Below are 72,089 nucleotides of genomic sequence, written 5' to 3'. Positions count from 1 at the left end.
ATATTTGTGAGAAAAAAATGATTATGGGTTTGATATGATATTTTGTCTTATTAATTATTTTAGTCTATTTTATCTTTTTATAAATTTTAGCCCCCAAAACAAAAAAAATCTTTGCCAAACAAGTCTTTTCGGTTTTTTTTATTTGTGAACTTATTCTTAAATGATCCTCTCCCGTTTCAAAATATTAGTCTCTTATTTTATTTTTTATTGTCTTAAAATATTAGTTCTTTTTCAAAAATCAAGAACTAAGTAATATGAATTTCTTATTTTGCTATTATTTTAAATTCATTAATAACACAAAAAGTATAATTATGACAATTGATATTCTCTAAAAAAATATATTATCAAATGGAAATTTTAGATTTTTTTTTTAAATGCAATAATTGTACTATCAAAAAAAATTAAATTCTCTAAAAAATACTATTATTTTGCAACGGGGGAGGGAGTACATATTTTTCTTTTAGAAAAGTAAGAGAAAATGATCCATATCACTGTAAAGAAGAAGAAGAAGAAGAAGAAGAAGAAGAAGAAGAAGTAGTAGTGAGTGAGGATTAAACTAGTGAAATAGAAATATATCTGGGGATTAATTACAACTACAGCAACTACATGCAAGAGTTTGAGTAGTGTTTTGTGTGACTCTCTCTTGGGCTCTCATTGAAGTGTCAAATACGTAAATATGTGAGAACAAGACTTTCTGTGCAAAAACAAAGGGGGAAGAGAATTTCAGCAAACCAAGACCGTACTTGTGCGGACAACAATGCAAACACAGGCCCAGACGCCTTAAGGGGTCACAAGAACCTAGTTTAGACTCACTACTACAATTGCTAAAGACAGCTAGAGAAACTCATCAGTTGCATTATTATTATGCATACAATACAAACTTACAGACACACGAGAGAGAGAGAGAGAGAGAGAGAGTTATTAACATTATTGAGAGTGAAACATATTATTTAATAAGGAAGCCGTACCCCTCTCCATCCACTCACAAGGAAAAAGGGTTTTGAGGACCCAAGAAAAAGCTGAGAGCTGCTCCATAAGGGGAGACAGAACGAGGGGTCCATCATCCATTATCCATATTATAGAGAATGTAGGATTTCAAAACCCAATTCAATTCAGTTGAATATTGATGAATATCTCAATATATAGGGGGGTGTGTGTGTGTCACTGTCATATCATCCATTTGCATGGCAGCCATGGCATAGCATGTGGCACTTTTACCTATTTAGGACACTATTTCACATCCCATTTTTATTTATATTTTTTATCCATTTTTTTATAAAAAATAAAAAATTATATTTATATTATTTCAAACACACTCTAAGTAGTCTTCTTCATTCAAAAATTGAAAAAAAAAAGAAAAAAAAAGATCATAATTCAATTTATTTTTTACATTAGATTAAAATGTAATTGATATTCACGTTTCTTAAAAAGCACAACACTACTTGAACTACATCATTTTTTTTCTCAAGTGTTTACATTCAAGTAAAAATGAGATTGGTAATAGCATTTTTTTAAATGTAAATAACAATTATGCTTTTAATTTAAGGAAAATGCCTCCGATTCTCAGTGGGGGTGCTGGGGGTCGTGCGTGTAGGGCCCTGATTGGGAGAAAAAAAAATTAATTTTTTTTTTCAGCCAATGAGGCCGCGCCACGTCACTGGGGTCGGACTCCCACTGGGGTCTGTAGCATTGTTCTTAATTTAATTTAAGAAATAATTTAATTTTAATTTAATTATTTAATTTTTGAATAAAAACACTCAAAAAGTATTTTTTTGCACTTGTGCTAAGTTTATTTATTGAGGGACAAATGAAAAATTCATGAAAAATTACAAATCCCACCATGAAATAGTGTACCTACACGCCTCCATCAACGTTGTTTTTCGACCAGATAATAGAGAGGGGGCATGTTGATACTGTCATTCGTACTACTCACATGCACAACAAAAAAACATATATTCTTATATGAAAAATGATTGAGACCTCTAAATTGTGAGCTTTAAAAGAGTTCTAACTTGTGAGCCTCACTGTGTGATTTGATATTTTAGCCTTTATTTTTTTTATTTTTTTAGGGTTGCCACGTCACTAGTGCTCTTATTAGAGCTATATTATTAGAGCTCTTAATTACTATTGTTCTTATATATGCATGCTATCCTACCATATGAGTCAATATAGAAGAAAAATGTCATTTTCCAAGAATTTTTATTTTAAATTTATCTAAAAATGAGATATATGTTAATATAATATTGTTAATTGTATAGCTTTCTTGCTAATTGTATAGCTGTCTCTTTTCCTTTCTGCTTTCGGTGGTAATGGATCATCATTTGGTATCCAATGTACATTTCTTCTCTCTATAAAGAGAGAGTTCATTTCTCTTGTAATGATATAACACACAATACAGAAACATTTTGCTCTCTAGCTTCTCTCACTCTTTGCTCTCTAGCTTCTCTCTCAAACAAATCTTTCATGGTATCAGAGCGCATCAACCTGTTCGAAATTTTCTCCTGAGTCCAACGGCACCAAGCCCGTTCTCAGAAAAGCCAACACGCGCCCACATGCGCCGCCCTTAGCCTCTGCGCGTCAACACGACCGCCACCACTCTCACACGCGCCCACACGCGCCAACTCCTGTCGCTCACTTCCGCCACGCGCCCACACGTCCGCGGCTCCCATACGCCGCGCCTGCTACCGTACGCGTACCGTGCGCCGCTTTGCTAGTGTGCACCCGCGTGCGCCAAACCAGCTACTGTGCGCCGCGCCTGCGCCTGTCTACTAACGTGCGCCGTTGCCTTCCTGCTAACGTGCTCCTCCCTACACTCTGCTAACGTGCGCCGCTAACATCATTGCTGACATCATCTCTGTCCAGCATACCTTTCCTTGCTATTTTCGACCTTCCGGACTCACTGGTACACTCTGTTTTACCTAATTTTGCTCCTACGGATCTATTTCTATTACTTTAACCCTACTCAACTAGTATTATGGATCGTCATGATGCCTCCCATCCCATTTCCGTCATTTTAAATGGTTCAAACTATGTTCTGTGGGCCCAAGCTATGTCCTCTTTCCTCAAAGGCAAGAAGCTCTGGCGAATTGTCACCGGGGATGTGGCTAAACCAGTAAAAGACAGTGCCACTACTGAAACTCCTGTTCATACTGCTACATATGAAGACCGACTTGAGGAATGGGACAGTAAGAATTACCAAATCATTACCTGGTTTCGTAATACCTCTATTACCTCTATCAGTCTTCAATTTGGCCGCTTTCAGCTTGACTCTGTAACTACTCCTGCGAAAGACATCTGGGATTTTTTGAAAGAACGATACCAGACTACTGGTCTTGCCCATCAATATCAACTTCAGAACCAACTTCACCGCATGTGCCAAGAATCCACTCAGTCCATTAATGACTTCCTTTCTCAAATGTACTCTGTTTGGGATCAGCTTGCTCTTTCCGAACTAGCATGGCATGACCCCGAAGATGCCGTTTTATTTACTATCCATCGCAACCAGCAAAGGTTGGTGCAATTTCTCATGGCTCTTACCTCATCTTTTGAGCCCGTACGTGCCTCTCTGCTTCATCGCCATCCATTGCCCACTCTTGAACAAGCAATTTCTGAGTTGCTCTCCGAGGAGACTCGTCTCGGTACTCTTCAAACTCATCATGTGGACTCTGTTCTTGCCACTCCTCCGTCCCGGCCATCATTTCCCCAGCGGACTACTGCTTGCCTCTACTGTCAGAATCGGGGCCTTCCTTCAACCCATCTCCTGGTCCATTGCCCCGTCAGATCCTGCCGCTACTGCAACAAACTTGGTCCTGGCCATCTGCAACAGGATTGTTTTCGCAATCCCTCTCGCTCATCCTCCAATAGCCACTCCTCTCGCGGTGGCTCTTCCCGGGGAAACTTTCACCGTTCCGGCAATCAGTCTCATCACACTGCTGCTGCTGCTTCCGGGAATCAGTCTCATCACACTAACACTGCCACCTCTGCCGGGTTCTCTGAGTCGCCTACTCCATCTACCCCTCGCTTTTCTCCAACAGATGTAGAGGCCATGCTCAAACAGCTTCTCTCCCCATCTGGTACACCTCCTCCTACTGCTTTGTCTGTCATTCCAAGTAACTCTTCTTGGTATTTTGACTCTGCCTGTTGTAATCATATGACCTCCAGTTCTACTATTTTTTCTTCCTTATCTTCCTCTCCTCATATTCCCTCAATACATACTGCTGATGGTTCTCTCATGTCTGTTCGTCATGTTGGTACTGTTTCCACCTCTTCTTTATCCATACCTCACGTTTATCATATCCCTGCTCTTACCTTAAACCTTATTTCCATTGGTCAATTATGTGAACTTGGTCTAACTGTCACATTTTCTGCTACTGATTGTTTGGTACAGGACCCTCAGACAGGGCAGACTATTGGGATCGGCCGTAAGCATGGACATCTCTATGAACTCATTCACCTTCATGTTCCTGCCTCTCCTCAAATTGCTGCTCCTACATCTACTTCCTCATTATCTCCCTTTCATCTTTGGCATTGTCGCTTAGGGCATATTTCTGTTAATCGCTTAAGGTCTTTGGTTTCTAGTGGACAGTTGGGTCATGTAATTCCCGATAATTTCGATTGTATACCCTGTCAACTTGCCAAACAACCTGCTTTATCATTTAATAAAAGTACTTCTGTTTCTCTTGCACCTTTTGATCTTATACATTCGGACATTTGGGGACCCTCACCTACTACTACTATGGAGGGATCCCGCTATTTTGTTGTTTTTATTGATGATTTTTCCCGGTTTACTTGGCTTTTTCTCATGAAACATAGGTCTGAATTGAAACACATTTATTATCGTTTTGCACAAATGGTCCACACCCAATTCTCCAAAACCATCAAAATTTTTCGCTCTGACAATGCTATGGAATATCGGGATTCAGATTTCCTTTCCTTTCTTTAGCATCATGGTACATTGCCTCATCGTTCCTGTGCTGGCACATCCCAGCAAAATGGCCGCGCTGAACGGAAACATAGGCATATTCTTGACACTACTCGCGCTCTCCCTCTCTCTTCTTCCTGCCCTGAAAACTTTTGGGGCGAAGCTGCCCTCACTGCTGTTTACACTATCAACTGTACTCCTACACCTGTCATCCATAATCAAACTCCCTTTGAACGTCTGCATGGCACTCCCCCTCTATACGCCAATCTCCGGGTTTTTGGCTCTGCCTGCTTTGTTCTACTTCAATCCCATGAACACACCAAGCTTGAACCTCGCTCTCGTCTTTGTTGCTTTCTTGGGTATGGCATTGAACATAAAGGCTTCCGCTGTTGGGATCCTCTCTCTAAACGTCTTCGTATCTCCCGCCATGTCGTTTTCTGGGAACACCAAATGTTTTCCTCGCTATCCTCTTTTCACTTACCCGGACTTTCCACTACTGCACTATTTACTAATCCTTCCATCGATCTTTTCTCTGCTGATTTTGATACAGGTTCCTCCTCCATCGAGACGCCCTTGCTCACCCTTGATCCTGTCCAGCCTGCTCTACCTGAAGGTCTACCTCTTGCTACCACACCTCCTTCTCCACCGGCTCTTCCTCTCACCGATCCTCCTCCGGGTCGACCACGCCGGGTAACTCAACCTCCTATCCATCTTCGTGATTATATTGTTGGATCTGCTGCCTTCTCTACTTATGAACCTACCTCCTATCGTGAGGCTTGTACTAATCCTCTTTGGCAGCAAGCTATGACTGATGAACTCCATGCCTTGGATAAAGTTCATACTTGGGATCTTGTTGATCTTCCTCCTGGCAAGACTGCAATTGGCTGCAAATGGGTTTACAAAATCAAAACACATTCTGATGGCTCTATTGAACGCTACAAAGCTCGTCTTGTTGCCAAGGGCTTCAACCAAGAATATGGCATTGATTATGAGGAGACATTCTCTCCTGTTGCTCGGCTTACATCTGTTCGCAGTTTACTTGCTGTTGCTACTGCTTGCCACTGGGGGCTCTTTCAGATGGATGTCAAAAATGCTTTCCTCAATGGTCATCTCCTTGAGGAGGTCTACATGCAACCTCCACCTGGGTCCACTTTTCAACCTCATCAGGTTTGCAAACTACAGCGTGCTCTCTATGGTCTCAAGCAAGCACCTCGTGCTTGGTTTGCTACGTTCAGTTCTACCATTCTTGACTTCGGATTCACCTCTAGTTCCTATGACTCTGCTCTCTTTATACGGACTACTTCTCATGGTACTACTCTTCTTCTTCTGTATGTGGATGATATGATTATCACTGGTAATGATACAGCTGGTATTCTCCACCTCAAACAATTTCTCCACCAACAATTTGAGATGAAGGACCTTGGTACTCTTAACTACTTCTTAGGCCTTGAAGTGTCTCATGATTCTACTGGTTCCTATTTGTCCCAGGCCAAATATGCATCCGATCTTCTGGCTTGTGCTGGTCTTACTGATTGCAAAACTGCCTCTACTCCGATTGATCCTCAGATTCGTCTCACTCCTCTCGATGGCACTCTTCTCTCTGATGCTACTCTTTATCGCCAGCTCGTCGGCAGTCTTGTCTATCTCACAGTCACTCGTCCTGACATTGCCTATGCTGTTCACATTGTCAGTCAGTACATGTCGGCTCCTCGCACTCCCCACTATACTGCTCTACTCCGCATCCTTCGCTACCTCAAAGGCACTCTGTTCCATGGTCTTCACTTCTCGGCTTCTTCCTCTCTTGACCTACGTGCCTTTTCCGATGCTGATTGGGCTGGGGATCCTACGGATCGACGCTCCACCACGGGATTCTGCTTCTTCTTAGGGGATTCTCTTCTTGCTTGGCGTAGCAAAAAACAATCTCTCACTGCCCGCTCTAGCACCGAAGCTGAATACCGAGCTCTTGCTGATACTACTCAGGAACTTCTCTGGCTTCGCTGGCTCCTTGCTGATATGAGAGTTTCTTCATCTACTCCTACCCCTCTCTACTGTGACAATCAGAGTGCTATTCAGATTGCTCACAATGATGTTTTTCATGATCGCACCAAACATATTGAGATTGATTGTCATTTCATTCGCCAGCATGTTACTTGTGGAACTGTTCATCTTCTTCCTATTGCTTCAGTCGATCAACCCGCTGATATCTTCACTAAGGCTCATCCTCCTGGCCGCTTTAATGATCTTGTTTCCAAACTCAACTTGGTAGATGCTTTCCCTCCTTGAGTTTGCGGGGGCTGTTAATATAATATTGTTAATTGTATAGCTTTCTTGCTAATTGTATAGCTGTCTCTTTTCCTTTCTGCTTTCGGTGGTAATGGATCATCATTTGGTATCCAATGTACATTTCTTCTCTCTATAAAGAGAGAGTTCATTTCTCTTGTAATGATATAACACACAATACAGAAACATTTTGCTCTCTAGCTTCTCTCACTCTTTGCTCTCTAGCTTCTCTCTCAAACAAATCTTTCAATATATATAGTATAAATTTAAAAATGGTGAAATATGAGTGACACCTAAAATGATTGCGATCAGTAAATATATTTTTAATAATTTTTTAGACAATTTTTTTTAATTATTAATTTTTAATGTTTAGATAAAAAGTATGATAAAATATGCAAAAGTATATTTAAATTTTATTTTTATTTTAATAAATCATATACAAGAATAAATAGAGAGGAATTTCTCTCAAGTTGGTAATTCTACTTGAAACGTTTAGATTTTAGTGAGCCCTTGCCGATCAACAAAAAAAAAAAAATAATAATAATAAATAAATTCAGTGAGTCCACTTTGATAATATGCATAAGGAAAATGATTTTGACCACACAAAATCTTTCACAATGTGGTCTATAATGGCGTGGCAGGACACATGTTAATTTTTTAATTTGTCACTATTCAATTGTGCAAGATTTATCTCTCTTGTCATATTATTATAGGGCAAATTAGGGATCCAAATTATTAGTCTATAGCACTACTCTATACATAATTCATCTGGTAAGATTTGATAAGCAAATCAACTACGTAAATAAAATAAGAATAAATTACAAATATAACTTTTAAGATTTGTTTAAAATACAATTTATTTTTTGTGATTTTAAAAATTACATCTCACCTCTTAAAATTTTTAATTTGATAAGATTATCTCCAATGTTTACTCAAATCTATCGTCAAATTCAAATTTGATGAAAATGTCTTAAAAAGTGAGCCCTAACGTTTTCATCGAAGTGATATCAAATAAAGGGAGAGAGTTACTCTTTTCATCAAATTTGCAGGTGATCGTTAGACTGGACGTCCGTCCAGACATCCTCTTGGACAGTCGATTTTTGAATGAATTTGATGAAAATTTATTCTAGACCAGATGTTCAGCCGGACAACCACCCAGATTTGAAGAAACTATTGGAGGGAATCATATCAGATCAAATTTTTCATCAAATTTTTGCTCAAATTTGATAAAGCGTTAGAGATGCTCTAACAAATGACCTCTTTTACTAATAAATCATCAAATCAATTAACAATTTTTAATAATGTCATAAATATATTTTTAATTTATAATTTAAGTAATTTTATTATTGTATAACAGAATAGTTAGAAATTTTATTTTTTAATTAATTTTATTAAATAAAAAATTAGAATAATTCGTATTTTAAATACAAATCAAATGTATATTTGTAATTTATCTAAAAAATAAATAACAAATATAATTTTAATAATAAATTATTTATTTTAAAAATATATATAATCTAAACATGCTATTCAAACCCAAAAATTAAATACACTTTTTAGATTTAATATGTCAAAAAGATGATTGATTGATAATTAAATATTTTTTAATTATTAATTAATTATCTTGTATATAAATCAATCACTTTTATAATAAAAAATATGTCTAAAAATTAGACTTGTATATTATTTTTTAAATAATTAATCTTTAATTAACTTAATTTGTTGAATAAATAATCTATTAAAAACATTACAAAAATAAATTAGATAGGGTTTAGTAAGAGAGGGAGAGAGGGAGAGCGAGAGATTCGGCGGAGGAGAGAGAAAAGATAGTGATAGAGACAGAGCCAGAGAGAGAGAGAGAGAGAAAAAAAAGGGTTTTTGGTGGTTGTGGTGTGAAGTGTGGACCAAGAAGAGAGCCCGAGGATCGAGGGAGGTCTACATCTACCACGCTTTTGTCTAGCCCACCACCCCCCACCCAAACGCAAACCCAACATTGACGGCGACATTATCATCTGCCCCAACTCACTGGACTGATTGGGGATGATAAAATTATATTCGTGCGTATTTAATTTTAATAAATAATATTTAAAAGAGAATTGATAAGATAATATAAATATACGATTAAATAGATAAAAAATTATTAAAATTAAGATAAAATATAAAAAAAAATATTTCATTAATAATTGAATTTAAAGTAAAATATACGCATGCAAAATCAGACCCGTTGCCATCCATAGACCCGACTCGTCAGCTGCCGGTCCTTCCCCACCAAAAAGCCATCTTTGTAACGATTGCTCTAACGTCGTTTTGTCCCTGCCCGCAGAGTACATTATCTGCTACTCTCTATACTATAGTATATTGTGGGTATTTGGGAATTTCTATTTTAATTTTTAATATTTTAGTAAAATTTTTATGTTTGGAAAGATAATTAAAGTTTTTTATAATTAGATGTGATATTTGTAAGAGAAAAAGTAAAATGATTATAAATTTAATATAACATTTTATCTTATTAATTATTTTAACCTAAATTGGGTTAAAATCCCACTTCTCAAACAATTTGGTCTTGTTTGGGAAGTTAACTATTTTAGTTTTTAGGTATTTTAATTGGTTAAATTTTTTGTATTTAAAAAGATAATTAAATTTTTTTTGTAATTAGATATAATATTTATGAAAAAAAATAAAATAATTATAAATTTAATATTACATTTTATCTTATTAATTATTTTAATTTATTTTATTTTTTTATAAATTTTAACCTAGAAAGCCCAATTGTAACGTTTACCAAACCACTGGCCAATGGTGGCGGAGGGTAGGTGGGTGGGTGTAGTCAGTCAGAGAGAGAGGTCTTTGGTCTTCTCTTCTGTTATCGAAAATCTCTGCCACAGGTCCCGCGTTACGGACGGCACGCGCGGTCACCGCTCAGCTACATTTATTTAGGAGAAAGAAATAACAGATCAGTATCTGTCAAGAAAAAAAAAAAAAAAAATTACCATTAAGCTTCCGTTTGGGAAGTGGGTTGTCTTTTTAGTTATTTGACTTTTTTAGCTATTTGAGTCTGGGCTTAAAAGCTTGGTTTGGAAATGATTTTTTGACTTTTTTACTTTTTTGACTTTTTTTGTGAGAGAAAAGTGTAATGATTATGGGTTGGATGTGATGTTTTGTCTGTTGTGGCAATAGTCTATTCTGTCTTTTGTGACTCAAAGAACCAAAAGAGCCCAAATGAACTCTTCCCAAACGACACCTAAGTATTATAAATATTAATAATTATAATTATAATTTTTTTTAAGTTACAACTAAATGGTAAATTTTTCATTTATTTGTCAGTTATAAATAAATCTAAGGATATCAAACAAATTACTAAATATTTTACACTTATATTAATATTGTGTAAAATATTTAATAATTTTTAAAAACTTTTATCATTTTTATAAATAAATCAACGATATAAATTGTTCTGATTTTAATAGACCATCTATACAGAAAATTAGTTTATCAAATATTACTTGTCACATGTTTAAATTACATAAAATTAAATACATAAAGGTAAATGTTATCCAAATTATTGATTTTCATTTAATTTCATTTTTTGTATTGATCATCTCCTTAATTCTTGTATTTAAATTCCGTCTCTAAGTTTCTCCCTTAGTACCTATTGAGACTTAGGTTTTGTTTGGTTTCAATTTTTAGAAATTCTTTTGAGACGAGTTTTCATTTATTTTTATTGATTTCTTTTATATTTTAGTCTTTTTTTTTTCTCGCTTTTTAGATACATCAAAGATTAGACGTATCTAAAAAAATAAAAGAGTTTAACTAAAGTATGAAAAAAAAAAAATCACTAGGAAAACAAAAATCCGAACAAAAATATATTTAAAAAGTATGAAAAAATCATTATAAATAAATAAAAAATATTTTTAAAAAAATCAAACCAAACATACACTAATTTTCTCTCAGCCATTGAAGTTTCATTTCCTATGTCTCACATAATTTCTTTTAGGGTAAATTGTAAATACACTTTCTAAAATTTGATTAAAATACGAATTGCCCCCTGTGGTCTTGGAAATTACATTTCACCCCCCTGAGATTTCTAATTTCATAACAAATTGCCCTTTTTATTAATAAATCATCATTTTAATTAATAGTTTTTAATGATATTAGAAATATGTTTCAATTAATAATTTAGATAATTTTATTATTGTATAGGAGAATAATTATGAATTTTATTTTTTTAGTTAATTCTGTTAAATAAAAAATACTAACAATGAGGTATTTGTAATTTTTCAAACCACATGAGGCAATCTGTACTTTAAGCAAACCTCAATGGGTGTATTTGTAATTTACCCTTTCTTTTATTAAAGTCTCTGTAGTGCCTATAAGGATTTGGGGTGGCTGCTGTGAGAGATGCACAATAGCCACTGTTATATAGCTAAATGGGCTTATAACTCGACCCATTTCGATAATCCGAGCCGTTCACATTTTAGAATACATCAAATATAACATACTTGTAAAAAATTAAGTTAATCGGATATGAAAGGGCAAACGATATCCGATTAACTTGATTTTTTGTAAGTATATTCTACTTGATGTATTTTAAAATGTGAACAATTTAAATTATCAAAATGAGTCCATTTAACTGCACAAAAATAACTACTATGCATCCCCGTACAGCAACCACCCCAAATCCTTCCCTATATAATTATATCCCTTCTAGAACATATTTGGCCAAAAGTCCAAATATGAACTTGTATCCATTCCTTCTATATATATGCTTATTTTTATGAGCATGTTATATTATATCTATTTAAAATTTTATTAATAATTTTATTAGAAATATATTTAAATATTATTAGATGTTTAAATGTTATTATTTTTTTAACAACTTATCACATTTAATCTTTTATATTTTTAATAAAATTATTAATATATATATATATATATATATAGAATTATTCTATTTCTATTCTTTATTTGATTGTTATTCCAACATATATATATATATATATATTTGGCCAAAAGTCCATAATTGAACCATACTAGTACTGTTTGGTGTTCCTGTTAAAACAGATTATAGGTTATAGCTTAACAGATCATAAATTATGACTTTAATCAAAAGCTGTTAATCTGTTTGGTATAGTTGTTGGATTATAGATTTAAGTTGCTGAGTAATGTTTGTTAAATAAGCTGTGAAGTAGCTTTTTCAATTAATTTTTATTTTTTATTATTCACTATTTGTCTACATTTCTCATAAAAAATAATAATAATATTTTATAGTTCATTTGGGTCTTTTTCTATTTTTAAAAAAATAAAAAATAAAAAAATTTAAGAGTATAACCGTAAATTAGCATGTCCACAGCAGAAGCTGATAATCAGAAGTAAGGGATGAGCAGCTTCTCAAAATCAACTTTTTTTAAAATAAGTTATTAGAATCAGAAGTTATTTGAAATAAATTTAACCAAATAATCCAAAATAATTTTTTAAAAACCAAAAACCATAAATTAGCTAAAAAAAACCCACCAAACAACCCCATAACTGCCAGTGGCAATAAAGAAAAGAAACAAACAAACACATGCATGACTTTTCGTTTTACGTTGTCCTTTCCTTTTCTGCTTTCAGCGTGAATATTATCAATTTGTTGGGTTGTGTATCACTTTTTTACCATACGATTTTTATTTATTTATTTATTTTTTTTGTGTTGGGGGGCGGGGGGATTAATTTCAATTTTATTCTTGCGATGGTTGTTTTTTCTATTTTATTTTTAAATTATTAGTTTCAATTATTTAATTACTAAATTTTTTATTTCGATTCATATGATCCAATTGAAATCTCATTTGGCAACTTTTAATTTTAAGTTAAAAAATCATTATAAATTATCGCATCAATCTCTATATTTTTTTTATATTTTTTCGTAAAAAATTAAAAAATTATTAAAATAACCTATTTTCAAACAAGACTAGACAAAAAAGTTACACTATATTAAACACCTTATATAGCCTCCGTTTGGGAAGTGGGTTGGCTTTTTGACTTTTTGGCTATTTTAGCCTTGGCTATTTTAGCCTGGTTTGGGAAGGGCTTTTTGGCTTTTTGGCTTTTTTGACTTTTTTTGTGAGAGAGGATTGTAATGATTATGGGTTGGATTTGATGTTTTGTTTTTTGTGACTAAAATAGCCTATTTTGTTTTTTGTGGCTATTTTAGCCAAAAAAGCCAATCCCAAACAGAGGCTAGTCTACAATCAAATATTCATATTTTTCTCCACCTCTCTTTTCAAAATAATAAATAAAAAAATAAAATTTAGTTATTTTGTTTGAGTTTTTTCAAAATTAGGTTTTAACCGTTACTAACAACTGTCTCTAATTAAGCCTCCGTTTGGGAAGTGAGTTGATTTTTAGCTTTTTGACTTTTTTTGCTATTTTAGCCTAGGCTAAAAAATTTGGTTTGAGAAGAGCTTTTTGGCTTTTTGGCTTTTTGTGACTTTTTTTGTGAGAGAAAAATGTAATGATTATGGGTTAGATATGATATTTTATTTTTTGTGACTAAAATAGCCTATTTTGTCTTTTGTGGCTAAAATAGCCAAAAAAAGCCCCGTTTAGCTCTTACCAAACGGAGCCTAAACTATATTGTATATACTTGTTGGACACTCGCACCGGAAATGGGGGACTGTTGTGTGGCCATATAGGCACGTTTCGATTATCTGAACCGTTCACTTTTTAGAATACAAAGAGTAGAACATACCTTCGTTTGGGAAGTGGGTTGACTTTTTGACTTTTTTGGCTATTTTAGCCTGGGCTAAAAAGATTGATTTGGGAAGGACTTTTTGGCTTTTTGACTTTTTAAATTTTTTTTGTGAGAGAATAGTGTAATGATTATGGGTTGGATGTGATGTTTTGTTTGTTGTGGCTAAAATAGTCTATTTTGTCTTTTGTGGCTATTTTAGCTAAAAAAAATCCAAAAAGTCTCTTCCCACACAGAGGCTAAAAATCAAGTTGATTAGATATTATTAACTCTTTCATCCATTTACATTTGTATCCAGTTTTATAATTCAAATCACATTTGTCATTTATTTTTATATACAAATGCGATTCGATGAAATAATTAATAATGTCTGATCAACTTAATTTTTTACAAGTATGTTTTACTCGATATACTGTTCAAAGTGAACGGTTCAGATTATCAAAATGAGTCTCAAAATGATTTATGTAACCCCCAATAATGATTGCTATGCGGAAAACACATCAGTCGTTCCTTTTCTCTCTTGCTTCAAGTAATTGGGAATGTCTTATTTAATTACACATTTAATAATCATTAAAAAATGTAGACTATTAATTACAGTACATTTTAGTAAAATATCTGTAGAGCACTCGTTTGTATTAATCTGATATAATGAAGTGGGGGTGAGACTGTAAAACATTAGTTGTGAAAGGTCAGTTACAATATTAACGTATAGCCGAAGTGATAAGATTTTACATTTCAATTATGACTGAATCACTGGTGATTGACAAATGGTGTCACAAATGTGAGACATGTGGACCCTCCTTCCCCTAGCTACCGTTCTTTAATTTGAAAATTATTACGAATCATAAAAAAATTATTTTAATTTTTATCTTAAAATTGAGTTTTTAATATAAATTTTAAATTAGTGATGTGTAACATAAACTTTGAATGACTAACTATGACCATTAATTTATTTTTTAAAATAATTGTTTTTGAGTTTGTAATATTACACTTTTATTTTTCTATTAATATTCACTTTGTCATCATTTTCTATCTTGGCATGTTTGTAGTTGCACAACCACACGTACATTGAAAAGAACCTTGTTCACACAAAGATTTTGTTGCCACACATGTTAGAATAATCTCAGAGTATCATATCGTATACCCTACCCAATGTTCTTGAACAATGAAAAATTACGAAATATGTTGAATAATTTATTTTTATTTTTGAACTATTTAATAAAGATGGATTAGACTTCACAATATTACATGATATTTGATAATATTATTAAATAATTACCTTTACATTGGTTTTGGATTGTAAAAGTGTAACAGTGTCTTTTCATGAGTACCAAATAGAAAAGGATAGTTGATTCAGATTGTCTTATGTTCCTGTGGGTAGGTAAAATAGTGATGAAATAGAGACCTAAATATAAAAGAAAGACCTTGCTAATTTAGGTCCATGACCAAGGTCTTCTTCATACTTTTTGATCAAGTTGCATTATAAAATTCATCTCAAGTGTGAACTATGATTTAGATAGTGAGGTTGTCAAATATGATATTTTTCTTTAATAGTTCCATGAAGCTCGCTGTTAAGGATAGTCATGATTGTAAACGAACCAAACTGTTCATGAACAGATCGAGCTCAGTTCGTTTAAAGTGCGTTTGAGCTCAACTCATTTACTACATGAACAAGCTCAAGCTTGATTTTTAGATTCGTTTATTAATCAAGCCGAACTTGAGTAGTTCTAAACTCGGCTCGACAAGACTCGTGAATGTAAAAATAAATAAATATTTATTTATTTTTAATAATATTTAAATAAATTTTCAATAATCTATTTTATTTTTTATTTATGGTTGGTGTTTGTATAAATTTACATATTTGATTGATGAAATTTATTATTAATATAAATATTATTATATATTTTACTTATAATTTTGTTTTTTTTTAAATCTTAACAAGTAAATTAATTTAAATTTGATTTTTTTTTTTCAAATTCAAGCTCAAGCTCGAGCTCGAATTCTGCTCATTTATGTAATTGAGTAAGCTCAAGCCGAGCTCAAGTTCAACAACTATTTGATGAATCGAGTTCGAACTCAATTTTTTAAGTTCGGCTCGAGTTCGAGCTCGACTAATTCTTAATAAACAAGTTTGAACATTCAAAAGCTCGACTCGACTCGGTTCGGCTCATTTGCAATCTTAGTAATAGTGGGGTTCAAACTTTTATGTATATATATATATAATTTTCTGTTAAGCTCAATGTTGAAAATGTTTTTTGTTTTTTTTAAATATGTTTTCGTGTTTTGGTAAGATTTCGATACATGGCGTACTTAAATGTACGAAACTCCCACTTAAACGGGGTCTGGGTAGGAGTTTATATACCCAACCGTACTCCCGCAAACGAAGAGGTTGTTTTCACGAAAGATTTCGATACAATAGAAAAGAAAAGAAAAAATTGTATTCACCCAAAGAAAAAAAAAATTTGTGATTAAAAAAAAAAACTAAATTAAAGGAAGAGCATTTTCTAGTTTATAAACATGAAAAACATTGGTTAGATCTAATGAAACAAATCAGAATCTTACCATTGTTACCACCATTACCACCACTATAACCATAACCACCAACCTACTATTGCAGCCACCTTCTTACCACACCATCACACCCTACCTAGCATCACCGCCAGAACCACTAGTACCACAACATTTTTAGGGTTGCAATAAAAAATTTAAAAAAAAACAGACAAACATTAATTTCAAGATACAACTTAACTAAAAGACCACAAGTATGGAGCATGTAAATTATAAAATTATCTCCATTATAACATATAAAAGTTGTAGAAACCAAATTTTTCATCTTTAAAAGTATAAATTTTGTTGAAAAAAATATTTAAGAACTAATTTTAATTGTCACGAGAACAGTTGTTAAAAAGTTATTGCGAAAAGTAACCTTGCTTGGTTTTCAGTTTTTCAAAACAGTTTTCAGAAAATTCTACTCTCTTATTTTCCGTGTTTTTTTGTTTTTACTGAATTTTTTTAATATTTTAAGTAATTTTTTTACTTTTTAGACACACCTAACATAAATACACATAAAAAGTAAAAAAATTGTAAATTTTTTTTTTAAAAAAATTCATTAAATACCAAAAATACAAAAAAAAATATAAGAATTCAGTACATTTTTTTTATTTTTATGTATTTATTAATTTTTTAAAATATTTTTTCACAATTTTTTTATTTTTTAGATACATCTAAGTAAGGTGCATCTAAAAAAGTAAAAAAAATGTTTAAAATTTAAAAAATATTCACTAAAAACAAAAAAATACAAAAACCAAAAAAGCCAATTTTCAAAAAACTTAATTCAGAAAACTCAAACCAAACACAGTGAAAAGTTTTCAGAGACAAAATTTTAAAAATATTACTAATAAATATACTTTTAGGAGAGCTGACCTTATATTTGTTTTATGGTCCTTGTTGAAGTATAGAAATGACTACATCTTTAATGGCATTCAACCAGTCATTGAAGACCTGTGTGGGTTAATTAAATTAAGAGTGGCCTTGTAGTTGAAGTCTTATCGTAAGGAAGGGGTGCTTATATCCCATTAATGAGATTGTATCAAGCGTACAGTTGGTGAGAATTTGCTTTCAAGCTATTTTTTGGATCAGAGGAGAACTTTGCTTGCTGAAGCTTTGGAGGGCTGCTGCTACTGTTTTTCATTTGGTTTGGGTGGCTGCTTGTGTTCCTAGTTTGAACTGGGCTAGTTTCTCAGGGTGCCTTTGGCTGGTTTCTCACCCACTCGTGTGCTAGTAAGTGATTGGGCGTCTTTTCTTATGCTATCCTAGTTGAGATCGGTTTGTTTTGCTAGGATATTCTTTGCATTCATCCTTTTGTATTTTTGAATGTATTATTTTCTTATTTTATCAATAAAGTTTTCTTTCTTTTTTGCAGATCAAAAAATGCACTTTTAGCGATAAAATAAATAGAGGATCCCCTCCAGTCACTGTTTTGGACTGGACAGGGTTGTTCCAGCTCATGGGCTCATTACAGATTCTCATTTTAATAATCCAAACCGCTCATTTTGTCGGGTTTTTAGTGTATTTCATCCCCCAAAAAAAAATAGGTCGATCTGGTAACTGTAACTAATTCAATTTATCACATTTTTCACAAAAAAAAATTATAGGTTTTTTTTTTTTTTGGTCGTCTTTTTTTTTTGTGTAAGAAATACGATAAATTGAATTTGTTACAGTTATTGGATTGACCTAATTTTTTTTTATAGATGAAATACACGAAAAATCTGACAAAACGAACGGTTTAGATTATCAAAATAGGGTATGTGATGGGCCCCATGGGCCGAAACAACCCATCTTGTCCAAAACAATGACAAGAGGGGATCCTCCAAAATAAATTAGTTCCCAAAAAATTTACTTTTTGAGAATTTTTGGTCCTAAATGGTTAGAAATTCATCATATCCAATTTTATCGCTAAAAATAAAATAGTAACATTTTTTGTAACATAAATATTTTGTCCTTAAAAAGTGATTTTGTCCTTAAATTTTTGTCTCTAAAGCCTTAATTTATTATAGTGCCCTCTCTAACTGCATAAGCTTTTAAATGAGATAGCGGTCAACAATTTGTCCTCATCTCTTAAGCAATTAGTCCATAAGTCTGGCAGACCACATAAGTCTGGCAGACCACATTAGTAATGTACCCAACCAATGAGAATAATACATAAAGGGAACAAAAACATAATACATAGAGAAATTTTAAGAACTTTGTCAATGTGTCATTAATTTAAAAAATAACTATCACTTTTTTTAAAAATTTCACTGGGTACATACCACATGAGCTGATGATGTAATCTTCCTAACCTACTAAATAATTTCTGCCTTCTTAATTTTTGCACCCAAAACTCAGCAAAAGGGTGGTTTAGATTTGTAGTTTTATCCTAATTTGAAGACTATTTTCTTATTACATTCCATATAAACCATTACTTAACATTCTTAATTATTTGGCCCTTCTTCACCAGATTTCTTTCCCGCTTAAAACTTTTTTTTTTCTCCTCAACAAGTGTGTATAAGGAACCATGCTTCTCTCTCTCTCAAATAATCTGCAATTTTCTCAACAATTACTAACCATTTCAGTTGAATTGGCCTCATATTATCAAAACTAGTATTAATAAGACATCAATAATGCCACAGTGACTAAATTTGAGTATCAAATTTTGAATACTATCTAAAAATAACGGCCGAGCACAAAAGTAACAGCATGCGAAAGGAACATCAATATTTTTAGGTAAGCAAAAACTAAAAGGCACATCATTTTGTTAGTGATTTCTTAAGCTCTCAACCAAATGGATTTTGAAGTCAATAGATATAAAATCTTTCAAGTCAATATGTACCCTCATTTGCATTCACGTTTTCATAGTCAATTAAAGACGCCATCTTATGCAAGGTTTTGGGCCACATCTACCTTTAAGGACTCTGAAAGTTTTAAACATGAAGAAGCTTCACAACGCTCCATCACATATATTGTGTTGACCTTATTTGGTGTAATTTATGAGGCTGTTTATATATATATATATATATATATATATATATATATATATTTTTTTTTTTTTAATTTAAGAAATTTGTGTTAAAGTGTTTGTTCTAGTTTTTATTTACATTTTATGATGCAGAAATAACTCATATAAATTAAAAAAATAATTATTTAAAATGAGGAAATATGTGTTTTTAACTTTAATTTTTTATTTTTGAGCTTTCAACACAAAAGAAATCGCACTAAATTGGTCGAATAATTGACCTTTGGCTTCAACAATACCCAAATGTGCAACACACCTTGCCAATCATCTTGCAATTTCTTAGCTCTTACTAGTACAGGATTGCGGAATAAGTATTGCATATAACAATCATAAAATTATTAATTAATTAAAGAACTAATATGAAAACAATGGAATTATATGGTTAAATAAGTAGAAAATAAGAACTATTTATTTATTCCATTACTCCTATCATATAATTGATAACACTAAATGAATTTGGGTAAAAATTTAAAAAATGAAAGAAATAAGGTAAATAAAATCTAATTATATGTCACACATTATTTTTTTCTTTTTTTTTTCTAAATTCATAAACCAAATATAATCATCCCTCGTTTGGAATGAACTAATTTGCTTGACTTTTTTTATTTTTTGACTATTTCATTTTGACTAGAAATATTATATTTGAAATAAATTTTAAATTTTTTATAATTAATTCAATAATCATAAAAAAAAATAATAATTATAATTTAAATATAACATTTTATTTGATTGGCGAAGTTAAGTTAAACCATGCCGGTTGGCTAAATTCAAGCCATAAGTTTCGGGGCAGTGCCATTATAAACTTTACACATGTATAAGTAAGTGATAAGCCCTCTCCTTGAACTAGTAATGATTGTTTTGAACAGCATCTTTCATAAAGAAAGCGCAAAACCCTAGCAAAGATTATTCTTTTAGTAAACTTGATTGCAAGTATCATTATCAATTCTTAGCTCTGCTCCCACTTATTTGTACAATGGTGAGTGAATCGTATGTGGATAAATATATATATATATATATATATATATATATTGCCACCAACACTTTAATTCTTCTCCCAAACTCAAATTTGACATACCCATAGACACCCATTTGAATTTCAAATTGAAAAATGGTACCAGAAATATTCATATAAAAAAAAAAAAAAAAAATTGGACTAAAAAGTGTGCAGAATAATGTGGCAATTTTATTTTTAGAATAACAAACTATAATAGTAGGTGACTTGGTTTGAAACAAAAAAAAAAAAAAATGAAAATCATATTATTTTGTATAAAAATTTTATTCAAATATCAATCTAAGGTTTAATTTATGCTTCATTAAATTTAAATATATATTACAAAATACATTCAAATGTGAGATTTTTCTGAAGTGTTGTCCGTTGTGACCAGAGACTCAAATCAAAAAACAAGAAAGTGAAGATTTTCCAATCTGATTCGTTAATCTTTCTTTCTCAAATGCCCACTGGAATCATGAGGACAATAATGTGGTATTATCAATTTTGATTTTTAATGAGAGAGAAAGGTATGATGACAAGGGTAAATTAGGAAAAAGATAAAATTTCCTCATACTTCATTCCACAAAAACATATTATTATATTTTCTAAACCTAGAGAAAGTGGTTTCTCTCTTCCTTCTCCTTTGTATTTCTATATTAAAGCTTTGCCTACTACCCTCCAGTCCTCTATTCTTTTACACCCACAAAGACCAGTCCAAGAAAAGCCATATTCAGCTGAGAGATCTCACAAAGGCAAGTCATGTTTCCACCTCTCTCTCTCTCACACAGATCATCACACAGTAATATACAACAAAACCTACTTTCTTTATAGCTTTTCCACTATCAAAAAAGACTAACCCTTCTTTGCTTTTCTTGTTTTTGGATTGTTGTAGATCAAAAAAGAAAGAAAAAAAGAAAAAGAAAAAAAAAGATGATTCAAGAGCTATTAGGAGGTGGTGCTGGACTAATAGGAGGAGAGAGAAAAATCTCCATCACCGGTGTTCTAGAGGGTTCCTCCCCTTCTCCCTCTCCTTCTTCATCTTCTCCATCTCCTTCCTCCTCTGCCGCCACCACTCCGGCGAGCTCTTCAGCCCCAGCGGAGAACCAAAACCTTCGGTGTCCGCGTTGCGATTCATCGAACACCAAGTTCTGTTACTACAACAACTACAACCTCACTCAGCCCCGCCACTTCTGCAAGACTTGCCGCCGGTACTGGACCAAAGGTGGCGCTCTCCGCAATGTCCCGATTGGCGGCGGTTGCAGGAAAAACAAGACTGTCAGTGTGACATCATCTTCCGGCAAGCCAAGTGGCGCCGCGGGGAGGTTAAAAACGGTTGTCTCATCTGAGATAGGAAAATCAACCCTAGGCCTCGTTGGTGGTTTTGATCAAGAGCTTCCATCAAACCCTATTCTATGGGCCTCGCCGCAGAATTCTCATCTGCTTGCCTTACTCAGAGCCAATCAAAACCCTAACCCTAATTCTCTCACTGTGAAGGAGGAAAGTGTTATGATTGGATCGCCCCACATGAGCGCTCGAGCACTTGGCTTGAATAACCAGGTTCCTTCTATTGGTCTGTGCAACCCTTTTTGGAGAAGCAATAATCAACAACAAAATCACCAAGCTCAAGTTCAACACCATCATCATCATCAACAAAATCACCATCAACAACAGCAACAGCAACAGCACAATGGGTTTGTACTTGGTGAAGTTCAAAACACGGGTATTCAAGATCTGTATCAAAGGCTTAGACCTTCATCAGTGAACTACTATCCTCATCATTCGCCGGTACTTATGAGCAATGTGGGTTCTTCATCTTCATCTTCTTCCGCAATTTTGGAGTCAGCTCCTGTTGCGGCTGCCGGTGAATTGGATTACTGGAACCCGACGCTTTCGTGGTCGGATCTGCCAACAACCAATGGTGCATATCCTTAAGAATCCTTTTTATTTTATTTTATTTTATTTTATTACTTTCATAAGCTAGGGTTTGTTGTTGTTGTTGTGGTGGTCTGGGTTGTGGTATATGAATATGGGATGTAGAATTATTTTTCTTCTTTGCTTTGTTGCTCTTTTTTTTTTTTTAAATATTATGTATGTGTGTTTTGAGGTGTGTTAATGTTTGGTTAATTTATGAGGGTGTACTTGTACCAAGGACCAAGAAGTGTTAAAAATGGGAAAATGTTAGGTTTTCTTGAAGTGCTTTTTCTGTGGCAGATTTCGCATTTTTGTTGCATAAAATATATCATAGGTATACCTAAAAGAAAGGCCTGGCTAGGATAGGACTTGAATTTTTCTAGATAGGAGGAGAGTGTTGATTTCATTCTTCTACAGAGGAGAAAAGATTTTTTTCTAAATTTTTTAGAACCAAGTAGTACTTTTTCTATTACAACAGTAGAAGATATTTGAAATAAAATATACGACAAAGAATAAACTCCGAGATAGAAGAATATATCTTCTTGGTTATCACAACTTCTTTATAGATATATATATATATATATATATGTGTGTACAGACACCACAAGACCATATCTTAGAGAAGGTGGTGGTGGTGGTGGAGGAGGCCTGGTGGGGTGGCAAATGAAGATTCGTTCAATGTTTTTGATATTTGACTAATGACAAGTGAGTGAGTTGTGAGTGAGTGAGCGAGCGAGTGAGTTGTGAATGAAGTGGGGGTTGGGGTTAAAAAGCAGCCTTTGGAAAGAGTTTCCTTAAAACAGCAATTTGATTCTTACAGTGAGAAGGATTCCACATGCAGCCTTTTTTATGTGTCTGCCTGCCTCCCTCTGTTTGCTTCTCTGGAATTTGACAACATATTATTCCCTCTCTTCCCCTTTTGTATTACTTTAACTCACCACCATCTCCTCCCTCCTACACTCACATACACACACCACTTCCACTATCATATATCTCTCTCTCTCTAGTTTGAACATGCAAGATGACAAAGCAGCAAGTATATTACTTTTCTGCATCAAAGAGTTTTATTTCTGAAAAGTTACCACATTATGCCAGTTAAATATTACATGTTACAGAGTTTTTGTCATTGTTTTATATTACCTTCTACATAAATATTTATGATCAGTTCTTTTATTTGAAAATAATTGTTAAGCAATTAATAAAAATAATTATTTAATATTTTATCAGGTAATCCGGTGACATGTTTCTATTCTCAAATGTTATGTAACGCTTCTAACTTGATTAGGTTCTTTTAGCATTAATACTGAAAATATTAACTTATCATGTATATTAGTTAGAGTAATGCTAGAAGTCTAAAAGTTCTATCAAAATTTCTATCAAATGTCTCATATGGGTGCGGGATCCACATTCCACATTTATGTGAGACATTTGATAGAAATTTTTTAGAACTTTTGAGATCTCTAACATTTTTGTATTAACTTGTCTCGTTAACATATAATATTGAAAATATTTATCATTATGATTCATAATTTTAAAATTTTACTTTCACATTATTTTGAATAACTTTTTTCTATAAAAAATTTTGTTTATTGATAACTTTTTTTAAAACTTTTATAATGGACGGTCAAATTCTGTCGGTCATGGGTTGATAAAGTGCAGGGAATCAAGGGAGAGAAATAAGAGAAGAAGAGCAGATAATTAGAAGTGTGAAACTAACATTTGAAAGGGGAAAACATTATAAATCAGAGTAATTCTAAAAAAATAATGATAAATTAATGGTAAATATCTATTTTAATAATTAAAGACATAAGTTTTTCAATGTACCTGTAATTACTTTCTAAAGATGCACTGAACAATAATTCTCCCAAAAAGAAAAGGAAAAAAATCAAAAGAATGAAAAATTGAACAATGAAAATCCAATATGTACGGCTTTATCAGTATGAAGCAAAAGAAGTGATGATACAAGTATGATAGAAGCACTCTAATTAATTATGTGACTGGAAGAGGGAGTGTATTTCATCACCCTTCTCATGATAAGAAACACTTAGGATAGGATGTAATCAAAATTTGATTATATTAGGATAAATATGTATGTATGTATGTAATATTTCTTCGTCTATATTCTTTCTTTTTATTTTATTTTATTTCCTAAGTTATCATTAACGAGGTCTCATAATGTCTCGTCACGTGTAGACAGCTCTTCATTATAAACAAACCAAATACATGTAAAAATTATAATTATCAAATAAACACAAGATATATTGTCTACTTCGATATCTTATTGAATTGTTAATCACCACTTCAATTATTATAGCGATGACAACTTTATTTTTGATACTCTCATCGAATACAAAGAATTTATCCACTTCCCCATACTTTTAGATTTTAAAGAAGACAACTTTGTCATCATGGTTTTGCTTAATTAGAGCTCCAAACAACCCAGCATCATATGTAATTTCCTTGTGCACAAACTCAGCCAAGCCTTGGGGGGTTGGGGCATTGAATAATTTTTCCACGACAAATTAGTTGAATTGGGTCGACCAGTTGAGACAAATCAAAATTTTAGATTAAAATATTATTTTTACATGTTCTTTATATTATGATTCTTTAAGTAATAAAAAAATAAATGACCAATACTGCACATTTTGTAATTGTAATAAAAGATTGAGACATTTATAAAGTTTGTAAAACTCCTCAAATTTGTTGTGAATCATCTTTTACACTACACTAAAAATTGACAAAAGTTGAAGCATTGCATGTGGTTGCTTTCGATTTCTCAACTACAATGCCGAATGAATCGATTCAATACTAATTTTTTTATCTCAACTCAGATCAAACCGAGCAATAAAACACCCCTAATCTCAGCCCAACAAGGTGATGCAAGTGCATGTGAAACACGGACCTGGGGTACGAGCACGGTGTTGTGCGGTCCAGTGGGCCCTTGTCTTGAGTATATTTTAATGATTCGAATCGTTTATATTATAAGGTCCATCAAACATATCATATATATAAAAAAATCAAGTTAATCAAATATATATAACTTCATGATCAAGTCTTAACTATTTTAAAATAAATTATCAAAATTATGTTAATCGGTTTTTTTTACAAAATAAATATAGTCTTATTTTAAAGTTACAGATAACCAATTAATTTGATTTTTTTTTTTATAAATGATTTACTCAATAAATCTTATAATATAAACGATTCAGATTAATGACATAAGCTAAGATAAAGGCCCAATGGGCCGCACAGCACCGTGTTGTACCTACGCTCCCCAATTCCGTGAAACAGTATCTAATTTTTCCGGGAAAGAGAGATTTTTTGTTTTTTGGAACTGACGGGAAAGAGGTTGTACTTCATAAAGAGCAAATTGAACCACTTTATACACCATACTTCGTAAAGAGCAACTTGAACCCACTTTATACCTTGGTCTTGTTTAGAAGTCCAATATTTTAATAGGTTATTTTATTTTTTAATTATTTTAGTAGATTAAATAATTTGTGTTTGAAAAGATGATTGAAATTTTTTATAATTGAATGTGATATTTATGAGAAAAAATAAAATGATTATAAATTTAACGTGATATCTTATCATATTAATTATTTTAACTTATTTTATCTTTTAAATTTTAGTTCAAAAAGTATTTTAAAAAAAAAAACTTTTCCAAACAGGGAACTGTAGAACCACATAAATCAAATAGCATCAGTTTTTGTCCCCCTAGGGGAGGTCTGGATGCATCATTGTAGCCTCACTTATGAGGCCCAAAACTTATTCCTAATGCTTCAGTATAAAATTTGAAACTGAAATTCAAATATGGACCAAGCTATTTCTCACTAGTATTTTTGTGTCATTTGTGGAACTTTTTAAGGGGAAAAAAAAAAAAAAAAAAAAAAAAAAAAAAAAAAAAGAGAAGGCAAATAAACAACTAAAAATTCAGAATAAGATTGAACTTTTTTATTAAGATTATGACTAGGGAGAAATCTAAACACAATGACAATTGTAAAACCTTTGTCACTCCCCAATTACCTCTTCTGTTTTCTTTTTTTCTTGGTTGACAGTCACTCTCTTGTGACTGAATTACAATAGCGAAAATTTAAAATAAAAAAAATAAAAAAAAAAGAAAGAAAAAAAAATTATAGAAGGAAAAGGTTACATGCATCAATGATGAATAATATCCTACTACTAAGGGTGTGCCAAGCCACAAAACAAAGCATTTTGAGGGATGTTATACTCCGTATACGCGCTGGTTACGCTGTTCCACACTCTAACGTACAATTGCTGACCCAAATACTGCCTCGGCCAGATTGCAGACCTCAAATTCCACATGCCCTTGTTGTCCAACGACACCAAGATCACACTCCAACCATTTGGATAGACCTACAAGAATGTAAGTATACATTGCATAAATATCAATTTTGATTTTTTTTTTTTTTTCCTTTTTGTTTGGAAATTATCTGCTCGAGTATTCATCGAAAGCTTAACTAAGACGCTCTAAGAAATTGTTATTAGCTACCTGGACAGTGTATCTGCTGGTTGCATCAGCTAGATTGTAGCGTTTTCTCATATCAGGTATCCACTGACCATTCCCAAATCTGATTTTCAGAAAGAAATAGTCAAGACTAAATATCGGAAGCATTGATATGGTACTATAATTTTCAACAATATATGATACATAAAGCTTTGATCACTTGGCCAAATTTAAAGTTGCATCTCCCAAGAAACATCATGGAATGGATCTCAGACTACCACAAAGCCAAGAATAAACAAAGATGACTTCAAAGATGTTTAGGCCTACATGAAAAGGGCCAAGCTTGTCTCTAGTTCATAATCAAAGCAACAAATGTTTGCCACGTAGGCATTTTTTTTGTAAATTAATAGTTCAGATGATGTCCACCTACTTACAAACCCAATATTAGATCTAAACAAAAAAATCCAACCCAATATTTAATGGGTTCATGGATAGACAAAATCTAGACCTTCGATTTACAAAATGTGCCAAGGTGGTAAAATCTGGGAGCTCGGACTGTTCTCTCCAGTCCATATCCAGACTGGTGAGAAGTAATTCCCATATTAAAATGTTCTCTGGGCCTTCCTTCATTATCCATGAAAGTTGAAAGAGGAACAAACATAATACGACTGTCATGAAAATTGGACAAACAAAATAGCTAAAAATGAAATAACACGGAGGCGTACCCGACTGTCCAGAAATCATAGCCATCAAGATGCCAAGCTTGGACAGTTTTCTCATTATTTTGAAAGACTACTTCCACAAAGTCGTGAAGAGTAGTGCCAATGACAGAGGTGCCAAGTACTGCAGGGCCTGTAGGAGGAGTGTCCTTGATTGTGGTCAAACTGAAGACTCCAGGGATGTTAAGATAGTCAGCAAGCTTCAGAGGGGTGCTTGGGTTAACATAGGAGACATTGTTAACAGCATAGCGAAGTTTGCCATTTGTCTTTGTCGCTGAGTTTGCAAGTATAATTGTCCGAACTACTGGTATTGTACCATAATGAAATGACCCTTGAGGATTGGGCCTGGCTGCATTTGCCGTCAAATTCCATCTTAAAAAAAAAGGGGGAAAAAAAGAAAGAAAGAAGACAGTTCAGAATCGAAGATTAATAACAGATTAATAACTAAAAACTATGTATAGCTCCAAGGGATGGTAATGGTGACACAATGTACCTGATTGTTCGTGCTTGCTTCATGGACCAGTGAAGCTGATAAGTAGGACCAATGGGCAGTGGTTCGGTGGCTGGGCTGTTAGAACCAGCATAGTGAAGAATTGCAGTAGCAGTAAGAATAGGCTTTGTAAAACGAGATGAAGCAACAATGAAGTAGTCCTTTGGTGACCCGTTTAAGGTCACCAAAACAGCCACAGCTTGGCCAACATGAATATCAAGTGATTCATATACTTCCTGCTGAGTATGAGCTCCTTCAACCTCAACCAGTGTTAATGTATGGCCCTGAATCCTGAAGTTGATTGAAGTTGTTAAACCCACATTCGACACCCTAAACAGATAGGATTGCCCTGAAATACAGAAACCAAACTATACAAATTTAAATGTAAATCAACAAAAGTTTCAACTTTAGCAGTTGAATGCATACAAGAAACCAAATTATGTCATTAGTCTACAACTTTCAGTGCAAGGAGACAACAAACTGGAACTAAATGATTAATGGGGATGCTTATTACCTTTTTCACCGATGAAAGAAGCAGATTTAGGAAGTCCATTTATAAGGATAGCATCAGGGAAAGGAAAAGGATTCCCTGAGTCCAGTGTTTGCTGTAATATCTGCAAGAATAAGATGATCAACAGTGTTAGTCCTCGTAACTAATAGAGAAAGTTTTAACTGGACATTTCAATATAAAAATCTGTTAAACAGAACAAAATAAGAAGGGAAAGACCTAAACAGACATTATCATAACAAACTTTTTGGGCTTGCAAGAAGAACATTCTTATCTTACCCATAAATGCATTATGTGCTTTTGCTTTGGCAACTGTATGGTTAAATTTGAAGGGGTTCCATTCTTACAACCAGAACAGACATATTCAAGAAAAAGCAGACAATTTAAACAGACTTAATGCAATTAACATGAGCTCCAGCAAGTCACTTTTGTGAAGAAAAAAACAAACTATTCTGATCCTACATCCAGATCATACAACTATGCATCCTGAACCTGTTTAGAAAGGCAATTCCTTGTGCTCATTCTCACTATCTTTGCTTGCTTGGATGGCCTCTTTTTTAGTTAAAATTTTTGTGGATTCAATTCACTATAATAAATAATCTAGTCACTGACCTCACATTCTTGCAAACCAAACCTGGTGATATGTTTTCAACCCACGTGATAACTGTCCCACCACAAAATTTTTGTTGTGTTTTTCAGAGATTTGGGGTTACAGCATTGGATTGGAAAAAATGTAAGGCTTTTATCCAATTCAGTTTTAGACCTATTTAGGAGTTCAAAATTTTGATTGAGGAACCATTTGGTAAGGGAAAAACAATATGTTTGATTGAAAGTGGATTTTTTTTTTAATATTTGATTGAAATTGGATGGTTCCTAAAAAAATCTCTCTTCCATGAAAAAAAGAGGTGGAGTAAGTAGCACATGCAAGGACACCGACACATCTATTTTAAAAAATAGAGGACCCGACATGCTTGGGAAGTTGGGATACATTAAAATTTTATATTTTGCAAATGTATTATATGCCCACATATATGAATAAAGATAGCTATATATTTCATGAACTACAACACCACACTATTTACATAGCTATAAATTTTTTCGTCACTTAAATATAAGGTTATCATTCACGTAAGCAAATTACATTATAAAAAATGCAAAACAATTATAGAACATTTTAATACATGTAATGTTTCATCTGATAAATGTTTCAAAAATACACTGTAGAAGTTGTGTTTTGAAGAATGCAAAACATTGTTATTATGAAATGATTCATCATATAAGACGTGATTTGACTTTTTAATAAAGACATGTTGAAGACATGCTTTTGAAAATGTCCGAAGAGTGTCGGTGTCAAACACGGGTGTCGGACACGACACGCTTCCTCGGCAAAAGAGTTTGTGCTTTGTAGGAGATAGATGTACAGGGATTTAAGGTGAGAATGCTAGTAACTAATACAGAATTTTGATTTATGCTTATCATGCTCAAGCGTCATGGATTTTAGCATATGCCTAAACATAGGGCACTTTGCCAGTCCTCCATAACAAGTGCTCCACAGACATTATAACCTAAATCCTATGATATATCCAATAACTATAAGTTATAATGATACTATTTTAAGCTCTCAGAATATGATCCAAAACGAAAATATGTGGGTTTCAAAAGGGCTTGCATGGGCGAGCCAAGCAAAACAAACTTGGCGTAAGCATTGCTGCATATTCCTGTAATTGATTTACAAGCCCATCTACTAGGCTGGTAAATTCAACCCAAGCCAGTTCAGGCAAGAGAATTAATGAATATTACAATAAAATATTTTATCCAAATTGAAAGGAAAATTTGAACAACTTTTCATTTTAAGGAAAACAGAAGAAAGGGCTCACAGACCTTGTGATCAGACTTCCACCAATCATTGACAACTACAGTGAATTCGTCAGCAGGTTTGTCATAAGGTACGGGTATAATTGACCTTGATGCGACATTGAGCCCCCCAAAACCACCAGCAGCTCTATGCATCAAAGTCGAAGGAAAATAGGAGAAGGTCCCTATCTGATCCTTCATTTGCATCTTGTATGTCCAGTTTGTGTTTGGAGGGATTGGGCAATTCGTTCCAAGCACTCCATCTTGCCATGAGGACTTCCTCTGTTTAATTCCATTCCTGGATCCAACCACAAAACCATTATTTAGGAGTTGTAGCTTTACTTCTAAATCCACATTCAAACCAATAAAGAAAAGAAGAAAAAATACCCACTCCTGCACACTGTTCCCACCAAGTAAGTGAACACACTGAAAACAGGAAATGTATAAAAAAGACACAAAATATTGAGAGTTCTTGGAATAACAACTTCACCTTCAAAACTAAGTTCCCCTATTAAGTTTGAGATAGAGTTCTGCTTAGAAATGTAAGTGACTAAAGAACAGACCCCATCCTCTTCAACCCCTTTGGAGAAAACTTCCAATTATCACATTTCTTCAACTTTTACCTTTTATGTTTATATACATGTAAAATGAAAGAAAAAAAAATAAAAAAATAAAGAGATTTATCAACCAACAAAAAAAAAAAGAAAAGAAATAAAGAGTACTCTTTTCCCATAAATCCCCTTATGTCATTTGCAATAGATAGATACAACTTCAAAAAAATTAGTTTCCTTCCATGTTCCTTTTTTCTTTTGTTTTTCAAATTACACACAACGAAGACAGCCTAAACCCTATGGAATGAGTGCTGGGCACTTCTTCCACACCAGAGAGTAGGCATAGACAAATTTTGAAGCCCTTAGATGGAAAGAACAGTACAATACTTCCAAACAGAATGAACAACCTCAATGTCTAACAGCCATGGGTAGCTTTTAGTAAGGCTCAATAAACAGCGGAATAGATGTATGCCAACACATTGAATATACCTTAGCACAAGCTGCAAATCAAATATTTAAACTAGGTAACTTCTTCATGCTCAATTTATGCCTGTAAATGATAGACTCTAAGGCCTCGTTTGTTTGGGATTTGGCTTTTTAGTAATTTTTTGGCTTTTTATGAGGTGAATGACTTTTTAGTTGTATGGAAAACGTGAATAACTGGTATGTTTCACTTGCTTATTTAGTAGCTTTTTTGGATTTGACATTTTTTCTTTTTTTCGTCTTTTCTAGCCAAAAAACCAAGTTCCCAAATGAGGCTTTAGCTAGAGCTGACAACAACATGATCCATATCTAGGCCACTTAAGGACCATCTTGATATTTCTTAAGCAAGAGACTCCTAAGATTTAAATCAACACTCTGGCATGGCAGGAATTAAAAATCACAGAATAATGACCCTCCTAGCCCAATTACCTATTCAATTGGTATGACAGTGCAGAAAACGCCGTATAATGTTAAGTTGAGACACGCATTGACAGAAGCCCATTGGAGCAAACAAGCAAGAGGCACGTATAGAAGAGGAAGGGAAGGATGCAAACACTGACCATGTAATGAGGAAAGGCTCATCCAGATTATTAATGACATCAACAATTACATTGTCGTTAGTGATGCAGTCAAGTGTGGGTCCAGGAAACTGCCCATTGATAAGGATGCCCTACAAAAACCCCAGAGAAAAGTAAAGATGAAGCGAAACTGCATAAAAGAAAAAGAACAATTAAATGTGGCAGGTATTGACTAACAAAAATGGGGTTGGAAAATCTACCCGTTGGTTGACACCGAGAGGAGAAATTGTTCCATATGTAACCTCCAATGTAAAATATCTATATGGGTCTTCAGCCTTCACCCATGAAACACTCAAGCAAGCAAATATTCCGAGAAAAATTTGCAGAAAAATGGAGCGTGTCATTTTATTAGAATACATTCCTCCAAGAACCTGTCTCCACCCGAAAACAAAGGATCACAGAAAACATGTTAAGAGCAATTCAATTTGAGTTTACATCCTGCTCAAATTTAAAAATTAGAATAAAGTTTGTTAAACAGTTAAAACAAGAAAACTTAGCTGGAGTCTTGACACCAAATTTTGAAATCAATTTAAGATAGAAAATCAGATATGTTGTTGTTCATCATGAACTATATACAAGTGAAAAACTCTTGAAACATATTGCTCAAGTTACATTTAAATTTCCTAACCATGAAGAATTCAAATCCTAATGAAGTACAATATTACAATTTCCAAAAACATTACGCTCATTCAAACATATAGACGAACAGATAACTTACAAGTTTGAAAACCCAATAACGAAAAGAATGAATCTATCTCCCCAATTGGTAGAGGAGACAGAGAAGCAAGCGAAGATGTATGCCGACGATGATTTGTTGAAGTAAGAACACCAAGACTTATATACAAGCAAGTAGCACTGAAAGCAAAACATCATCTTAATCTGAAAGTGTAACGTGGACTCGAGTACCAAGAAATCGATCTCGTTTGCGGCGCACTTCATGCTAGCGACCCAGACAGACTGTACTTGTTCTTCACAACCCATTTGCAGCTCAGTTGTGAATAACCAACCCATTAATCTATTTGACCAAAATTTCTCGAAATTCCCAAATCTTTCTTCCATTAAAAGAAATATATATTAAAAATATATGTACATATGTAACACAATGTTCATTATTATTATTTTATTATTATTATTATTTTGGTTCTTGGAGTGAAATTGTAGAGAGTACAGTGGTGTAATGTGGTGTTTAGATTTGGAAACGTCGGTGGTGAGATGGGGAAGGAAGATCTGGGAAAGCAGCGAGAACGACGCAGCCGAGAGCGGATCGTCATTAAATGCGATTCAATTGGGGGTTAATAATTGACAATCAAGAAATAGAAGGACATAATTTGAAAATTAGGGTTTTGGGTTTTACAGAGAAGGATTGGCTGGTTGGTTCACGTGGAAGCGAAGACAATGGGAGGCTTCGGTGGATCGGGTCTGAGAGGCACTACACAAGCTCTCTCTGTGGGGGTTTAGTTTAGGGTTTCGACATTTTGGAGGGAAAATTTTATTTATTGTATCAACTGTATTTGGGAAGGTCGTTTATTCCCATTTTGACTTCCCGCCATCTGCCGCCACTTGGTTTTTTTTTTTTTTTTTTTTTAAAAAAAAAAAAATTGCACCGACTTTATATTTGGATTTTAATTAATGGATAAAAATGGGAAATAAAATTATTTATGCAAGCATACTTTCTTTTAGAAAAAATTTAACCAGAGAAATGAATATTTTGATCCATATATATATTTTCTTCCTATTTTCTTGACCAAGCAAAGTCATTTTCTTTTCTTATTCTTTTTTTCTTTTTGTTACCCTTCAATTATTCAAACATTCTTATATAAAGAATTTTTTGTGAAGATTTTTTTTAAAAAAAAAAAAAATGAGAACGAGGTCACAAGTAGGTTAATAAGGATTCACATTGATTTTGATGTAATTTAAATTTGATTATAAAATAATCTGAATTTAGAATCCCATTCAACTACAACAAATTCAATCATCAAAATCCAATCCATATGGTACTCGATCCAAAATATAATCTAACCCATTTTGTTATAACACCTTTTTCTAGGAGAAAATTCAAAAAAACGATAAGTAAAAAATATAATTATAAAGTGAAGAAGCTACAAATCTTATTTGCATAATTCAATACATGATTCGCTTGTACATTCATTACTTTGTAATTAATTTTTCTACTCTCAATTTTTTTTGATATTCCCCCAATCTATTTGAATTTCACTTTTTTCTTTTTTTTTTTTTGCCAATTATTTTTAAAACATAATAATCTATATACAAATAAAAATTAGAAAAATGTTTGGGGGCCCTAATTCTGTGGCTCAAATGTGGCTCAAATGGCCAAAACGACGTCGTTTTGGCCATTTTGATGTTGTTTTGTACTCAAAACGACGTCGTTTTGGCTATTTGAGCCACATTTGAGCCACAGAATTTGGGCCCTCTACCATTGCTCTAAAAATTAAACTATAAAAATCATATTGGATTTATCCAAATGATTAACGGATGAAATATTCATTAACCGATTCGGATTTTCCAATCAAATTCAGATTAAATCCAATGCACACATAATTCTTTATCTTTATGAAACTGACTGGCCACAGCCATGTGAACTTCCCCGCTTGGAATCATTTTCTTCAAGTCAACTAACTTCATTCAGAGTGTATCCCAATGACAGATTTTCCATACAAAATTAGTAGATAGAATGACACTAATACCAAGCACATGTGAAATTAATAAATTCCCCTCATGTGCCCATAATAATGTGCCTCAATATAATTTTAGTAAAATATCTCATGTCAATTGGGTTTTTGGCAATTTGCAGCCCAGACTGCACTGGCTTAGCGCCCATCACTTGTCAATGACATTGCCATTGCCTACTATTGAGTTGATAAATATATACATTTTTTATTTGAACATTTTAACTATTGAGTTTGTATTAATGTGATCCAGTAGTAATTGTCGTCTAGTTTTCTAACAAGAAATACCACATTATGCTAAAATATTTTTCATTTTGTCTTCTTTCATAATATACTTACTCATTTTGACACTTTAAATATTGTGCTTTTTCCGTTTTGACTTTTTTTTGTTTAATGTGACTGACATCTTTTTTTGGTTAAAAAATTAGATGGCAGCGGCCCAACTAAACCATACTGACAAAAATTCAATAAATGGAAAGAGCAAATTGAAAGTGCAGCTTTTCTCTTTTTCTCTCTTCTGTAATCAGAATTTTGATATGGTTTGCTTTTGCAGTTGTTTTCTAATTTTTGAACATGCACAAAATGAAATTCATCAGTTACTTACAGTTACAAATACCATAGCAATTAAACATCTTTTGCTCATAAACGTAGTATCGAATGCAAGTCAAACCATCCATTGTAATCACAACTAAAACAATTGTACTAGAAATACAGAAGAATTTGATAGAATAAGACGCAGATAAAAACTTCAGTGCATTTAGACTTTCTCCAATTAAAATAGGAACTACAATGTTAGAATACGGTAATAGAAGGTTGTCCACAACCACAACCAAAGTTGAAAACAAGCACTTCTACACCTCAATTTCATACGGTACTTGTTACACTTCAGCTACAGAAATCAAATGTGGAAACATAACAAGAAGGAAGAAAAGAATAAATTATGATTTAGGCAAAAGTAGTTTTTTCCCCCCTCTAATTCTCAAACAACATTTGGCTCCCAGCCACAACTTTTTCACAAAATAAATCCAACTAAATCAAACTAATTAGGTAATCACTCGGTAAAAAAATAAAATTAACCTATAATTTTTGCGATATACAAATCAAGAAGCCAAAAGATTTAGAAATGACTGAAAAATAAACAGTTGTGTCTTCTCTTGCAGTCAAGCTCTCATGACTGAAAAATAGAACACTGAAAAGATGATCATATCAAGGGTGTTGTCCAACAGCTTTTCCACAAAGAAGTGCATTATGAGGAATGTCATATTCGTTAGCAAGGCTGTGGATTGCGGTGTATACCCTGAGATAGAATTGCTGCCCAAGATACTGCCTTTCCCACATTGCAGACCTCATATTCCACATGCCCTGGTTGTCCAATGAGATCAATATGGCGGTCCACGAGTTCGGATACACCTGCAAAAAAAATCCAAGCATGTAAGGAAAAGTTTAGGTGAATATTAGGTGATATTAGTGGCAAATACCATGGCTCAATTTGCAAGGTATGAGGTATTTGGTTAAGTTTCTAGAACTTATTTTTTGTTTTTTTATTTATTTATTAGGAATTAGTTTGACAAAAATAAACACTCTGAAAAGATTTTTTTTCATTTCAAAAATTATTTCCGACCCAAAATAGAGAAAAGCATATGAAAATAATGAGTGTTTTTTATTTGCATCAAACTAGTTTTTATTTTCTATTTTTCAAAATAGACTGTTTCTGAAAACAACCAAACAGACCAGTATTTAGGTTACCTGTACAGTGTGCCTTGTAAGAGCGTCAACTAGATTGTAGGACTTTCTACTGGCATTTGTCCATTGCTTAGAACCATAACTGTAAAATAGTTAGGAGTGACAAATGATCAGCAACAAAATGCTTCACAAAAGAAATGAAAAGGACAAGCAAAGCAGTCACTTACCCAACAACCCAAAAATCATAGCCATCAAGATGCCAAGATTGCACAGTTTTTTCATTGTTTTGGAAAACAACTTCGATGAAATCATGGAGGGAGGCAGGCACAACAGACGTAGATAGGAATGGAGGGCCTTCGGAGGGAAGGCTTTGGATAGTATCCATACTAAAGATTCCGGGGATGTTAAAATAATCGGCAAGCTTCAGAGGGGTATCGGAATTAATGTAGGAGACCCTGTTAACAGCATATCGTTGTTTCCCGTTGATTAGAGGTGCTGAGTTGGCCAACATAATTGTCCTTGCTATCGTAATATTTCCATAGTGGTACGATCCCTGAGGGTTGGGCCTAGCTGCATTCGCTGTCAAGTTCCACCTTCGAGAAACACAAACAAGAAGGGGGGGGGGGGGGGGGTTGGAAATCAGTATACTTCCTTAAACATTTCAATGTCCAATGAATCAAAGGCTACATTTTATCCCTTTTTTGGCTCATTAAGAATACATTTGCTCTAATGGAAATTACAATCAGGAATTGTAAAGGGTTCCCTAATTTGACTCATGTCTATGAAGAAAAATCATTCATCCATCTCACAACTATCAATGACAAATTGGAAGTGTCATCCCAAGAAAAGCTTGAGTTGATCCCATATCATTAGTTGTTATAGCTCCAATTTTTTTCAAATCACCCAACTAATGATGATGAGTTTTTAACTTTAAATTCCATCTAAAACACTATGAAACCACTCAAATTCCACTTAACAGCCAAACACATTTAATCTACTCTGTTATAAGTTGAAAACAAGACTAAATTTTAGGTGTACACATGCAAATTCCAAAATGAATACCTGTGTGTGGGTGTGAGTACAGTTTTTCTCGTGTATATACCTGAGGGTTCTGGCTTGCTTCATAGACCAGTGTATTTGGTAAGTCGGACCAGCAGGCACAGGTCCAGATACTTGGGTTTGAGAGTTTGTGTAGTGTAACACTGCTGTAGCTATGAGAACATGCTTTGTAAACCGTGAAGATGCGACAATGTAGTAGTCCTTTGGAGACTGATCCAATTTAACTAGGACAGACAAGGATTGGCCAACGTGCACATCTAGCGAATCATATGTGTTCTGAATGACATGAGAGCCTTCAACCTCAACTAACTTCATTGTATGGTTCTGAATCCTAAAATTGAAAGCGGTCGACAAGCCCACATTTGAAATCCTGAACATGTAGGTTTTGCCTGATATGCAAAAGAAAGTGGAACATTGTTAACAAAACGCTATCTCACAGGACTAAACTACCTATTCATAAGTCACTACATGGAAATTGTAAAAACATCCTTTGAATGAAAGCCTAGTAGTAATCAAATGATGAGGATGACCTTGATCACCAGTAAAGGTAGACTCAGGCAAACCATTTATAAGGATGGCATCAGGAAAGGGAAGAGATTTCCCTGAATCCAAAAGTTGCTGCAATTCCTGCAGACAAGAAGACATGTTATTACAGTATGACAAGGATGTACATTTCATTCAGGCACCATTCTGGCATGATATTTTCACCAGCCATATATTAGATTCTAACTAAATTCACATCATGTATTACCAACTAAAACTATACCCTTTTCTGGACTTCTTTTATAGAAAAATACAAATAAAAAAAAAATAATCAATTTTTTACATTTTTAGGATTGTCTAGTCGGGAGACTGATCTAGAAAGTAGAGAAATTTGACATAATTTATATATTTTAAAAAAAATCACTAAAGATGAAAGGGGGATTTGGTCAAAGTCCCCTCATAACAAAACTTTAATACATTAAGAACAAACACAAAAAGTTTTCCTTGAAAAATTCAACACATACCATTATTATCAAAATATTAAACTTTAAAATAATGAACAATGCTATATGCACTAATTAGTGTGCACACTAGTGTACCAATAGATGATATGACATAATTTTAGAGGTTTTGACTATTTATAATTTGTATAATAAATAGGGTCATTAATGATATCATAACACTAGTAAGTACACTAGTGTGTATACTAATTGGTGCAGGTAGCACCACCATAAAATTATATAACTTTTGATGTAGATGTTGATTTTTAATAAATTAATATCTTTAGAACTCTCTCATCAAGATCTAATCAAATAAGATCCATGTTGCTATGAAATTCTTAGAGGAAAAAGAATTATTACCGTCGCAATTGATATAAACAGCAACAGCAACAGCAACATGTTACTCTATTTGAGAGTAACTCTATTTGAGAGTATCTGTCTCATAATAACATGTTACTCTTTTAGAGTAACTCTATTTGAGAGTAATATGGTACTTTGTTTGAGAGTAACAAGTTATTCTGTTTGACAGTAACTCTATTTGAGAGTAACTCAATTTGATAGTAACATGTTACTCTGTCTCACAGTAACATATTACTTGTCTCACATTAATATGTTACTCTGTTTGACACTTAACTCTATTTGACAATAACTCTATTTGAGAGTAACTCTATTTAATAGTAACATGTTACTCTGTCTCAGAACAACTCTATTTGACTCTGTCTCACAGTAACGCTGTTTGAGAGTAACTCTATTTGAGAGTAACATATTACTCTGGCAATATTGTCCAAGAAAAAAAAAATATATTTTACTTTGTCCTTAGTCAATTATGTGTTTTCTCCTTAGGGGTTTTATGAAGGAAAATAAATTAAATTGTCGTTTTCACTAAATAAGAGTCTAATTGAGGGGTTTTGGCTAAATTTTCCAAGATGAAAATAAGTCTAACTAACAAAGCCAAAAAAGCAAACTCCCAATAAAAGTCCAACTAAGAGTAGCTTTCTGAGATAAAATCATACAAGAATTTTTCCACAAGGGGGGAAAATAAGAAAAAACATCGCGCAGTTTGGATCCAGCTCAACAACATGGCTCCATCGTGTTGGTCAGATTGACCAATCAGAACTTTTAACATCAATTAGCATATATTCCACAGGATGGATTTCAACAGCTTTTTTCATCCGGTTACAAATATCATTTTCCATTCCACAAATGCAAGAATAAGAACCAATTCTACAGCCGTTGACTTAATTTTAGAACACAAAGTTCACAAAAGCATCTGACCTAATACTATTCCTAGTGATTTAAAGAAATGCATACTGACAATGCCATTATTTTTAAGAATTTCATATATAAAGAAAACAAATACTTAAGTAGGTCAAAAAAATATGAACTCATACCTTATGGCTAGTCTTGGACCAATCACCAATAAGTAAAGTAAAATCCTCAGCAGGTTTAAGATATGGTATAGGGATCACAGATCTCGCATAGACATTTAGCCTTCCAAACCCACCAGCAGCTTTGTGCATTAGAGTTGATGGGAAGTATGTGAAGGTTCCAATCTGATCTTTGGTTTGGTACTTGTAAGTGAAGTTCGAGTTCGGAGGGATGGGGCAATTAGTGCCCAAAACTCCATCTTGCCAGGAATTCTTCCTCTGCTTAATTCCATTCCTAAAAGTGAAAAATTAGTGTTATTAGACCATGTTCTATTGTAGATGCCACATAAATTAACAGAAATTGCACAAAAGGAACATTAAATTAGGTATGTATGCAATGTTAACAACACTCTTTTCACAAAATTTAACACTTCTTACATTCGAATAAGAAAAGCAACGTATATAACAACTTAATGGTATCCTCAAACCAAGTACATTTTGCCTTGAAGGAAAATATTGATGAAGGTCACATTCATTTGAAAAAATTTGCCTCGAAGTGATTGATATTCTTTTTTATTTTATTGTGCATTGAATGTCGTAGCTTGGGGGGACATGAACCCTTGACCTCCTCGTGAGGTGCAGAGGTTAATGGGCTAACCCAATTGATTAGTAGGCTATTCCTATGCTCTTATACACATTCCCAAAACATGCTCATTTTTTTTACCTCTTGGCAACCCTTCATTATCCATTGAACATAATACACATTGGATGAAGCATAACTTGTAAGCTGCCCAAATTAATAAGCATCGGGATAGAAATGTTCAGGTAATTTATTCAATTAGCCAAAATGTTTTTAAAAAAATATATATATATATATATATATATTTAAGGTTAGGCAAGGCATCAAGTTGACTTCCCCTGTAGTTTGAAGATCAAATATGTCCAAATCAAGGAATTTAAAATTTCGGTAATACATAAACTTATGCCAAAAACAGGTCTAAAACTAAAAGATGGGCCAAGACAGTGAACGAGAGAGAGAGAGAGAGAGAGAGACTCACCATGTCAAGAGAAAAGGGTCGTCGAGCTCATTAAAAACATTGATGACAATGTTGTCATTAGTGACAACATCAAGTGGAGGGCCAGGAAATTGACCATTGATAAGGATGACCTTCAAAATCAAACATTAAAAAATTTAAGAAATCTGAAAACTAAACTGCAAATCATCATCAGTTATTGAAAAAACCAAAATGCATGCAGTATATATAACCAAACCTGTTGAGCGACACCAAGAGGAGAAGCTGTTCCATAAGTGACAGTCCATGTGAAGTATCTATAAGCATCCTCTGCTTTCACAATAAAAACACTCAACAGAGCCAGAGCAACAAAAATTGAAAGTAGTAACACTGATCTCCCCATTGTAGCAGAAAAGCAAAGAAACCCACAAATCTCTCTTGTCTACAAATCAAACGAGAGGCCACAAATCAAAACCCACAACACAAACATATATACAAACACAATGCATACATTATACACAAAGAAACAAACAAAGAAATAGATAGATAGAACGTACCAAGTGAAAAGTGAGTATTCTACCCACAAAAAGAATAAAAAAGAAAAGAAAAGAAGAGAAGATGTGTCTATCTCTGCATGGAGAGATCAAGAAAAGTCTGGAATGAAGTGGACAAACAGGGTTGCATTGTATATATATATAGATAGATGAATGAATCCGAGGAGACAACAAGAGAGCGCGTAAAGAAGCTTCACTGGGTATGCCTGTGGTGTGGTGTGGTGTGGTGGGGGTGAGTGGTATTATTGTATTGGAATTTTAATAAAAGAGGGATATGTAGGTGGGGAAAGCGGAGAATGAGCCCATTTGCGCCGCATTTCACGCGGTTCCAGGTAATCATGAGGCGTTCAAGTTTATCACGAGGTTGAGGAGAACGTATTCGGTGCTTTTTTTTTTTTTTTTTTTTTTACTCAGGAGAGGAAAAAAATTTTACACAAACATGGTGGGTGTAAATAATCTTGTGATGGCGTGTAATTCAAATTTTGTGGGGATGAACTCTAACTTATACCCCTATATTTTTTTTGTAGTTACAATTTAGTTATTTTCTTTTTTCTTTTTTTTTTCCTTTTTTTGGGTTCCGATATCAATTCGGGAGACTATTTAGACTTGGAAGATCCATTTTGAGACTAATTTCGATAATTCAAATTGTTTATTTTTTAAGACTCATTAAGTAGAATATTCATATAAAAAAATCAAAATAATTTGATATAAGTAGCTATATATTTAAATTATATTTATTTTTAAAAAATTGACAACAAATATAATTTTAAAAATGGTCATCCATTTTTTTAAAATATAAATTTGATTTAAACATATAAGTATCGATATTCGATCATCATAATTTTTTGCATGAATATTTTATTTAACGAGTCATAAAAAGTAAACGGTTTAGATCATTAAAATTGATATCAAAATGAACTTAGGCCTCGTTTGGGAACAGACTAATTTAGTAACTTTTTGACTATTTGGCTAAAATACGAGCTACAAAAACTAGTATGTTTGGGATAACTTTTTGACTTTTTACAAAAAGATGTGCAAAAAGTATAGAAAAAAGAGAATCTTTGACTTTTTGGTATGGATTGTTGGCTTTTTGGCTAACTTTTGACTTTTTGATTAAAATAGAGGGTTCCCAAACGAGGCCTTACTAAGCCCAAACACTTTCTTAAGTTGATATGACCAATTTAAGAGAAACCAAATATCTTTTTTCAAGGTTTTTTCATTTATTTATTTATTAATTTGATAGAAAATCAGAATTACAATAATGATACATTTACCACATTTCTATATTTGTCAACAATAATATTGGTGTGATATGTTCCTCCATCAATCTCTACAAAGATGAAGGGTGGCTGTTGTGTTATCGACATAGTACTCATTGTTGGTCAGGTGATAGGGTTAATTTCATATCTTATTTTGATAATTTGAATCGTTTATTTTTCAAAATATGTTGAGTAAAATATTCTTACAAAAACTTAAGTTGATCAGACATCAATAACATTATCATCAAATCAATTTCGTATTTAATTTTATACTCAAAATTACAATTACACTTATTACTTATTTTTATTGATACAAAATTAATTTGGTTATCAATATCCGACCAATTTCATTTTTTATAAAAATATTTTATTCAATATATTCTAAGAAATAAACAATTTAAATTATTAAAGTATCCTCCAGGTGGGCCCCATCAATGAAACAGCATCCATCCTTCATCCCTAACAAAATGATGACAAATTTAAAGCTTTCACATTACCCACATACTTAATAGGTCACATTATGTTTTAGAATAAAATTGTTGCTAAAAACGTTAATGTGTTTGATTATTGTTAAATTTTCTAATTTTCTTTACATTAGTGGAAGAGTTGATTTGAATGACGGCTTTGTTTTTTTTTTTTTTTTTTTTGAAAATTTATAAATAAAAAATTCATGCAAAAATATTACAAGAATAATATAACAATGTCATTTTTAAAATTATAAGTTATTTTAATGGGTCTTTTAATTTGAAATAAATAGACACACTTGTGTCAAAAAAAATTATATAATTTTTTTATTTGTATATCATTACTATTTTTTTTTGTTCCATCGTTACCTTTTCTAACTAAAAATAAACAATTTTTTTCTACTTAATTAATCAAAAAATAATTAAAAACACCAAATTAATATTTTATGTGTGGGTGAAAATCTGACCACACTGCTTACTTAGTGATCAACTGGTGAGCACCGGCAGAATAGATGGCTTCAGCAACCTGAAACAGAAAGAAAAAGGTTCCGGTGGTGGTTCTTCCACCCGGGGCACTCCGACGATCAAGTCAGTATATCTCTCAAAGATAATCAAGTGCAAAACTTAACACTCAAAACATAAATTGCATACCTTAGACCCACGGGGGTGCCTCTCTTTTATAATATACTCAATCCAAGTCCCACTAGAAGTATGACTTCTATGAACTCCAATTTTAGTGCTTACTTTGGACTCTTTAAGAGATAAAGATAAACTCCCTAAGGGCTTTATCCTTATCTTGGTTAAGTCCCCTCTTTGCCTTAGGACTCTTGTCCCTTATCTGCTTATCTCGGATTCCGATATCTTCGGGAATAACCTCGGCAACTCCGAGATCTTCTCGGCATAATTACCACGACACGTGGCACCTCGGCTGATACGTCGGCGTCACCATGCCACGTGTTGGTATTCAGAAAATATATCCCCACAACTGCCCCCTAGGTTCTATTACCTCGGCATTCTGAGGTGATGGAACCTATACCGACATTTCAACATTTCTTTTCTGAGTAATGGCTCAAAAACTGTTTTAGCCGAGATAATCCTCTTCCAGCCGACGTTTTCTCTTCGGAGAACAAGGCTTCGATCGTACTTTTCCACGCGCATGAGCTGTCATGCATATCTAACCGTTCCTTTCTACGTGTTTTGTCTTCATTGGAGCATGTCTGTGACGCGCCTGAAAGCTGTCTGTCATTTGTCTGCGCCGTCTGACGCCTGCGTTGCTCTAGGCGTAATAATTGCCCTAATTTTGCCACCGTTTCAAATTTTTGACAAAACTCTTTTTTGCCTCTACTTTTCCTTCACTTTTCCATTCTGGTTTTTTGCTCTTTCTCTCTCTGAAAGCTCTTTCTTCTTCGAATCTACCATTGCTTCGATCTCTCTTCTGGAACTGTCCTTAATCTCTCATTCTTGTGAAGCTTTCTTTGCTGTTGCAACTGATTTCTGAGCTCGGCGAACATTGCCCCGGCTTCATTTGTTCTGGTAAGACCCTTTCCTTTAATTCTTCTATTCTCTTTATGCGCTTTTACCATTACTGCTTTGTTGCTCGATTTCTCCCATATTTTGAACATTTGTACTGTTTCAATATTTTTCTTGCCATAATTCTTGACCCTTATCCCTTTGTATTCTTCGTGTTTCTGATAGGCCATCTTTGTTCTTGAATCTGAGACTTCGTCTTTGTTTTCTCTTTTTTGTATCTGTCCCAGATCTGTGCCTTCGATCTTGATCTTTATAGTTCTTAGGTTTGGGATTTGTGCGTAGAACCTTCAAATTTAGGGAAAACTGAAACAAGTCTTATGCAACTTACTATCAATTCATATAGGGTGATTAACGGTATTATAGCTTTAGCTAGGCAGGAGAATCTTAGAATCACCCTGGCCGACCTTCAGTACTGCTATACCATGTGTCCCCTCAACTTGAAGGATAGGGGTTTTGTTTATTACCTTAAGCCGAGATCCACCAAGTTTAAAATTGTAGCCGACCTTCCAGACTCCAACAAGGGGGCTGGAGATGACTTTGTTATTGCGTCGGGAAATTGGGAATTTGGCCCAGACGAAGATGTCCACCTCTACCCTCTTCCTCGAACAATTTCAGAGGGCAAGGGTAAGAGCCCTGAGCCAACTTTAGTTGTTTTTATTTAAGTCTTTAATACTTTCTGTTTCTGACATCTGTCTCTTTGTCCTGCAGATCTTCATCAGCCACCGAAAAACTTCCGTCAATCCTTCATCCCAGGAACAGATCTGAAAAAACTCCTTGATTTTCCAGTCCACAAACGAAAAGCCCCACTATTACTAAACTTCATCCCTACGTATAAATCCACTTTGCCCCACATCCCAAGAAGGAAGAAAAAGAGTCTGTCTCCACCTACTGCTACAACTTTAGCCGCTTCTTCGTCCCGAACAGATCAAGGATCCACTTCTGACCCAGCTGATCTTCCATCAACTTCGGCCCCCTACTTAATACCAATTCCGAAGCGTAAACGTCGACGAAGACTTGTAAAGACTGCTGAGATGGTTCGTCCAAGGCTTGTCGTTCAAGATCTTCTTGCCGACCTTCCAACTGACGCCGAAGCTGTACCAACGCAATCAAAGCTCCCACCAAAGCCAAAGAGAGTTAAAAAGGCTCAACCTAAGGCCAAGGCTACAGAAGCCGAGGCTGAGGATGCTTTGTCTATTTCTAAGCTGGCAGAAAGCAAAAAATCAACCTCTGCTGCCACCAAGAGGTCTGCTGAGGGCCAACCCTCAGGGTCTACACAATCTAAGAGGCCAAGGTCATCGTCCGCGACGACCTCGGCGTCAAAGAAGCCCGACGTCCCATGGGCTCCTGAACTATCTCTGGAGGATAGGCCTATCATGGCCAGTGAAAGTGCCGACGATATTAACGTTGGTGTCGCCCTCAGCACTGCTCTTCTCCTTCCAAATGATTTGGATCGAAATGCTAAGCTTAGCGAGTATGAAAATTACGCTCTCATGCTCCAACACTCCGTTCAAGTAAGTGTTCCTGTTTGCATTTGTGATTTTTCCTTCTGTTTCCTACTGAAAATATTTTCTAACACTTCTGTTTTTCCTTAGGCCATTCAGCACGCCCATTCATTTTCAATGCAATCTTTTGAAAACCGACAAAGATTGGTTGATATGAAGAGGGAAGCATCTTCCATGAAAAAGGAGATCAGATCTCTGGAATCAATGATGAAAAAATTGGAAGATCAGGCCGAGGCGGCTACTAAGGCCCAAACTTTAGCTCTTGAGAAGGCCGAATCCGCTGAGGCCGTGTAAAAAGTTGCTGAGGCCGAGAAAAGAGATGCTGAGGCTAAAAAGGCCCAGGCGGAGAAAGAACTTCAGCAAGCTCTGGCCACCAAAGAGGCCGAAGTCAAAGAGGCCGACGAAAAGGCCTATGCCCAGGGCATGGCTGACGTCGCAGAGGACTACAAACTTCAAGTCAGGCAGGCATGCAACAGGGGATTTTCTCTTGGTTGGATGTCCCTGATAAAGAAGCTTGATCTTCTTGTTGACTCGCCATTGCGCCAGGCCGATGCTATTCCTTTACCATTTCCTCCACCTCCACCTGAAGGTGAATCAGAGTCTAAGGCTGATGCCGAGGATGAAGATAAGGAAACCAATGAAGAAGCCTTGGTGAGAAAACCCAAGGATGCCGTCGAAACCAAGTCCCCTCCTCCTGCTGGGCAGGTTATGGACTTAACCTTGGATGAGGAGGGTGATGAGGTTGAGGGAGCAACCAAGGAAATTGTCACTGGGCAGCTATCGTCCGATCTTCTCTTGATAGAAAGAAGTGTTGAGACAACAATCACAGAGATTGATGCCGAGATACAAGCGGCAAAAAGTGGCCGACGAGGTTCCACCAGAATCGTCCGAGGTCCCAGTCCCTGTGGCTGCTGATACTGAAGAGTCTTGAAAAATGTCTTTTGTACTTTGTTCCTTCTTTTTTCTGTACTTTGTATTTTGTACTTTTTTAGTTTCCAGACAATGTAAAACTCCTTTTTGTGGCCGATATAACTTTTTCAATATGTAACTGCAACTGCTCTTTCTATAGATGCTTTGTAATCTTGTGATGTTCTGTTGATTGCTTCTGCATCGTTCTATACTTAGAAATCTTTGTATGCTTCTTCATGTTGCATCCTTTATGTAATCTTGTCGGGGTTAAATACCTCGGGTATAACTACAAAACTTTTATTTCGGCAAAATACTGACCTGCAATCTTGTAAATTGCTACAAATTTCAACAAGTGTTAACATATACTGTAGACTTTTCTAAGTGTTAAATAAATAAATTTCAACAAGCGTTTAAACAATATACTTAACTTTTACTTTAACTTGTAAGTTTCTGTATACCTCGGCTGGTGACCATATGTCGGCTTATAAACTTGTAAATTGCTAAAATTTCAACAAGTGTTAAGCATCTTCCTTAGGATTTAAACAACCACCATATTGCTATGAGAACTGAAGCAATAACCTCGGCTTAACTTCAAATTAACAAGTGAAGATAAGGAATCAGCTTAATTTCAACTTGTAAATTGCTACAAATTTCAATAAGTGAATTAAGGAATAATCTCGGCTTGACTTCAACTTGTAAATTGCTACAAATTTCAACAAGTGAATTAAGGAATAATCTCGGCTTAACTTCAACTTGTAAATTGCTACAAATTTCAACAAGCGAAGATAAGGAATCAGCTTAATTCCAACTTATAAATTGCTACAAATTTCAACAAGTGAATTAAGGAATAATCTCGGCTTAACTTCAACTTGTAAATTGCTACAAATTTCAACAAGTGAAGATAAGGAATCAGCTTAATTCCAACTTGTAAATTGCTACAAATTTCAACAAGTGAATTAAGGAATAATCTCGGCTTTTTCTTTGCCCCCAATGTGAACCTGAGTTTGACTTGGGTTCACATTAATTATGTCTTCAACAAATATCAATGCATAACTTTCTTAATCATGTGTGTTGAAAGAATACTGAAAGGACTTTATTGATGATATCGGCCAAAATATGATGTACATCTAATGATAGAAAAATTTCAAATTACAAGTATTCCAGGGTCTGGGCAGTGCTTTGCCCTCGTTGTCCTCAAGCCGATATGCTCCATTGCCTAATATTGAAGTAATTCTGTAGGGTCCTTCCCAGTTCGGGCCAAGCTTGCCTTCCCTGGGGTCCTTCTTGTTTCCGACGACTTTTCTTAGGACTAGGTCGCCGACTTGAAAATCTCTTGGATTGACCTTCTTGTTGTAGGCTCTGGCAAGCTGTTGCTGGTATACTGCAAGCTGAATGGCAGCTTTCTCTCTTCGTTCTTCCAATAAATCCAGATCTCGGGCTAAGAGTACGTCATTGGTGCCATTCTCTACTCCCTGGGTTCTGATCCCTGGAATGCCGATCTCCAATGGGATGACTGCTTCTATGCCATAAGCCATGGCAAAGGGGGATTCTCCTGTTGATCTTCTCGGCGTAGTCCGATATGCCCAAAGTACATTGGGCAATTCGTCTACCCACTTTCCTTTTGCTGCCTGTAGCCTTTTCTTTATTCCATCCAGAATTACTTTGTTGGATGCCTCTGCTTGCCCATTGCTTTGGGGAAAACTTAGTGTTGAGAAATAATTCTTGATCTTGAATTTTGTACAAAAGTTCTTGATGAGTTTGCTGTCAAATTGTGTTCCGTTGTCGGCAACTATTGCTCTTGGAATCCCGAATCTGGTGATAATGTTTTTCCATATAAAATTCTTGACATCCACATCTCGGATTTTGGCAAGAGGTTCTGCCTCTATCCATTTTGTAAAGTAGTCTGTTGCTACCAGCAAGTATTTTCTCTGTCCAGTTGCCTGGGGGAGTTGTCCAACCAGATCCATGCCCCATTGGGCAAACGGCCAAGGGCTGGATATTGGGTTTAGGTCAGCAGCTGGCTGATGTATCAAAGGTGCAAACCTTTGGCATTGTTCGCACTTCTTCACATAGGCTTCGGCATCCTTTTGCATGGAGGGCCACCAATACCCCTGGGTAATGGCTCTGTGGGCTAATGATCTGCCCCCAGCATGGCTTCCACAAATTCCTTCATGGATTTCGTAAAGAAAATCTTCAACCTGCAAAGGATGTACGCACCTTAAAAGTGGTCCAGTGAAGGACCTTCTGTAGAGATGGTCTTCTGCTGTTAGGCTGAATCTGGCCGACTTTAGTCTGATTTTATGTGCTTCCTTATGGTTTTCTGGCAGCTTCCCCTCTTTTAGGAATGCAATGATTGCATCCATCCAGCTTGGTCCCAAGTCTACGCACATTGCTTCTTGTTCAGTGCTCTGTTTATCTATGCTCGGGGCCGACATGTAATCAATCATAATTGTCCTTGTTCTTCGAGTTTGAATTGAACTGGCCAGGTTAGCCAACGCGTCGGCGTGGGTGTTGTCATCTCGGCTAACTTGGAGTAATCTGCAGTTCTGAAATAGGGCTGCCAGTCGGATGACTTCCGTTGCATATGCCGACATTCTTTCGTCTCTGGCTGCGAATTCTCCTGTTGACTGGTTAACAATGAGTTGTGAGTCACAAAAAACAATTACCTCGTCTGCTTCTGCTGCTGCTGCTAGCTTTAGCCCTGCAATTAATGCTTCATATTCTGCTTCATTGTTGGAGGCTTTGAACCCCAGACGGATAGACTGTTCTACTATTTCTCCATCTGGAGATATCAGCAGTACTCCTGCCCCTGCTCCCTGGCGGTTTGAACTTCCATCGACGAATAGTCTGAATGAATCGCCGATGTAGATGCTGCAGGGTCTGAGCTTCTCTTTCTCTTGCTTTTTTGTCTTTGGCTGGGATTCTTTTTGCCTGTCGAGACAATGCTCATCTTGGCTCGACGGAGCCCGATGTGTGATGACCTCAGGTGTGAGTTCTGCGACGAAGTCGGCCAAAACTTGGCCTTTTATTGCTGTTCTCGGCCTAAACTCCAGATCAAACTGGCCCAGTGTTACTGCCCATTTTGCTATCCTTCCTGTTAAATCTCCTTGTTGCAATAAGGACTTCAGTGGGTGCTATGTTAGGACCACAATCTTGTGTGCCTGAAAGTAATGGCTCAATTTCTTTGAAGCCATTACTAAGGCTAGCATTAATTTTTTCAGTGGTAGGTATCTTGTTTCTGCGTCGGCCAAAGTTTCACTTACATAATAAACAGCCTTTTGTTCTCCTTTTTCCTCCCGGATTAGTACTGCACTGACTGCGTGTTCTGAGACTGCTAAGTACAAAAACAGTACCTCCCCTGGTACTGGGTTGGAAAGAACCGGAGTTGTGGTCAAGTACTTTTTTAGGTCGGTTAAAGCGGCTTCACATTCCTCTGTCCATAGGAAGTCCGTGGCTTTTTTCACCAGGTTGAAGAAGGGTCTGCACTTATCTGAGCTTCTGCTGATGAATCTGTTTAGGGCTGCGGCCCTTCCAGTAAGCACTTGAACTTGCTTTGCCGATGTCGGGCTTTGTAAGTCCAGGATGGCCTTGATTTGGTCTGGGCTGGCCTCAATGCCCTTTCTTGTTACCAGATATCCTAAGAATTTACCTGACCCAACTCCAAAGGCGCATTTTGAGGCGTTGAGTCGGAGCCGATATCTTTTGAGTATGTGAAAGACCTCTTTTAGGTCGGCAAGATGACCCTTTGATTCCCTTGTCTTTACGACCATATCGTCGATGTAGACTTCTACTGTTTTGCCAATCAGGTGCTTAAACATCTTTGTTACTAACCTCTGATAGGTTGCTCCTGCGTTTTTCAACCCAAAAGGCATTACCTTGTAACAGTACAGGCCTTTATGGGTGATGAACGCGGTTTTTTCCTCATCTGGAGGGTACATGGTAATCTGGTGGTACCCTCTGTATGCATCCAAAAAACTCATCCTTTCATGTCCTGAAGTGGCGTCTACCAATTGGTCGAATTTGGGCAGAGGAAAGCTGTCTTTGGGGCAAGCTTTGTTGAGGCTGGTAAAGTCTACACAAACCCTCCATTTACCATTCTTCTTTTTTACTACTACTGTGTTGGACAGCCATGTTGGGTACTGAACTTCTCGGATGGCCCTGGCCTCCAGGAGTCTGTCTACCTCTTCTTCTACTGCTTCGACGTGCATCAACGTCGGTCTTCTGGCTCGTTGAATCACAGGTTTTTCCGATCTGTCGACATTCAGTTTGTGGCAAGTGACCTCGGGGTCAATGCCTGGCATTTCATAAGGTGTCCAGGCGAACACCTCTATGTTTGCCCTTAAGAAATCTTCCAGTTCTTTCTCTTCTTCTCTAGCTAAGCCTGAGCCGAGAAGAAACAAACGCTCTTCGTCGTCCTCTTGGACGAAAACTTTTTTTAGCGCCTCTTCGCTCTTTTCGGCTGGTTCTTTCCCGACGTCTTCTAGGACCTCCATGTCCTCATCTTCAACTTCTACGTTCCTTGGCTCCCGTATACTACAGGTGGATTTCATTGCTGTCATGGAGCAATTTTTTTCTTGTAGTTGATCCCCTCTGACTTCTTCAATCCCATGCTCTGTTGGGAATCGTAGTAGTTGATGCAACGTTGAGGGAACTGCCCCCATTGCATGCAACCACGGCCTTCCCAAGATGATGTTGTATGGTGAGGGTGTGTCAATTACCAGGAATTCCGTCTGGATCTTCTTAGTGCCGGTTTGTACCTCCAAGCTTGTTGCACCTAGTGGCCATGTCGGCGTTCCATTAAAGCCGACCATCGGGCCGCTGGATTGTTCTAAGTCATCAGGGTGAAGGCCTAGCTCCTTGTAACATCTGACATACATGATGTCACAGGAGCTGCCTTGATCTATTAGGATGCGTTTTACTTGGCACTCCCCAACCTGGAGGGATACTACCAAGGCATCATTATGCAGATGTTGGACCAATTCTAGGTCGGCTTCAGTGAAGGCTATCATCGGCCCTTGGCATTCTTCTGGCCGATGTCTTTTTTCCCCGACTTGGTAGATATGCTGTAAATGTCTTACCCTCTGGGTCTCTCCTCTGACTTCGTTTTCGTTGACCCTTGAGTGGATCACATTAACCACCCTCGGTTCTCCTGCTTGTGGTAGCTGTGCTGGGGGAGGGGGAGCTGCTGGTGCTTGAGGCAACCTTGCCTGTTCTTCCCTTGTTCTGGCCTCATCGACCAGGTCCCTCAGAAGGCCTTGTCTTACCAGGTCTTCCAAGTGTGCTTTTAAGGCTCTGCAACCTTGAGTTGGATGCCCTTCTTCATTGTGGTAGGCACAACGTCTACCAACGTTCCTTCCCATGAATTCCCCCGGTGCTCTTGCCGGAGCCCTGAAATAAGGTTGATTTCGAATCCGATCTAAGACTTTATGGATTGGGATCCGGAATATCGTTGTTACCGCCTGTTTATTTCTCAACTCTGTTTCTTGTTTGGTCGGTCCAGTGTTGCTTCGGCTTCGCTTCGGCGAGCCGTTTCCCTTTTCTTGCTTTATCTCTTTGTTTCCCGATGTATCTTTTTCGGCTCTGGCATACTTCTCGATCCTTGCCATGAGTTCTTCCATGCTTTTTGGCAATGTTTTTGCCAAAGACTTCCGTAGCGGGCAGTCATCTTTCGGGCCGTTTTTGAAAGACACGACCGCTACCTCTTGGTTGCATTCGGGTATTCGGTTGAACACCTCGTAGTACCTCTTCGCATAGGCCCTAAGGCCTTCTTCCTTGGTGATTCTTAGAGCCATCAAAGCATCAACCCTCAGGGGTTGCAGCTTGTTGGTCACGAACCTGACCACAAACATCTCGGCCAGGCCTTCCCATGTCTTTATGCTTCCCTTTGGTAATTTATGGAACCAATCAAATGCAATTTCCCCAAAGGATGAGGGGAATACTTTGCAGAGCAACGGCTCGTTCCCGCTACATAACGCCATTGAATTCAAGTATAGTCCAACATGAAAGTTTGGGTCTGACTTGCCATCATAAATTTGGAACCTCGGCATGCTAAATCTTTTTGGTGGTTCGAATTTGTCCAGTTCTACCGAGAAGGCTGTCTTCGGTTTTACTGGGGAGTTAACCTCGGCTTCAGCATTATGCTGCCTCCTTTTGAGGTAGTCCCTCAGGTCTTCTTTGCTCCTCCCTGGAGCTCGGCTGTCTTTGGATTTTAGTCTTTTTGGTACACTGCTTTCGGCCTCATGGTGGGTCCGTTTGGATCTTTCTTCATGGGTTGTGTCAAAGCAAAGTGCTTGTTTTTGAACATGCCGATGTTCTTTGGGCTCTGGATTCTTCGTGGGGTGCGTCCTTCGGGACTCCTCTTGCCTTGGTTCTTCTCGTCCGACTTCCCTGGAAGGCCGGTGAGAATGCCTTCCGCTCCTGGTATGCTGAGGGACGTCGGGGATTGTTTTTCTTCCGCCCCTCTGGGCGTTGGTTGCTGGTATCGGCGTATCTTGTAGCGGGTATGGTGGCTGCATAACATTATTTTGCATCATGAAGTTGACGACTGACTGAAGGTTTGCCAGCTTGTTCGCCAATTCTTTTACTTCCTCATCCCTCCGTAGGCACCTGTCCCTCCATACCTGGAGGTTATCTTCATTGTAGTACTTTCCTTGGCCTTGGTTTGTCCTTTTTGACGTGTCGTCTTCCGGGATGACGTCGTTCTTTTTGTGACCCTGGTTGCGGGCTTCCGTATTGTGGTTATCTTCTTCAATGTCAAGGTCAATTGGTCTACCGCTCCCAGCGGGAGTGTCATCCCCAATATTTTCCTGCTGTCCGTTACTGGCCATCTATTCTTCCTTCGTTCCCACAGACGGCGCCAAAATTGTGTGGGTGAAAATCTGACCACACTGCTTACTTAGTGATCAACTGGTGAGCACCGGCAGAATAGATGGCTTCAGCAACCTGAAACAGAAAGAAAAAGGCTCCGGTGGTGGTTCTTCCACCCGGGGGCACTCCGACGATCAAGTCAGTATATCTCTCAAAGATAATCAAGTGCAAAACTTAACACTCAAAACATAAATTGCATACCTTAGATCCACGGGGGTGCCTCTCTTTTATAATATACTCAACCCAAGTTCCACTAGAAGTATGACTTCTATGAACTCCAATTTTAGTGCTTACTTTGGACTCTTTAAGAGATAAAGATAAACTCCCTAAGGGCTTTATCCTTATCTTGGTTAAGTCCCCTCTTTGCCTTAGGACTCTTGTCCCTTATCTGCTTATCTCGGATTCCGATATCTTCGGAAATAACCTCGGCAACTCCGAGATCTTCTCGGCATAATTACCACGACACGTGGCACCTCAGCTGATACGTCAGCGTCACCATGCCACGTGTTAGTATTCAGAAAATATATCCCCACATTTTAGTATTAGTTTTTTCATTATCTTTTGATCACTCCTACGTGCTTAGTGTTAAATATACATCATCTCTCTAAACAATTGGATTGCGTGTGCATAAAAATGTTTGACCCATTATCTCTCTAAATCACCAAATTAAATCATATAGTTTAGATTTTTCTCAAATTAATTGATTTTTTTTTTTCAAAATTCAAACAGTCCAATGATCCAAGAAGCCACATATTCATGTGACTCACTTAAGTCAATGGTCCAAAATGTCACGAGATTAAGATAAATATATTATATATGATTCATCATATAAACATATTTTTTTCAATGAAATAATTCAATCAATAGAAAATAGAAGAAATTACTTTTAAATTTATTTAATTTTATTTTATTTTTTTTCAGTTGGAGAAGGGGATAGAGTAAAGGAATCCCAAGCACGATTCACTGATTAGTTTAATTTAATTCAAGGGTAAATTATCAACTGTGGTTTTAGAAATTACATCATGTCCCCTACGGTTTCTAATTTCATAACAAATAAGTCTTTTATTAATAAATCATCAAGTTAATTAACAGTTTTTAATAATGTTAAAAGTTTATTTCAATTAATAATTTAAATAATTTTATTATTATATAAGTGAACAGTTAGAAATTTTACTTTTTTAATTAATTTTGTTAAATAAAAAATTTTGACAGAGGAATATTTATAATTTTCTAAAGTATAAGAGACAATTCATATTTTAAACAAATTTTAAGAATATATTTATAATTTACCCTTAATTCAAGTAGGCTGGCATTTTCTCTACCACACCATTAGCCTTTGCTTTCTTTTTTTTTTTTTTTTAGCTAGTCGTTAGACTTTGCTTTAAAAAAACTCACTCACATAACCAAATTAAGGGAAATACTATATTACATACTTTTTAAAAGATATGTATTGTATATATATTATAATTAAAGAAAAAACTAATATAATTTTATATTTTATGAGTCACAACTAAAAAAATAATCATAACCAAACAACTTATAAGATATAATTAAAGAAGAAAATTATTTATAACTATAAAAAAAAAAAAAAAAAAAAAAACATAACTTAAAAATACATAGGCTAACAGTGTTTATAATAGAATTTGTCCTAAATTAAATATGACCCAGTTGGGTTGAATGAGAGAGGTCAGTCAATCTATATGATTAGATTGGATTTGAATTTTGAAAATAATAATAATAAAAAATAAATAAAAGCACCCACTTCGAGCCTACTACATATATCATACATTCATACTCATTTATGGAAAAAGCACAAAAGAAGAAAAGGATTAAAGCTTTTTAACTGTCTGGTGGAAGTTGATTGGTGCACCCTTAAATCTCGCCATTAATTGCTCAGTGCTTTATCATCTTTTGAATCCAAATTTATTTTTATTTTTTTTCTCGTTCTATTTCATTTTCTTTGTAAGAATTCATATTTTAGTTAGCTTGATGGTGGTTTCAAAACAATCTAAATTAGTACTTTGTTTGCTTATTTATTACATAGTTTTTAAATTTTTTTATATGTTTTTTTCCTAAAAAATTAAAAATTTATTAAATAAATAAATTCCAAATCTATAAGCCAACTAGGCCAATCAGTTGGTCACTTTTTTGGTTTTGGATAAAGAGGCAAACTTTATAGACAAATATTATTTTGTTGGATACACAACGTAAGATAATCATCCCATTGTTGTCATTGGATACAAAATAGGGAGGTTGATGATATATTACAATGGATACTTATTGTGTTTGTTCGCAATACTGTTTGCCTCTCGGTAGGTATGCATGAGAGATATAATCCAATCACGCCCAAGAAGAGATAATCAAGACAAGAGGTTAAATTCATGGTGAAGTGCTTTGATTGGTGGATAATAATAAATAATAAAAGAAAAAACTACTTGCGAATCAATATCTAGATCAATGGATTGATATCCATTTGTGTTTATTTTTCTTTTTATCAAATTGTTTCATGTGTTGGTTATTGAACTTTTAGGTTTGTGTTATCGAATTATGATTTGAACTGGATCTATAATGTTTGGTTATCTTATTATATTTTACTTATAATCTGGTTGTGACACAAGATAATGTGATTATTATAATATAATTGTATATTTATAACTGCATTTTCTTTTTCTTTTTTTTTTTTTTTGGATGTATTCTATTTGTACATTTTAGTTTTTTAGTTTTTCATTTTCTTTATTTTTTCTTGGGAGATTTATTAGAAAATCTTTTTTCAGGTGTTTGTAGCCTAATTAGTCCATAAGATATTCGTATATTCTAATAAGTCCTATTATTTGAGGATTTGATCTACCAAATCATAATTTTCATATTTAAAGTATTTTATGAATATTTCTACCCTTACAAATATTTTTTGAACGATTAGCAATTTAGTAATATAAACATTCGTATTTTACAATGTGAATATTCACATTGATGTGTGAATTCACATCACGGAACATTCACATTATAAATATAAATATTATTAGGATATTTTGGTAACTATGTCACTTATAGGACTTATTGAAATATAAAAAAAAATAATATAGACTAAATAGAATATAGGGGTACTTACATATAAGTCCTAATAAGTGAATTTATTATCTAATAGGTCTTATGAGAAAAATTTGTCATAAAAAATGTCACTAATTGTCAATTTTTAGTGACGCATGTAAAATATTGTCACAAAAAAAATGTTTTTAGCAACAATTTTACCAAGATTATTTTCAATATGAGTTAATGAGAATTAAGTCTAATTATAAAGACCTATTGATAATTTATCCTAAAATATAAATAAATAAAAAGAAATTTACGAAAAAGTGTCTCCTAAAATTCTTTGCCTTCTAACTTCTCTCTTGCTGTTACATGATTTTTTTTTTTTTTTTGGGTTCATGTGGTGGACCATTTAACCACATTTAGCGCAGTAACAAAGGGAGAAAGTTGAGTTTTTTTTTTTTTTTAATATTCCATAAAAGAAACTATTTAGAGAATTGACCTACTTTTTAAATTATTTGAAAAACTAATCTGCTTTTGAAATCGCATTTTGAAAATATGATTTTGAAATTGAAAATGTATTTTCAACATGCAATTTCACCTTGAAATCACATGTTGAAAATGCGATTTCAATTGAAATCGCATGTTAAACATACAATTTCACCATGTCATCATTTTCAACTTACAATTCAAAATCGCATTTTGAAAATGCAATTTCAAAAAGTAAGTTAGTTTCTTAAATAGTTTGAAAAATGGATTAATTCTCTAATTAGTTTTTTTTTTTGGGGGAATATTTATAAAAAAAAACTCAGAGAAAGATTGATGTTTTACCGAACAATTTTTTTTTTTTGCGCAAAAGAAGGTACATTCGTCAGCAAATTTTACATATTTTTATAATTTTTATGGAAAAAAATTGTAAAATTTTATTTTAAATTTATTAATAAGTGACTTGCTAACAAAATATTAAAACAAAAATACCATAATTCTATGACTTTACTATAAGATAAAAGGATTAACTTGGTGGATGAAACGATATTTTACCAATCATGATCTCTAAATGTGAGTCTTCCAACTCATGATGCAACTTTTCCTTATCTTGTTCCTTCCTATAAATTGTTAAAAGAAAATAAAAATTCAATTAATTTATTTTATTCTTGTAATTAGTTGATATAACTTGAAGAATTGATGTGATTAATCTCATTTCCCTCAATTTTTTTTGGGGGGGGGGGAGGGGGGAGAAAGGAAAAATTATCACATAAGTCCACTTCATATTGGTATGTCTTTGTAATTATATTGGTTACATACTCATTATTTCTAATTTTTTCTCCTATATTTATTTCATAAAGTAACCAATAAAATTATAAAGACACGCAACCTAATTGAAATTTCTAAATTCCGGATAATTTTTCTGAGAGAAAGAGACTACAAACTCATTCAGTGTGTTTGGTTTCAGTTTTCTAGAAATTAAATTTTTTGTTTTTCGTATTTTTTGTTTTTAGTGAATGTTTTAAAAATTCAAGCAATTTTTTTTTAAATGCACCTTACTTAGATATATCTAAATAGTAAAATATCTGTGAAAAAATATTTTTAAAAATTAATAAATATAAAAAAATCTGACAAATGTACTGAATTTTTATATATATATTTTTGATATTTAGTGAATTTTTTAATGTTTTTTTTCACAAATATTATACTTTTCAAGTGTATTTATGTTAGGTGTGTCTAAAAATTAAAAGAATTTGCTTAAACTATCAAAAAAAATTTTTTTATAGATACACCTTACTTAGATGTATCTAAATAGTAAAATATTTGTGAAAAAATATTTTTAAAAATTAATAAATACAAAAAAATGTACTGAATTTTTATATTTTTGGCATTTAGTAAATTTTTTTAAAATTTTTTTCACAAATATTTTACTTTTTAAGTGTATTTATGTTAAGTGTGTCTAAAATTTTTAAAAAAATTGCTTGAAATATTAAAAAAATTTATTGAAAATAAAAAAATACGAAAAATTAAAAATTAAATTTTTTTTGAAAAATACTTTTTAGAAATCAAAATCAAACAAGCTGATTACTCTGTAAAGTTTCATTACTTTATGAGAGAAACAAAAATGAAGGCAAAATTGATTCCAGTGAACCACTTTCCAACAAATTGAGATCCGTCAGCAATATTAATTTCTTTTATATATATAGATAGCTGAGTAGTTTATTTAATATTTTATTTAAATTTAAAAATAAATAAATTTAAGTAACCTAAAGAATTTAATGTGACGCAAAAGTCTAACCGATTTAAATCACTGAAAACTGATCCAAACGATTTGGTTTGTCTTATTTGCAAGTAAAATAAACAAGTAGGGACCAAGTTGGACATCTAAATCGAATTTTATTTTTTATTTTTATTTTATATGAATTTGTCTAAGATGGCGTTCATATCGGACTTTAGCACATTGGAGATAGGCACAAGGGATTAACCTTGGTTTACAATCATGAAAAGTCAAACACAAGAGAAGATATAATAACGATACCAATTTAGCTTTAACAAATTATGATGGTAGTGCCTATATTTTAGTTTTTTTTTTAATTTTAATTGATTCTAGTTTGATTTTGAATTTATGAATTTGTTTCAATTTTGGCCTAATTAATTACAATTTTTAACAATTCTTTATAAAAAAATATATACACGTAGTGTTATGTGTCATATTTTTAAAGACAAAATTATAAACTTACTCAATTCAATAAGTTAATTTCAACCAATTTAGTGATAATTTAAATAAATAAAAAAAACTAATGATATTATCATTTGGATTTAATTGATACAAAATCTAAAATTAAGAATCAAAATCGAGTCAATTAAAAATATAAAAATCAAAAATAACAAAAGTAATAAAATATAGATACCACAAACATAATTTGTGCATATTTATATTTCTTTTGTTAGATAATGTCTCAATGGGACCACATAATTACATGTGGTGTTATCATTTATAAGAAGCCTACAATTTAAGTGATTCAATTTAGTTAATAGGCTTAAGGGTATATGTGTTATGGACCTAATGTGTAGATACTAGTTGTATAATTTCTATTTCTATGAGGGGCAGAAATAGATATTAAAACATATGGGTTAAAGTTGGTTTTCATTACCTTTCAGTTTTAAACCAATAATGGTTAATTTATTGGTTTTCATTACCTTTCAGTTATGAAAACCAATTACAACCTTTAAAAGGTTATGGTCCCTATTCCTTCCTAAGGTGAAAGATAAGAACACTGTTTTATTTTTCTAAATCCTCTCAAGGAGAAACATAAGGCACCAAAGGGGAAAGGATTAAAAGGCAATAACATAGTCAATATCAAGGTTTTATTGACAATCAGACGCTTCCGTTTAACCGTTCATCGATGGATTCAGGTATGTCATTTTGTCTTGATTTCTTGATGATATACATGGTAGATGATCCGAAACATGAAGTTTCATGTTCTGAAATTTATGTTTACAAGTGGTATCAGAGCAGTTATATCATGTGTATTATCAGAATAGATATGCTTTTATTCATCCTATTTAGTTTCTTGGAATCAGATTCTGTTTTTTGTATTTCTATTTTTCCCTCTGCTGCAAATTTTGTTTTGTTTTCTGGAAATGGAACATAATTCGGATGGGCGGTTCATTTTTCAAATGGTGAACATCATGTATTTATATATATATATGTATATAATTGGGATTGCTGCAGATTATATAACATATACGGGGTAACAAATTTAGAAATCTTTAAATTTAATGTAATTTCATACAACGTCTACGGAAATTTAATTTTCTAATGTTCTAAATATAAGTCAATTCAAACAAGATGTCACAAAAGTGATCTCTCTTGTCTAGATTGTTTTATATGGAATGTTTTGAAATTCATGTCTGTGTATCTCATGCGGGTATTTATCGGTCCAAAGACATGATTAAGACTTGGCAGAATTACACACACATTTTGTGGTGATAAACATGTGTCAATTGTCAAGGAAACCTAATGTGAATAATAAATCCATCAAAAGATAGATTTGTTATTTGACATAACTTATTGTCAATGTTTGATCATTACAACAAGAATACCACTTACAGTTAATATCACTACCCAAAGGCTTGGTATTAATGTTGTGCTAGGTATCTTGAGATGTTGTCATTAAATTAATTTATTTAGAGATTATCTGTTTGGTAACTTAATGTCAGTATAATTGTTTATTCCTTTTATTTTCTTTTCGATTCAGCTTTAATGTCGACTACTTCAATCTCTGCCAACATGAACAATGTTCCAATGTTAAATGGAACAAACTTTAAGGACTGGAAAGAGAACATATTGATTGTTCTCGGCTGCATGGACATAGACTTGGCATTAAGGATGCCAAAACCGAATGCTCTCACTACACAAAGTACTCCTGAGGAAACTGTGTACTTTGAAAAGTGGGATCGTTCTAACAGGCTAAATCTTATGATCATGAAGCGTGGGATTCCAGAATTTTTTCGGGGTGCAATAACAGAGGATGTTACCGTTGCCGGTAAATTTCTTTTAGAAATTCAAAAGCGTTTTGCTAAAAACGATAAGGCTGAAACAATCACGCTTTTAGCAAGCTTGATTTCAATAAAGTATAAAGGCAAGGGTAATGTTCGCGAGTACATCATGGAAATGTCTCATCTTGCTTAAAAACTTAAGGCACTAAAGCTCGACCTATCTGATGATTTGCTCGTGCATTTAGTTCTCATCTCTCTTCCTGCACAATTTAACCAATTTAAGGTCAATTATAACTGCCAGAAGGAGAAATGGACTCTCAATGAGCTCATTTCATTTTGTGTGCAAGAGGAAGAGAGATTGAAGCAAAAAAGGACTGAAAGTGCTCATCTAGCAAGCACCTCCAAGCATACGGGCAAAAGAACGCATAAGGGAAAGGAAGTTGCTATTCCTCAGGGTCCGGAACCAAAGAAACAGAAAACGCAGGATGGTTGTTTCTTTTGTGGCAAGCCCGGACACAGAAAGAAGGATTGTGCCAAATACGTCGCCTGGCGTATAAAGAAAGGTCCATTTCATGTTTTGGTCTGTTCTGAAATAAATTTAGCTTCAGTACCAAGAAACACTTGGTGGGTAGATTCTGGTGCTACTACTCACATATGGGTTTCTATGCAGGGTTGCCTGAACTACCGAAAGCCAACTGATGCTGAAAGATACATCTTTGTGGGTGATGGCAAGTCAATAGAAGTGCAGGCAATAGCGCACTTTAGATTATTACTGAAAACTGGTTATTATTTGGATTTATTAGACACTTTTGTTGTACCGTCCTTTAGACGGAATTTAATTTCTGTTTCTGTATTGGACAAATTGGGATATTATTGTTCTTTTGGAAATATGAAGTTTAGTATGTCTATTGATTCCAATGTTATTGGTACTGGTTTACTTAATGTGTTTGATAATCTATATTTGCTCGAAACTATTGCATCTTATAATGCAACCTTGCACGTGGAATCACGAGGTACAAAGCGTAAATTAACTAAGGAAAATTCAGCCTCATTATGGCACAAACGCCTAGGTCACATCTCTAAATCTAGAGTTGAGCGCCTTGTGTCTGATGGAATTTTGGACTCTCTTGATTTTTCAGATTTTGATGTCTGTGTTGAGTGTATCAAGGGAAAACAGACCAAAATAAAGAAATATGGTGCCCATAGGACTACAGATGTCTTAGAACTAATTCATACAGACATTTGTGGCCCATTCCCTATGGCGTCTTGGAATGGTCAACAATATTTTATCACATTCATAGACGATTATTCCAGATATGGGTATATATTTCTTATCCATGAGAAATCACAGTCTTTGGACGTCTTCAAAAGATTTAAGGCCGAAGTTGAGTTACAACTCAACAAACGGATTAAAAGTGTCAGGTCTGACCGTGGTGGTGAATACTATGGCAGATATGATGGATCAGGTGAACAACGTCCAGGACCGTTTGCAAAATACCTGGAGGAATGTGGAATCGTCCCACAATACACCATGCCAGGATCACCTAGCATGAATGGTGTATCTGAGAGACGAAACCGGACTCTTAAGAATATGGTAAGAAGTATGATCAGTCATTCTACTTTACCAGAGTCCCTCTGGGGTGAGGTCCTAAAGACAGCAACTTATATCTTAAATCGGGTGCCAACTAAAGCAGCTGCAAAAACACCTTATGAGCTTTGGGTTGGGCGAAAGCCTAGTCTAAAACATTTGCATGTGTGGGGGTGTCCTGCTGAAGCGAGGCCTTATAAACCTCATGAACGAAAATTGAACTCTAAAACCATTAGCAGCTACTTTATTGGCTATGCCGAACGATCACGGGGTTACAAGTTTTATGATCCCACAAATAGGTCAATATTTGAGACGGGAATTGCAACATTTTTTGAGGATGTTGAGTTTGGGGGGAGAAATCCAGTTAGAGACATTGTCTTTGAGGAGGAAGCAGGAGTAATCCCTATACCTGTCATTGCTCGAGAAGTAATTTCGAATCCTCAACCAGACAATGTTGTTCAAGATAATATAGTTCAAACCCCCATTCAAGATGAGGTAAACCTCAAGAATCTGTGCCATTAAGGCGATCCACCAGAGAAAGGAGATTTGCATTTTCAGATGATTATATTGTATATCTCCAGGAACATGAGGTAGAAAATGGAATGTCGAAAGATGATCCAATCAACTTTCGTCAGGCCATGGAAAGTTCCAACTCTCATAAGTGGATAGAAGCCATGAATGAAGAATATAAGTCTATGCAAGACAATAAAGTTTGGGAACTTGTCTCATTACCAGTTGGTGCGAAGCCCGTAGGTTGTAAATGGATATTTAAAACAAAAAGGGATTCAAATGGTAATGTGGAGAGGTATAAGGCACGTCTTGTAGCCAAAGGCTTTACTCAAAAAGAAGGAATTGACTTTAAAGAAACTTTCTCTCCAGTTTCTTCGAAAGATTCTTTTAGGACAATTATGGCGCTTGTTGCATATTTTGATCTTGAGTTGCATCAGATGGATGTCAAAACAGCTTTTCTTAATGGTGACATTAAAGAAACAATTTATATGGTGCAGCCAGAAAACTTTGTGTCAGGAGACCTAAAGAATATGGTTTGCAAATTGACTAAATCCATCTATGGACTCAAACAAGCTTCTCGTCAGTGGTACTTCAAATTTCATCAAGTTCTCACTTCGTATGGTTTTGAAACTAACGTTGTTGATGAATGTGTGTATCACAAGTTCAGTGGGAGTAAACACATATTTTTGGTTTTATATGTTGACGACATATTGTTTGCCACAAACGATATAAACTTATTGCATGACACCAAGAGATTTCTATCTAAGAATTTTGAAATGAAAGATCTTGATGATGCTTCCTTTGTATTAGAAATCGAAATACTCCGAGATCGTTCTCGGGGTATTCTGGGATTATCACAAAGGAGCTATATCGAAAAAATACTCATTAGATTTGGCATGCAAAATTGTAAATCAGGTGAAACCCCAGTTGTTAAGGGAGAAGTTTAGTCTCAGCCAATGCCCGAAGAACAGTCTTGAAATTCAAGAAATGCAGAAGATTCCTTATGCCTCAGCTGTAGGGAGTCTAATGTATGCTCAAGTATGTACGCGTCCGGATATTGCGCTTATAGTTGGCATGTTAGGCAGATATTTAAGTAATCCTGGCATGGATCATTGGAAAGCAGTCAAGCGTGTTATGCGATATTTACAGAGAACAAAGGAATATATGCTCATGTTAATCATATTATTTAATTTTGATGATGTCTAAAATATATTAGTTAATATACATATTATTTGACACAAATTATTATCTTTTTAAAATATATATATTTGTTAAATATTATTTAAATAAAATAATATTATCTTTTTAAAATATATATGTTAAATATTATTTTAAATATTTTCAAAAACTTTACTATTCACTTTTTGAAAAATAGGGTTAATTACTATTCATCTTTTGACAAATCGATTAATTATATTATTTTGACAAAAATGATTATTTTAAATATTTTCAAAAACTTTACTATTCACTTTTTGAAAAATAGGGTTAATTATTATTCATCTTTTGACAAATCGATTAATTATATTATTTTGACAAAAATGATTGATTGGTTGTATTATTTTGACAAATTTGATATTTATGGGTTGTCTTATTTTGACAAAATTAATATGGAGTGGTAAAATATTTAGTATAAAATCTTTACAACATATACAATATTTTAAAGAGGACATATATTTTCAGATCCATCATAAATATTATTTATAGAGATTTTTCTGTATGCAAAATTTTGATTAGAACTTATATAACATTATATGCAGAATACATCACGTGCGTTATTAAATTTTTTACACTACATTGATTATATTATATTATAATCAAACAAGAAGAAAAAGATGGAGTTATATATATATATGTGTATATATATATGTATTATAAACTAGATGGAGAAAATTATTTGTTTGTTTGAAAGTTGTGAACTTTGTATTAAATTGTCTACAAAAATGGTGGCTCCATGTTTGATAAAACAAAAAGAAAAAATCAGTCTTATTTTTTATCTTTTGCTGACTATTCAAAATCAATGAGTGTGCTTATGTAAGCGATGACATCAAGAGTGTGCTTAGGTAAGCCATGACATCAGGAGCGTGCTTATGTAAGCCATGACGTCAGGAGCGTGCTTATGTAAGCCATGAAGTCAGCAAGGAGTGTCCAACGGGCATATTTTTGTGTATAAATAGAAGTGTTGGATGTGGAGAAAAATCAAGAACTTGAAGAGAAAATTTTCTGTGAGCTCCAAATTGTATTCTTCTCTTTCACTTTCAGATCTAAGTCTAGCTTTTGTTCTTACACTTTCATATCTACTCTTTGTGAGAGAATTATTGTAAAAGTGGGTTCAATTACCACTTATTCTTATTCCTTATTTTTGTGAGAGATTTTGTAAGGGTAAGGCATTTATTGTTGAGTGAGGCTCAATAGATAAGAGTAAGCCCTGTGCCAAATCCACAAGCTTGGTGGTGTATTTATTCAATTGATAGTAAAGAAATTCTCAAGGAGGTTCCTTGGGGAGTGGACGTAGGCCTGGCGTGCCGAACCACTATAAATCGCAGTGTTTGATTTTCTCTCTCTATCTCTTCTACTTTTTTATTGATAATTATTATTCTGTTTGTTTTTATTTATTCAAATTCTGAATATTGTGTTATATTTAATATTGTGAAATTTTTAATAACCCAATTCACCCCCCCTCTTGGGTTGCCTAACTGGGATAACAGCTCACATATAGGAGATCGGATAAGTTAGAGGTCATTGGATATTCCGACTCCGATTTTGCTGGATGCCAAGACAGTAGGAAATCCACATCAGGCTATATTTATCTGTTAGCTGGCGGAGCAATTTCTTGGAGGTCTGCAAAGCAGACGCTCATAGCTTCATCCACCATGGCTGCAGAGTTTGTAGCATGTTATGAGGCATCAAACCAAGGGATATGGCTGCGGAATTTTGTCACTGGGTTGCGTATTTTGGAAGGCACTGAAAGACCACTTAAGATATATTGTGACAATAAGTCTGCAGTTTTATATTCCAATAACAACAGGAGCTCGACAAAATCAAAGCATATTGATATCAAGTTCCTAGTTGTAAAAGAAAGAGTGCAGAGTGGACAGATTTTCATAGAGAACATTGGGACAAACTCCATGATAGCGGATCCACTTACGAAGAAACTACCACCCAAGGTCTTTCATGAGCACACTGCTCATATGGGTGTTGTTCTATTTGAGAACATTCTGGTTTAGTGGGAGTTTATATTTATATTACTGCTTTATGTCAGTCTTGAGTTTTATTTATGTAATTAGATTAATTTCTGCAGAAATGAAGTATTCAGTTTATTACGCTCTGTTACGTATTGTGAAGTATTGATCTCAATAAAGTTAAGTAGAACCAGTTGGACATAGGCATGTATGGATCACATCACATGTAATTTCCATGCTACGCATCCATGATTGATCTATGTCATTTAGCTATATTTGTATACGTGACCATTGGTGGGTCGAGTTACGATTGATGTAACGAAGACCGCTTTGATCCTATATTAATATAGTTAATGGACAAGATTGTTTGGATACCCTCAAGTTATGATAACAAATTTCTGAGCTCACTAAAGTTAAGTACATTTTTCAAGATACATATGTGGTCCAGTGGGAGATTGTTAGATAATGTCTCAATGGGACCACATAATTAAATGCGGTGTTATCATTTATAAGAAGCCTACAATTTAAGTGATTCAATTTAGTTAATAGGCTTAAGGGTATATGTGTTATGGACCTAATGTGTAGATACTAGTTGTATAATTTCTATTTCTATGAGGGGCAGAAATAGAAATTAAAACATATTGGTTAAAGTTGGTTTTCATTACCTTTCAGTTTTAAACCAATAATGGTTAATTTATTGGTTTTCATTACCTTTCAGTTATGAAAACCAATTACAACCTATAAAAGGTTATGGTCCCTATTCCTTCCTAAGGTGAAAGATAAGAACACTGTTTTGTTTTTCTAAATCCTCTCAAGGAGAAACATAAGGCACCAAAGGGGAAAGGATTAGAAGGCAATAACATAGTCAATATCAAGGTTTTATTGACAATCAGACGCTTCCGTTTAACCGTTCATCGATGGATTCTGGTATGTCATTTTGTCTTGCTTTCTTGATGACATACATGGTAGATGATCCGAAACATGAAGTTTCATGTTCTGAAATTTATGTTTACATCTTTGTCAGTAGGAATGTGGGCCTCGCGCATGTGCAGTCCATGGAAATTTGCAAGGGAGAAGAAGATAGCAAAAAATGTTATAAATTCTTGAAATATCATGTAGTAGTATTATTTATTTGATGATATTCATGATAAATGAAAAATCATAATAAACAGTAAGGATTTTTTTTCTCACTTAATTATTTACTTTTTACTACTATTTTAAAAGTCTACGTGTTTTTTATTTTTTACATATTTCAAAAACCAACACCACAACCCTTAAGCCTTTACGATTGCACTAACCAGCACAGTATTCTACACTATAAACAAACACCACAACCCTTAAGCCTTTACGATTGCATTTTATATATTTTAATTTATATTTTGATTGATAAAAATTATAGTTATTAAACATAATTTTTTAGAGGGGTAAATATACTTAATTGATTTTAATTTGATCCACCACTTCCGAATACCAAATAACCACCACCAGTTCTTGTCAATTGAACGTGGTTCAATGTGGATTCCTGAACATTAAATTTTTATTCTATTCTTGAAATGTGTATATATAAATACAAATATACATACATACAAAAACAAAAACAAAAAACAAATATAATCATTTACAAAAATAAATAAATAAATAATTCTAAACAAAAAAATCCTCAAACTTTTAATCTTATATTGAAATGATGAAATTCAAAATTTTAATTCATAGTTACCACGAATATCAACTACTTATATATATATGTTGTTATTGTTAAATAATTAAAAATTAATAAAATTTTCATTCAAATTTCAAATTTCAAATTTCAAATTGAAAGTTGTACAATTAATATTTTTTTTAAATTGAATAGGTGTTTGTTTAAATTTAAAAGGTTTTGGATTTAAATCCAACCATTACATTGTGCACAAAACTCATAAAGAGTCCTATATAAACTAATTATCTTTTTCTTTTTTTTCTTGACATTAACATTTTTTTATTTATTTAACACAAAAAAAATCAATTTCCTATTCCTCTGTTTCAAAAGTCTTATAACAAACTTATCTTCCTATTTTTTGAATTGATGATTGAACTATAAATTTTTTCTTATTTCCTCTACGTAGTTCCATATTGTTGTACATATTATTTACAACTATCCATCATGGATTAGGCCGCTGTGAATGTTTTGGGTTGAATTTTAAAGTTGTATTCATTTGTTCGAATCCATACAAAAATGTTGTGAATATTTTGGGTTGAATCTTAGAATTGTATGCATCTATTCGAATCTACATAGATGGAGATGCATCCAGTTTCGTACTGCATATTAGGAATTCGCAAGCTATTTTTATACACTTTCTCTTTGTTTAGATTTTTAGAATTGTATTATTTTACATGATACTTTAAGGAAAATGATATACAAATTCACTTTTTAGACACACTTTATAGATCCAGTAATGTGTCAAGAAGATGATTGATTAACCCACGTATGCTCTCAAAATTCTAAATGACAACCACTATCTATGTTTTAATTTTTGAAACTATATTTTTTGCCTATGTTTTGATTATGCAATATAGACAGCTATACATAAGTTAATGCAATATAGACAATTGTAAATAAGTTAATTCACACCTCTTTTTTTTTTTTTTTTTGCATGCATGATATATATATATATATATATTGTTTTTTTTCAAACTTATATGCAAAGTTTTGAAAAGCGGTTGTGATTACTTTAACGGTTGCGGTGACGCGATAGTAATTGCGGTATAAAGGTTGTAGTGTAACAGCCAGAACTGTATTTTTTTTTTATTTTTTGCACAATTTGAAGAAAACTTACCGATACGTATATTTTTTTTTAGAATCACATTTATTGTCGTTTAAAATAATTTTTTTAATTAATTTTTGTAAATTTTTAAGTATGATCCAATATATTTCATATTTTCAAATCACTAAAAAAACTAGTGGTAACCCGTGTTATGCACGAGATTTTATAAATTAAAAAAAAATCATTATAATTATCGTGAAGTAATTTAATATTTTATTTTGTAGTATATATGAAATTTATAAGTTAACTTTTATATTTATAACTTTTTAAATTATTAGTTTAAAAAAAATTAAAAAATATATATATAAATATATTTAGTGCAATTTTGATAATTTGTATTAAAAAAAAGTTAAACCTGATTAAATGAGATTAATTGAGTTATGACATACCTCTTCTTGTTATGAAAATATACAAATTTAATAGTTATAATTAAAAATATATATATATATATATATATATATATATATATATAATTTTATTATAAAATATGAAGTGAAGTGATATTTAACAATAATTAATATGATATTCCTTTTATTTATCCAATAATTTAAGTTGCATTTCTTTTTATTTCAATTTCATAACAAAAAATACAATATGAATATAATATACACACGGATTTCTAATTTTTATGAATAAGAATGTTTCAACATATTTTTAAACTTTCATCATTTCCTTTTAATTTTTTTTTATCTAATTTAATTTTAAATTTGAATAAATTTTTTGATTTGATATGAATTATTTTAACTTTTTCTTTAAATTTTATCAACTTTTAAAAAAAAATTCATTCTTATCCCAATTTTTTTTGCTTTTCACCATTTTTGACGGAAAAAACAATAATTTTCGGCGTTTCATCTTTTTAAATTTTTATTAAATTATAATTTGATAAAAAAAATATATTAAGGATTGAAAATTCTCTTAATTGGAATCATAGTAAAATAATATCTTGAAATTGTCGAAATTTGAGTATGTGGTTGGTTGAAATGTATTATGTAATTAATTATTTTCTCATATTTGTAAAAATAATTGACACTTATGATTACATCATTATAAGTTGGATTATGGAAAAAAATTTGAAGTGCCAAACATTTTCCATTTGTAATTATCCTACATATTAAAAAATAAAAAATAAAAAGAAAAAGAAAAAATGTGTAGCTTTTTTATTTGTGTTTATCAGTTTTGTTTTATGGACATAAATAATTAATGTTTCAATTTAAAAAATTAAAAAGTAAAAAAAAAATAGACTGGATTTTTTAGAGATAAAAGAAACCATATAACTCTTCTATATACTATTACTATTTTAATCACATAAAAAAATAAAAATTATATTTAGAGATTATCCTTATATATTATGCTACTGTATACAACTATAGTTGTAACAAATCAACTATAATGTATATGAAAAACTATATTAAGTTTTCATTTTCAATTAATTGAATTATAATTAACAAAGTAACACATAACAGTAATGGTCTAATGGGATAAAAAGAAAATAAAAATAAAGAACACAATGATATTTAAAAGTTTTAAATTTATCTAGTTATACAAAAATCTAATATTATAGCAAAAACTTGAATTCTCAATAAATTTTCACATTTTTTTTATAAAATAAAATGATAATAAAAAAGAAAAAATTTGATACCAATTTTGTTTACTTCAATTTTATGATCTTCATTGAAAAAAAACAAAATCCGATTAAAATCGTTGGTATGGAGCGGACATAGATACTTCAATTGTAATTATAATTACCAATAATTCTTCTCTACCATGCAAATCTGTAAACAAACACATAAACATCACTAAAACTGAAACCAAAACCAAATCAATAGTAGAGAAAAAGAATCACATAGGGAAATAAATAAATTTATAGAATGGGAGAATATTATCTCCAACAACTTAAACCTCACCTAACCCAATTCGTTAGCTCTTCTGCCAGTGCTCACGAAATTTTGGAGTTGGAATGACTAATCAGATTATTCTTTAAATAAGACTTGAAAATTGATTAATTTGTCTCATTAAGAAAAATAGATAACTATATTACTAAATCATAATTCAAATTTAGATATTGCCTTATTTTTTTTAGATTCATATCTAAATTCTTATCTTTTTTATTTTTTATTTTTGTGTGGTTTCTATTCGGGGTTTTTTTTTTCTTCAATTTATTTAATATGGAATTGTGGTTTTTTTTTTTATAAATTTAATTTGTCTGTGGTTTCTATTTGTTTTTAATTATTATTATTTAGGTAAGTTATGGTGTGAGTTAGATATATAATAGACATGTGAGTTTTATTGATTTAAAATATAATATTTGTTTAGATAAACTTTAAAGATTTTTAAAATTTAAAATTAGATATTCAGATGCAAAAGAAAGATTTTAACTGAATAAATAAAAATTAAATTTATTAATTTTGTCTGTTTGTATATCTGATTTTTAATTTTTTTTAATGTTTTAATATAATATATAAGATATAGATAGATATCTACAATTTTCATGAAAAATATTATCTGATTTTTTGGAGAAGAGAGAAGGAAGGCAAGTTTTAATATATTTTTTTTTAGAAAATCGATGAGAAAGATTAAGATGGAG

At 33.7% G+C, this 72,089-nt stretch overlaps 3 protein-coding genes across 4 annotated transcripts; 1 reads left to right on the top strand and 2 right to left on the bottom strand.

The window, feature by feature from the left end:
• Nucleotides 1-20,867: 20,867 nt before the first annotated feature.
• LOC114292960 (uncharacterized) lies at nt 20,868-22,666 on the top strand. Of its 2 annotated transcripts, none has more exons than XM_028236969.2 (2): nt 20,868-21,225; nt 21,366-22,666. In XM_028236969.2, exon 2 carries the CDS (start codon nt 21,404-21,406, stop codon nt 22,403-22,405), a length of 1,002 nt encoding a protein of 333 aa, XP_028092770.2. In that variant the 5' UTR covers nt 20,868-21,225; nt 21,366-21,403; the 3' UTR covers nt 22,406-22,666. The 2 variants fall into 2 exon arrangements, with proteins under 2 accessions (XP_028092770.2, XP_028092769.2); XM_028236968.2 differs by having other exon boundaries at nt 21,088-21,272.
• Nucleotides 22,667-26,302: 3,636 nt separating this feature from the next.
• LOC114292978 (L-ascorbate oxidase homolog) lies at nt 26,303-33,533 on the bottom strand. Its single transcript, XM_028236989.2, has 9 exons — nt 32,754-33,533; nt 32,236-32,406; nt 32,018-32,127; nt 30,451-30,721; nt 28,576-28,675; nt 28,065-28,410; nt 27,578-27,943; nt 26,898-26,976; nt 26,303-26,761 (listed from the first exon to the last, which is right to left on the bottom strand). The coding sequence occupies exons 2-9, from the start codon at nt 32,392-32,394 to the stop codon at nt 26,567-26,569; spliced, it is 1,626 nt and encodes a 541-aa protein (XP_028092790.2). The 5' UTR covers nt 32,395-32,406; nt 32,754-33,533; the 3' UTR covers nt 26,303-26,566.
• A 1,908-nt stretch (nt 33,534-35,441) lies between these two features.
• LOC114292947 (L-ascorbate oxidase homolog) lies at nt 35,442-41,747 on the bottom strand. Its single transcript, XM_028236958.2, has 9 exons — nt 41,385-41,747; nt 41,087-41,269; nt 40,873-40,982; nt 39,839-40,109; nt 37,995-38,091; nt 37,508-37,853; nt 36,633-36,998; nt 36,469-36,547; nt 35,442-36,132 (listed from the first exon to the last, which is right to left on the bottom strand). The coding sequence occupies exons 2-9, from the start codon at nt 41,228-41,230 to the stop codon at nt 35,929-35,931; spliced, it is 1,617 nt and encodes a 538-aa protein (XP_028092759.2). The 5' UTR covers nt 41,231-41,269; nt 41,385-41,747; the 3' UTR covers nt 35,442-35,928.
• Nucleotides 41,748-72,089: the final 30,342 nt, after the last annotated feature.

Source organism: Camellia sinensis, chromosome 1, assembly GCF_055761805.1.
Source record: "Camellia sinensis isolate YWXY chromosome 1, ASM5576180v1, whole genome shotgun sequence".
NCBI classification, from domain to species: Eukaryota; Viridiplantae; Streptophyta; class Magnoliopsida; order Ericales; family Theaceae; genus Camellia; species Camellia sinensis.
Note: the sequence above shows the minus strand (reverse complement) of the source record. Positions and strands in the feature narration are given on the sequence as shown.

Bases quoted from the DNA above. Each gene is read 5' to 3' on its own strand.
- LOC114292960 (XM_028236968.2), top strand. From the start codon at position 21,233: ATGTTTCCACCTCTCTCTCTCTCACACAGATCATCACACA. The intron at 21,273-21,365 runs GTAATATACAAC...GGATTGTTGTAG, and splicing joins CTCACACAGATCATCACACA to ATCAAAAAAGAAAGAAAAAA.
- LOC114292978 (XM_028236989.2), bottom strand. From the start codon at position 32,394: ATGTATTCTAATAAAATGACACGCTCCATTTTTCTGCAAATTTTTCTC. The intron at 32,128-32,235 runs GTAGATTTTCCA...GGGTTTTTGTAG, and splicing joins CTCTCGGTGTCAACCAACGG to GGCATCCTTATCAATGGGCA. The intron at 28,676-30,450 runs GTCTGTGAGCCC...TTATTCTTGCAG, and splicing joins GGTGGAAGTCTGATCACAAG to ATATTACAGCAAACACTGGA.
- LOC114292947 (XM_028236958.2), bottom strand. From the start codon at position 41,230: ATGGGGAGATCAGTGTTACTACTTTCAATTTTTGTTGCTCTGGCTCTG. The intron at 37,854-37,994 runs GTCATCCTCATC...TTTGCATATCAG, and splicing joins TACCTTTACTGGTGATCAAG to GCAAAACCTACATGTTCAGG. The intron at 36,999-37,507 runs GTATATACACGA...TGTTTCTCGAAG, and splicing joins AAGCAAGCCAGAACCCTCAG to GTGGAACTTGACAGCGAATG.